This window comes from Papio anubis, chromosome 16 (genome assembly GCF_008728515.1).
Source record: "Papio anubis isolate 15944 chromosome 16, Panubis1.0, whole genome shotgun sequence".
Classification (NCBI taxonomy): domain Eukaryota; kingdom Metazoa; phylum Chordata; class Mammalia; order Primates; family Cercopithecidae; genus Papio; species Papio anubis.
In genome coordinates this window covers 15,276,242-15,345,409 of record NC_044991.1, presented here as the reverse complement: position 1 = coordinate 15,345,409, position 69,168 = coordinate 15,276,242, and the positions used below count along the sequence as shown (strand labels likewise).

General features: G+C 52.3%; 2 protein-coding genes and 1 long non-coding RNA gene across 6 annotated transcripts in view; all 3 read left to right on the top strand.

The window, feature by feature from the left end:
* The window catches only part of HMOX1 (heme oxygenase 1), a 13,177-nt gene extending 7,008 nt beyond the window's left edge, over positions 1–6,169 (top strand). Inside the window, exons 4-5 of the mRNA XM_021921486.2 lie at positions 2,141–2,240; positions 5,421–6,169. Of these exons, the coding sequence (XP_021777178.1) occupies positions 2,141–2,240; positions 5,421–5,551 (231 nt within the window). The 3' untranslated portion in view covers positions 5,552–6,169. The remainder of the gene's footprint in view (positions 1–2,140; positions 2,241–5,420) is intronic.
* Positions 6,170–12,151: 5,982 nt separating this feature from the next.
* MCM5 (minichromosome maintenance complex component 5) lies at positions 12,152–36,121 on the top strand. 2 transcript variants are annotated; one of them, XM_003905464.4, is made up of 17 exons: positions 12,152–12,292; positions 12,509–12,683; positions 15,896–16,022; positions 16,103–16,231; positions 18,242–18,414; positions 20,059–20,214; positions 22,101–22,267; positions 23,835–24,006; positions 25,017–25,128; positions 26,988–27,131; positions 27,498–27,563; positions 28,041–28,217; positions 29,139–29,251; positions 31,233–31,361; positions 32,649–32,791; positions 34,826–34,953; positions 35,770–36,121. In XM_003905464.4, the coding sequence occupies exons 2-17, from the start codon at positions 12,517–12,519 to the stop codon at positions 35,869–35,871; spliced, it is 2,205 nt and encodes a 734-aa protein (XP_003905513.2). In that variant the 5' UTR covers positions 12,152–12,292; positions 12,509–12,516; the 3' UTR covers positions 35,872–36,121. The 2 variants fall into 2 exon arrangements, with proteins under 2 accessions (XP_003905513.2, XP_031512216.1); XM_031656356.1 differs by lacking the exon at positions 26,988–27,131.
* Positions 36,122–58,838: 22,717 nt separating this feature from the next.
* On the top strand, positions 58,839–68,241 carry LOC103888339. 3 transcript variants are annotated; one of them, XR_652813.3, is made up of 6 exons: positions 58,839–59,140; positions 59,308–60,409; positions 60,538–60,608; positions 61,199–61,351; positions 62,954–63,073; positions 68,050–68,241. It is a non-coding gene; the product is annotated as an uncharacterized LOC103888339 (long non-coding RNA). The 3 variants fall into 3 exon arrangements; XR_652812.4 differs by lacking the exon at positions 68,050–68,241 and adding an exon at positions 63,379–64,027; XR_002515381.2 differs by lacking the exon at positions 68,050–68,241 and having other exon boundaries at positions 62,954–64,027.
* The last annotated feature ends 927 nt before the right edge of the window (positions 68,242–69,168 follow it).

Genomic DNA, 69,168 nt, shown 5'->3' with positions numbered 1-69,168 from the left:
GCACAAGAGGAAGCCCTCAAATTTTCACTACTGTCATAATGGGACATGAGAATCAGTTGTAGCTCTCCGTGACAACAGTCTGTGGCAACGTATAAGTTGTGTGTGCACTAGTGTGTAGCCAGGTTGGCACTCCCAGGGTTACAGGTGGCCTCTGCCTTCCAGGGACTCTCAGCCTAGCCAAAGAGGTTTACCTCTTTCTACAAGTGTCTCAAATCCAGGGGGAAGGTGGGGTTTGGGCAAAGCCTGGAAGGATGAATTCTTAGGCAGAGGTGGAGGGGATCCTTCTAACCAGATGTCATAGAGCCTTCTCTCTCTGCCAGCCCCTGGAGGTGCCATGGGGCCTGGGGCTAGGGCTCATGCCCTCCTGGCTCACTAATCCCAGCCTTGGATTGCAGAAGATTCTGGTCCTGGCCCCTGTTACGGAACAAGGCCTTTCCCTTCCACCGCACCCCCTCAGAAAATCCAATCAGTCTTGGAAGAAGAAAATCTATGTCTTTCAGAGAAGTGTAGTCAAAAGAAAAGGGGGGCCAGGTGCAGTGGCTCACGCCTGTAATCCCAGCTCTTTGGGAAGCCAAGGTGGATGGATTGCTCAGGAGTTTCACACCAGCCTGAGCAACATGGCAAGACCCTGTCTCTATCCAAAAAAAAAAAAAAAAAAAAAAAAAATTAAAAAACATTTTTTTAAAGAAAAGGGATTGGGGTCAGAACTGGCTCTCAGGCTCGCGCCTATAATACCAACACTTTGGGAGGCCAAAGCAGGAAAGTGGCTTGAGCCCAGGAGTTTGAGGCCAGCCCTGGTAACACAGTGAGACCCCATCTCTACACAAAAATGAAAAAAAAAAAAAAGCCAGACATAGTAGCATGCAGCTGTAGTCTCAGCTACTTGGGAGGCTGAAGTGGGAGGATTGCTTGAGCCCAGGAGGTCAAGGCTACAGTAAGCCATGATAGTGCTACTGCACGCCAGCCTGGGCAACGGCAACAAAGCAAGACTGTCTCAAAAATAAAAACAAACGGCCGGGCGCGGTGGCTCAAGCCTGTAATCCCAGCACTTTGGGAGGCCGAGACGGGCGGATCACGAGGTCAGGAGATCGAGACCATCCTGGTTAATATGGTGAAACCCCGTCTCTACTAAAAAGTACAAAAAAAAACTAGCCGGGCGAGGTGGCGAGTGCCTGTAGTCCCAGCTACTCGGGAGGCTGAGGCAGGAGAATGGCGTGAACCCGGGAGGCGGAGCTTGTAGTGAGCTGAGATCCGGCCACTGCACTCCAGCCTGGGCGACAGAGCGAAACTCCGTCTCAAAAAAAAAAAAAATAAATAAAAATAAAAAAATAAAAATAAAAACAAACAAACGGCTTTTGGTGCCTGACCTCTGGGTCAGTCCTTGGGCAAAGCACTTAACCTGTAGGAGCTACAGTTTCCTCATATGCAAGGCTAACAAATACCATTCAGCACACCTCACCAAGGCTGAATTTAGCAAATCTAAATTCAAGGGAAGAAAGCAGCCGCAGAAGAGTGCATATACAAGGATACCACTTAATATTATTTCAAAACAAGCAACGCAGCCTTTTGCACGGAGACACAGGCTAAGGACATGGGTGGCCACAGTGATCCAGGATCATTGTTATCAGTTGGGAGGGCAAGAGCAGGCAGGGGAGTCAGTTGGGCTTGGAACATCTTATCTCTTAAGATGGATGAAAGGGACATGAATATTATTTATTTATTTATTTATTTGAGACAGAGTCTCGCCCTGTCACCCAGGCTGGAGTGCAATGGCGCAATCTCGGCTCACTGCAACCTCTGCCTACCAGGTTCAAGCAATTTTCCTGCCTCAGCCTCCCGAGTAACTGGGATTACAGGCATGTGCTACCACACCCAGCTAATTTTTTGTATCTTTAGTAGAGATGGGGTTTCACTATGTTGGCTAGGCTGGTCTTGAACTCCTGACCTCGTGATGTGCCCACCTTGGCCTTCCAAAGTGCTGGGATTACAGGCGTGAGCCACTGCGCCTGGCCAATATTTTTCTTACCATCTTGTTATTTCCAAAATATTTCCTAACACAACTTGTCTTAAGGTCCTACCTTCAGCTGGGACCTGGCAGCATCTCTTACTGAGATAGGCATGTGTGTCTTTTGTCTTTTAGCTCTTTGAGGAGTTGCAGGAGCTGCTGACACATGACACCAAGGACCAGAGCCCCTCACAGGCACCAGGGCTTCGCCAGCGGGCCAGCAACAAAGCGCAAGGTGAGAGCATCCAGGGAGGGGCATTTCCTCTGGGCTACAGATGGAGAGGGACCTGACTGTCTGACTCTAGTATCTCTACTCTTTTTTTTTTTTTTTTTTTTTGAGACGGAGTCTCGCTCTGTCGCCCAGGCTGGAGTGCAGTGGCACGATCTCGGCTCACTGCAAGCTCCGCCTCCCGGGGTTCACGCCATTCTCCTGCCTCAGCCTCCCAAGTAGCTGGGACTACAGGCGCCCGCCACCACGCCCGGCTAATTTTTTTGTGTATTTTTAGTAGAGACGGGGTTTCACCGTGTTGCCAGGATGGTCTCGATCTCCTGACCTCGGGATCCACATACCTCGGCCTCCCAAAGTGTTGGGATTACAGGCGTGAGCCACCGCACCCAGCCTTAGTATCTCTACTCTTCTGTTTTCTGAATGTTTGCTGGTGGTGGGTGTTGTTTCCTGCTGCCTCACCCCACTGCCCCTGTAAGGACAGGTTCCCCCTATGTTGCCCAGGCCAGTCTTGAACACCTGACTTCAAGCGATCCTCCTGCCTCTGCCTCCCAAGTGCTGCAATTACAGGCGAAAGCCACCATGCCAGCTTGAATGTTTTTTTGGGTGGTTGTTGTTGTTTTTGGAGATAGAGTCTCGCCCAGGCTAGAGTGCAGTGGCGCTATCTCAGCTCACTGCAACCTCCGCCTCCCGGGTTCAAGCAATTCTCCTGCCTCAGCCTCCCGGGTAGCTGGGATTACAGGCACCCACCACCATGCCCGGCTAATTTTTTTTGTATGTTTAGCAGAGATGGGGTTGCACCATGTTGGCCAGGCTGGTCTCGAACTCCTGACCTCAGGTGATCCGCCCACCTCGGCCTCCCAAAGTGCTGAGATTATAGGCGTGAGCCACTGCGCCTGGCCACCTGCATGTTTTTGTATGAGAAGTGGAGGGCAGGCAAAAGGACCTGGGGTCAACCTTCAGTGTGTGGCTCTGGGCAAGCCATGAGACTTCTCCCTGCCTTAGTTTCCCCACCTGGAAAATCCAGTGAGGTTCAACTACTTCTAGTTCACTGGGTCAGAAGTGTACAAGAACCCCTCAGAAATCATGGGAAACTCCCGCCCCCTTAATTTAGACTCCTTTTTAGGCCTTTGGTCCCCTGATGTGGGCCAGGGAGGTGGGGACCTGTATCCAGCTGTGAACCCACCACAGGGAGATGTCCCTTCCGAGTCTTGTTGTGTGTGAGCCCCTCCCTCATGTGCCTAAGAACGATCGAGGCTGGCTGCAGTGAGAACATCTTGGAAACTTCCAAAAAGACCAAAATGCTCCACAAAATGTACCCTCACTAAGCCTAAAACATTGAGGCAGGGAGTGTGGCTTTGGGATGGGTAGCAATGAAGGGGTAAGGCTTAGCGCTACCTCCTGGCAGGTTATATTAGGCCTCCCCTCCTGTGCCACCGTAACCTGGCTTGTGGCTTTCTCACTTGTGCCAGACCACAGGGACCCCTCTACTGGGGGGTTGTAACCCCGGAGGGCTTGGCTATCTAGTGGGGTAGGGAGACATCACCCTAATGCAGCAGTTCCCAAAGTGTGGTGTCCTACCTGTGGGGGGTGGTAGTCCGAGTATCCCCTCAAGGGGTCTGTGAGGACAAAGCTATTTTTATAACACTACTACTATTTGTTTGCTTTTTTTTTTTTTTTTTTTTTGAGACAGGGTCTTGCTCTGTCACCCAGGCTGGAGTGTAGTGGCACAAACACAGCTCACGGCAGCTTCAACTCCCAGGTTCAAGCGATTCTGCCACCTTCTCCTGAGCAACTGGGACTATAGGCACGTGCCACCACACCCAGATTTTTTTTTTTGGCTTTTTAAAAAAACTATTTTCTCATGAATATGTGTTGGCATTTTCCAAAGGTTATGTGACATGTGATGCTCTCTCATGGATTTGATGGCTCATGGAATGTGTGCCTGTATGTTCTCATATGTTAAGAATTTCTCAGTTTTGGCCAGGCACAGTGGCTTATGCCTGTAATCCCAGCACTTTGGGAGACTGAGGCAGGGGGATCACTTGAGGTCAGGAGTTTGAGACCAGCTTGGCCAGTGTGGTGAGACCCCATCTCTACTAAAATATAAAAATTAGCTGGGCATGATGGTGCACACCTGTAATCCCAGCTACTTGGGAGGCTGAGGCAGGAGAATCTCTTGAGTCTGGGAGGCAGAGGTTGCAGTGAGCTGAGATTGTACCACTGTACTCTAGCCTGGGCAACAGAGCAAGACTCTTATCTCAAAAAAAAAAAAAAAAAGAAAAAAAGAAAAAGAAAAAAAGAAAAGAAAGAATTTCTCAGTTATAATTTCTAATTTTGTAAATAGTGATAGCTATACTCACACAAACAAAAGCTCTTCTGGATCCTTGGTTGCATTTGAGTATAAAGGGGTTTTGGAACCAAAACATTTGAGAACTATACCCCTAATCCATCAGAAGGAGCAGGAGCCTTTAATATGAACAACACACATGTAAATGTCACAGTGTACATGCTTGCTTTTACTTCCTGTGACCGCAGCCCTGGGCCACCAGACCTATAGCCCTATTTTCTCTGGGAAAGCCCGTCTCATAGCCCAGGGCGGGGCTAGGATTCAAACCCAGCTGTTCTGGCTCCAGAGACCTGCCTTGGACTCTGTCCTCCTTCTAAAGACCTAACAGCACCCACTCTGTGCCTGAGGAGGAGGCACATCTACCCAGGCTGCATGGCTGGCTCTGGCCTATCACATTTTAATAACCAGGGGTGGAACTGAACTTGAATTTTGACCTCAGAGCTCCTGCTTTCTAGCCCCTGCTCCATCATGACCATACTTAGCAAATGTGTGAGTCTGAGAGGAAGATTTACAGCTCTGACCTAATCGCTGGCAAAGTTTAAGGAGAAGAAAGGGAGCAGGCAGAAGTCTGAAAACCATGCCTGGGCCCACGAATGTTTTCACAATGTGGCCTGGCTGCACAGGGAATAACAGACAGCTTGGAGAAGTAGTGAGCTGCCTGTCTTTGAAGGTATTCAAGCAGTGGCTAGAGGGACACCTGTTTGTGGTCTTGCAGAATCCTGGCGTTGAGCAGGGACTGTACCACAGATCCTGAGGCCACTCTGCTTTGCTTTTCTATGACGTCAGACACCCGGATGCATGCCCACCTGTTATTGACCTTGCCCCATTTTCTCTTTCAGACTCTGCCCCCGTGGAGACTCCCAGAGGGAAGCCCCAGCTCAACACCCGCTCCCAGGCTCCGCTTCTCCGATGGATCCTTACGTTCAGCTTTCTGGTGGCAACAGTTGCCGTAGGGCTTTATGCCATGTGAATGCAGGCATGCTGGCTCCCAGGGCCATTAACTTTGTCCAGTGGAAGGCCTTCTTTCTAGAGAGGGAAATCTCTTAGCTGGCTTCCTTATCGTGGGCACTGGAGGCTTTCAGGGCCTCCATCCCTCTCACTGTGTCCCTCTCTCTGGAAAGCAGGAAGAAGCCTATGGCATCTTCCCCAACGAAAAGCACATCCAGCCAATGGCCTAAACTTCAGAGTGGGCCAAAGGATCCAGCCCTGCCCTTCAGCATCCTCAGTTCCTGCAGCAGAGCCTAGAAGACACCCTAGATGTGGCAGCTGTCTCAAACCTCCAAAAGTCCTGAGTTTGAAGTATCCTTGTTGACACGGCCATGACCACTTTCCCCGTGGGCCATGGCAATTTTTACATAAAACTGAAACGATGTTGTGTCTTGTGTTTTTGTCTTATTTTTGTTGGAGCCACTCTGTTCCTGGCTCAGCCTCAAATGCAGTATTTTTGTTGTGTTCTATTGTTTTTATAGCAGGGTTGGGGTGGTTTTTGAGCCATGCGTGGGTGGGGAGGGAGGTGTTTAATGGCACTGTGGCCTTGGTCTAACTTTTGTGTGAAATAATAAACAACATTGTCTGATAGTAACTTGAAGTATTGTTCATGGGTTTTGTTATTCTTGGGGAGCTGATCTTTTCCTCCCTGGCTACTTGCGTGCTCAGTAGGAGAGGTAGTGATGGGGGGTTGGCAGGAGCTGGTCTGTTTGAGAATGCAGAAGGTGAGCTTTTCTTTTTATCTTTTCTTTTTTTTTTGAGACAGAGTCTCACTCTGTTGTCCAGGCTGGAGTGCAATGGCGCAATCTTGGCCTACTGCAACCTCTGCCTCCCAGGTTCACTCGATTCTCCTGCCTCAGTCTCCTGAGTAGCTGGGATTACAGATATTCATCACCATGCCTGGCTAATTTTTATATTTTTAGTAGAGATGGGGTTTCACCATATTGGCCAGGCTGGTCTCGAACTCCCGACCTCAGGTGGTCCACCTGCCTCAGCCTCCCAAGGTGCTGGGATTATAGGCGTGAGCCACTGTGCCCGGCCCAGGAGGTGAGCTTTAAGCAGCTGGTGGGCGAATATTTGTGTTGAACCCTGCTTGATGCAAGATTCGCCTTTATGGAGGACGGGGTTGCCCTGTTTGGCTGAAATGAGCAGATTCTGGGGCAAAATTTGTATTTTCTGTCCAGTGACAGGGACTGGAGTGAAATTCTTAGGTTCAAATTCCTGCTACACCACTTTGAGGTTAGTCACTTAACCTCTCTGGGGCTCCATTTTATCACTGGTGACATGAGTACAGTGATACCTAACTCACCTATCTTGTCCTGAGAAGCAAATCAGATGCATGTGAAATGCCAACGCCATACACGGTTAGCTGCTATTATGCAAAGAAGGAGACCAGTGTTTGGTGATTCTTGTACTGCGGAGTCACTTCATCTATGGCATCCCTATGTTCGGGGGTGTCTGACGGTCAGGATGGATTTCACTGAGGTCTGTTCAGCTCTAAAACCTAAGCCCTTCCTATGACCCTAAATCAAGAAAATACTGAATATGTAGCCTCCCAATCTGGGAAAGTGAAAAACCTTTGCTGAAGGTGTCCTGGGCAGAGCACAGGACAATTTTTTTTTTTTTTTTTGGAGACAGAGTCTGGCTTTGTCATCCACATTGGAGTGCAGTGGTGCGATCTCGGCTCACTGCAACCTCCGCCTCTTGGGCTTAAGCCATCCTGTGGTCTCAGCCTCCTGAGTAGCTGGGACTACAAGTGCACACCAGATTTTTGTATCTTTTTGTAGAAACGAGGTTTTGCTATGTTGCCCAGGCCGGTCTCAAACTCCTGAACTAAAGTGATCCTCCCACTTTGGCTTCACAAAATGCTGGGATTACAGGCATGAGTCACTGTGCCTGGCCAAGGTGGTTTTTTTTTTGAGATGGAGTCTCATTCTGTTGCCCAGGCTAGAGTGCAGTGGCACGATCTCAGTTCACTGCAACCTCTGCCACCCAGGTTCAAGCAATTCTCCTGCCTCAGCCTCCCAAGTAGCAGGGATTACAGGCGCCTACCACTGCGCCTGGCCAATTTTTTTAGTTTTAGTAGAGACAAGGTTTCACCATGTTGGCCATGCTGGTCTTGAACTCTGGACCTTGTGATCCACCTGCCTCAGCCTCCCAAAGTGCTGGGATTACAGGTGCAAGCCACTGTGGCCAGCCAAGGTGTTTCTTTATAGGACCAGTACCTGAGGACTGGGAGTCAGGAGACCTTTGTCCCTAGTCCGATTTTCCACTTCAAGGCTCATTTTGTTCACTGGTAAAATTAGAAGAATACACATACCTTTCACAGCTGGTGGGAGGATCCAGCGATGTCTAAACACCAGTCTGTGCATGGTGGCATCAGAATTACTTGGAGATACTTAACCACGGAATCCAGGGCTCCACACGGAGAGATCCTAAGTGTTGAGACCTTGGATCCACCGCGCCCGGCCTTTTTTTTTTTTTTTGAGACGGAGTCTGACTCTGTCGCCCAGGCTGGAGTGCAGTGGCATGATCTCGGCTTACTGCAAGCTCCGCCTCCTGGGTTCACGCCATTCTCCTGCCTCAGCCTCCCGAATAGCTGGGACTACAGGCGCCCGCTACCACGTCCAACTAATTTTTTGAACGTATGTATGTATGTATTTATTTATTTAAAAAAATTTTCTTTTTGAGACGGAGTCTTGCTCTGTCGCCCACGCTGCAGTGCAGTGGAGCCATCTTGGCTCACTGCAACCTCCGCCTCCTGGGTTCAAGCAATTCTCCTGCCTCAGCCTCCTTAGTAGCTGGGATTACAAGCGCCCGCCACCAGGCCCAGCTAATTTTTGTATTTTTAGTAGAGACGGGGGGTTTCACCATGTTGTTCAGGCTGGTCTCGAACCCCTGACCTCGTGAACCACCCACCTCGGCCTCCCAAAGTGCTGGGATTACAGGCATGAGCCACTGCGCCTGGCCCAATTTTTTGTATTTTTAGTGGAGACGGGGTTTCACTGTGTTAGCTAGGATGGTCTTGATCTCCTGACCTCGTGATCTGCCTGCCTTGGCCTCCCAAAGTGCTGGGATTACAGGCGTGAGCCACCGCGCCCGGCCTAGAATCGGTATTTATGAAAAGTACCTTAGGAGATTCCAACACACACCCAGGTCCAGGAGCACATATGGTCACGTATGCAAAGCACAGGCATTCAAATAGCAACTGGAGCCGGACGCAGTGGCTCACAACTGTAATCCCAACACTTTTGGGAGGCTGAGCCAGATGGATTCCTTGAGGCCAGGAGTTCGAGAGCAGCCTGGCCAATATGGTGAAAACCCATCTCTACTAAAACCACAAAATTAGCTGGGAGTGGTGGCGCATGCCTGTAATCCCAGCTACTCGGGAGGCTGACGCAGGAGAATCACTTGAATCCGGGAGGCTGAAGTTGCAGTGAGCCGAGATCGCAACACTGCACTCCAGCTTTGGCAACAGAGCAAGACTCCATCTCAAAAAACAAATAGCTAGGACTCTCCTGCCCTGGGCCCAGTTTCCTCATCTGTGAAAGGGGCATAGATATTCACTGTACTGACAAAGAAAGGAAGGGAGAGGGGAGGGGAGAGAGAGAAATTATCTTGAATTCTACCAATAGGAGAATGGCTGAATATTTTTTTCCTATCAATTGTCGAACAAAGCCAGACACTAGTTAAAGTGGTAAGCACAGATTTTAATCAGTAATGATCTTTTCCTTATTGCAATAGGGAAAAGAGTCCAGTATGAACTGAACTCAGCTTTAATTTGTACAGAGGTATTTTAAAGGGAGGTTGACCAGCCTGGGCAATATGGTAAAACCCCATCTCTACAAATGAATAAATAAATTCGCCGGGTGTGGTGGTGAGGTTGAGGTGGGAGGATCACATGAGCCTGGGAGGTCAAGGCTGCAGTGAGCTGTGATCGCACCACTGCACTCCGGCACTGGCAACAGAGACCCTGTCTCAAAAAAATAAAAAATAATAAAAAAAAAGGAAGATTGAGGGAGGAAGGGGTGGGCAAGTGATTAGCAGAGTCAGTGAAGTGAAAAATTACAAAAGGTTAAGTCAGTGTAAATGCATTGAGGCTAGCTGTGTCTGCCAGTTGGCAATGATCAAAGTTAGAATTTTTGCCTCCCACAGAGACTGGGAGACAGAGGTCACATTCTCAGTTGTTGCCTGGAATAAACGGTAAACATTTATCAGAAGCCTTGAGTTTTCTCAGGCAGGCACCTTAGCGGGGGCTGGGTGGAGTCATTTCAGAGATGTTAGCAGCTGTTAGAAACTGTTAGTGTTTAAGTCTTTTTTTTTCTTTTTTTTTGAGACCAAGTCTCACTCTTGCCGCCCAGACTGGAGTGCAGTGGCATAATCTCAGCTCACTGCAACCTTCGCCTCCCAGATTCAAGCAATTCTCCTGCCTCGGCCTCCCAAGTAGTTGGGATTACAGGCACCTGCCACCACGCTTGGCTGTTTCGTATTTTTACTAGAGACGGGGTTTCACCATGTTGGCCAGGCTGGTCTCGAACTCCCGCCTCAGCCTCCCAAAATGCTGGGATTACAGGCATGAGCCACCATGCCTGGCCTGTCCCTTTTTCTTTTTAGAGATGAGTCTCGCTCTGTCGCTCCGGCTGCAGTGCAGTGGTGCAATTGAAACTCACTGCAGTCTCAAACTCCTGGGCTCAAGCCATCTTCTCACCTTGGCCTCTTGAGTAGCTAGGACAATAGGTGTGCTCCACCATGCCCAGTTAATCAAAAAAAAAATTTCAGGCTGAGCGTGGTGGCTCATGCCTGTAATTCCAGCACCTTGGGAGGCCGAGGCGGGTGGATCACCTGAGGTCAGGAGTTTGAGGCTGGCCAACATGGTGAAACCCCATCTCTACTAAAAATACAAAAAACTAGCCAGGCGTGGTGGCTCACACCTGTAATCCCAGCACTTTAGTATGCCGAGGTGGGCGGATCATCAGCTCAGGATTTCGAGATCAGCCTGACCAACATGGTAGAACCCCGTATCTAATAAAAATACAAAAATTAGCCAGGCATGGTAGTGCCCACCTGTAGTCCCAGCTGCTCCGGAGGCTGAGGCAGGAGAACTGCTTGAACCTGGGAGGTGGAGGTTGCAGTGAGTGGAGATCATGCCACACTGCACTCCAGCCTAGGTGACAGAGTCAGGCTCTGTCTCAAAAAAAAAAAAAGAAAAAAAAAATCAACAAATTTCTAGAGAGGCAGGATCTGGCTACGTTGCCCAAGCTGGTCTCAACTCCTGGACTCAAGGGATCCTCTCATCTTGGCCTCCTGAAGTGCTAGTATTACAGGCATGAGCCACAGTGCCTGTAGATCAAGGTTGAGGCTTAAGAGTGAAGGGAGCCCAGAGGAACCTGGCTAGAGTTTGGTCAAGGAGAGTCTTTGTCACTACACTACAGAAAATTAAGCATCTGTTAAAGAGAATGAGGTCGGGCCGGGCGCGGTGGCTACCGCCTGTAACTCCAGCACTTTAACTCCAGCACTTTGCGAGGCCAGGGGGAGTGGATCACTTGAGGTCAGCAGTTTGAGACCAGTGTGGACAACATGGTGAAACCCTGTCTCTGCTAAAAACACAAAATCAGCTGGCCGTAGTGGCGTCCGCCTGTAGTCCCAGCTACTTGGGAGGCTGAGGCAGGAGAATCGCTTGAACCGGGGAGGTAGATGTTGCAGTGAGCTGAGATTGCCACTGCACTCCAGCCTGGGCGATAGAGCGAGACTCCGTCTCAATAGATAAATAAACAAATAAAAGCAGTGTGTCAGGCTGCGAGAATCCGGGTCAGGGACGCGGGTGAGTCGCGGGGTAATCGCCCTGTCCCGCCACCAGCTGGAGGACAGGGGTTCCTCAGAGCCTCAGGCCCAGAGAACCGGCCTCAAGACGGGCAAGCGACTACTCCTCAGGGCACGGTCTCCCATTGCAAAATGGGCACCTGGACCCAATCATTTCTGAGCTTCTAGTTTTTTCTCCCTATGGCTATGAAAGGGGTTATTTTTTTTTCATAAGATTTTAAAAGAAGGCTTAAGAAAAACACGCAAGCCCGGCCCGGTAGTTCAGGCCAGTAATCCCAGTGCTTTGGGACGCCAAGGCGGGCGGGTCGCTTGAGAGCAGGTGTTCGAGACCTGGGTAAGATGGTGAGTCTCCGTCTTTATGAAATATTTTAAGAAAATCACGTACGCCTGTGGTCCCAGCTACACCGGAGGCTGAGGCGGAAGAATCGCTTGAGCCCAAAGGTTCAGGCTACAGTGAGCCGTGATCGCGCCATCCTCGGCGACACTCCATCCTCGGCGACACAGCGACACCATGCCTTAGGAAAAAAAAACAAGAAAATAAAAAGAAAGCACATAAAGGTACCCTCCGAGCGCCGGCCCCTCCGCCATTTTTGCGTCCGCCCAGTCCAGCGCCGCCGCTTCCTTCCCAGCCAGAAGTTTCGCGCCAAATTGTTCCGCACACAAAATGGAGCCCGGAAGGAGGCGAGGTCATGCACCTTGCAGCCAATCATCTTCGGCAGCCCGTCCGGGAGGCGGGGCTGGAGGGCTCAGAACTGCCCAATCGCTGGCCGCGGGTCTCCGGCGAACCAATGGGAGCGCAGCGGCTGTGGCTTCCGAACACCGCCTCTAGTTTTTCCCGCGAAACTCGGCGGCTGAGCGTGGAGGTTTTCGTCTCCCCTCGTTTGTAAAGTGCAGAAAACCAGAGGTGAGGCCAGTGGGACTGGGACTGGGGGCCAGCAGGCATCAGGGTTTCTGGGCATAGTTGGAGTGGGACAGGGGTTTCTCGGGAACTGGGGTTGGAGTCCGGGAGCGCAGCCCGGGTCCCCTCGGCTCCGGACTCCCGGCAGGGACCCAGGCGTCGGAGGGGAGGAGGTGCCAGGCGTTGCCCCCAGCTTGTTCTGGCCGTTTGTTCCCACGCCAGGCGCAGTGATGTCGGGATTCGACGATCCTGGCATTTTCTACAGCGACAGCTTCGGGGGCGACGCCGCGGCCGACGAGGGGCAGGCCCGCAAATCGCAGCTGCAGAGGCGCTTCAAGGAGTTCCTGCGGCAGTACCGAGTGGGCACCGACCGCACGGGCTTCACCTTCAAATACAGGTGCGGCTTCTGCGGGGCCGGGGCTCGCAGTTGCAGTGTGGCCGCACATACGCCTCCACCAGCCTCCTAGAGTCCTGGACAGTCCGAGCACAGATGGGCCCAGACGGGGGAAAGAGCCGGTCTTGGGTCACAGGGCTCATCCCGGCAGCCTCACCCCTTGGTATAAGGCTTTGTGTATTTTATTTTATTATTTACTTATTTATTTACATTTATTTATTTAGTTAGAGACAGAGCCTCGCTTTGTCGCCAGGCTGGAGTGCAGTGGCTGCTTCCCGGGTTCAAGCAGTTCTCGTGTCTCAGCCTCCCGAGTAGCTGGGACTACAGGCGCCCGCCACCACCACGCCCGGATAATTTTTTGTAATTTTAGTAGAGACGGAGTTTCGCTATGTTGGCCATTCTGGTCTCCAACTCCTGGCCTCAAGTGATCCACCCACCTTGGTCTCCCAAAGTGCTGGGATTGCAGGCGTGAGCCACCGTGCCCGGCCTGCTTTGTGTATTTTATCTATACCTGGAGTTAACTTCTGGGAGAGTCACCTGTTGAGTGGGCCACCAGCAACCAGCTAGTGCCACTTGGATCATTTGGTTCTTTATCCAGATCTTCTTCCTGTTCATCTGCTTCCTATCATCCTTCCATGTCACGTCTGAGACTTTACAAACTCAAGGTCCCTGTAGGTGTAAAAGGTGAAGATGGCAGTTAGGATTCAAGTCACTTTGCTCATTCATTTATTTATACCAGTCTTGCACCTTCATTGATTGAGACCCTACTTCCTGCCAGATACTGTTCTGGGTGCTGGGCTGCAGCACTGAAGCTGGACCTGGCTCCTGCTTCTAGTTGATTGTACGACCTGTGACATCATGAGAATCCTCACAGGCCCAGCCTCTATCCCTGAGACGTTAAAATGCAGAGAACATGCAGAGAACATGCGGCTGCAGGCTCAGCATTGGGCCGTTATTAGCCGAGTGACTTCCAGGTGTCAGTGTCTCTGGGCCTTACCAGGCCAGAAATGGGCAAAGCCATTCCTGCTTTCACTTACTCATGTAGCAGCTGATACCGCCCACCTGTGTGCCAGGCACTGCGATACAAAGAAGAAAAGACAGACGTGCTTCTTGTCCTAGAGAAGCTCGTAAGTCAGGGGAGTGAGTTGTGAAGACCAACAGATGAATTCCACGGTGGTCATTTCCTCCACGGAGGAAAGTGAAAGGACTTAGGGAAGTTTTCCGGAGGGCGGGGCTGAAGTTTGAGGTGACCGGTGAGCTAAGGGCAGAGTTGCAGGTGTAGAAAGCATTCTGTCTAGGTAGGAGCAATTGCTTGTATAGAGGTCTGGGGTGTCCTCGCAGCAAGCGGCTTTCAGTGCCAGTCTGGCCATTTTACTGGCTCCTGGACATAAGGGAGACGGGGCTCAGGCCTGTGACACTGCGAGGCTGGGGAGCAGCCTGTGCGTTGGTCAGTGGTCCCCAAATGTGTTCTTGCAACAGGAGTCTTATGGGATGCTCTGCTAAGCATCTGGGTGGGACGCAGTGGCTCTTGCTTGTAATCGCAACACTGGGAGGCCGATGCCAGTGGATCATTTGAGCCCAGGAGTTCAAAACCTGTCTAGGTAACATAGTGAAACCCAGTCTCTATTTTTTTTTTGTTTGAGATGGAGTCTCGCTCTGTCACCCAGACTGGAGTGCAGTGGCTGGATCTCGGCTCACTGCACGCTCCGCCTCCCGGATTTATGCCATTCTCCTGCCTCAGCCTCCCTCAGCCTCCCGAGTAGCTGGGACTACAGGCGCCTGCCCCTCGTCCGGCTAGTTTTTTTGTATTTTTTAGTAGAGACGGGGTTTCACCGTGTTAGCCAGGATGGTCTCGATCTCCTGACCTCGTGATCCGCCTGTCTTGGCCTCCCAAAGTGCTGGGATTACGGGCTTGAGCCACCGCGCTCGGCCGTCTCTGTTTTAAAAAAAACAAAAAATGGAGTCTGACCAGACGTTGATAAGGCAGATGTGTTATCTGCTGCCTTGGCGCCTCCAGTTTTTTTTATTGTTTTTGGGTTTTTTTTTGAGATAGAATCTCGCTCTGTCACCCAGGCTTGAGTGCGGTGGCATGATCTCGGCTCACTGCAACCTTTGCCTCCTGGGTTCAAGTGATTCTCCTACCTGAGTCCCTTGAGTTGCTGGGATTTCAGGCTTCCATCACCACACCCACCTAGTTTTTTAAAAGTATTTTTAGTAGAGATGGGGTTTCTCCATGTTGGTAAGGCTGATACCTTTTTTGTTTTTTTGGTTTTTTTTTTTGAGTCAGAGTCTCAGTCTGTCACCCAGGCTGGAGTGCCCTGGCAAGACCTCTGGTCACTGCAGCCTCCACCTGGGGTTCAGGCGATTCTCATGCATCAGTAGCTGGCACTACAGTCTTACGCTACCATGCCTGGCTAATCTTTGTATTTTTAGTAGAGACTGGGTTTTGCCATGTTGCCCAGGATGGTGTTGAGTTCCTGGCCTCAAGTAATCCACCCTCCTCAGCCTCCCAAAGTGTTGGGATTACAGGCATGAGCCACTGCGCTGGGCCCCAAGTTTGAGGTGTGTGCATTGTCAGTCTCCAAGAGTAAGTTAAAGGCTCCGCGGAGTCCTTCAGTGACAGAACTGGTTTGTTTTGTGAACACTGGCCTGAGTGTTGAAACATCCTTTGACTATCTTGCGAACCCCTTCTATGGAGCTTTCTTTTTTTTTTTTTTGAGAGGGAGTCTCGCTCTGTCGACCAGGCTGGAGTGCAGTGGCCAGATCTCAGCTCACTGCAAGCTCCGCCTCTCGGGTTCACGCCATTCTCCTGCCTCAGCCTCCCGAGTAGCTGGGACTACAGGCGCCCACCACCACGCCCAGCTAGTTTTTTGTATTTTTTTAGTAGAGACGGGGTTTCACCGTGTTAGCCAGGATGGTCTCGATCTCCTGACCTCGTGATCCGCCCGTCTCGGCCTCCCAAAGTGCTGGGATTACAGGCTTGAGCCACTGCACCCGGCCTGGAGCTTTCTTTAGGGCATGCCTGTGCCAGCAGTGAGTAGCCTCTGCGGGGTTAAATAATGGATCTGGAATTAGATGTGTGTTTGGGAAGAGGAATGGTGAGGTCATGCTGGCTGTGGTGTGGGCAGATTCAGGGGTGCAGGCACACCTCAACCAGTGTTGGTTTCCTCTTCTTTGCACCCTTCCTGCCCCACCCTGCTGCGTGCCCACTCCAGGGATGAACTCAAGCGGCATTACAACCTGGGGGAGTACTGGATTGAGGTGGAGATGGAGGATCTGGCCAGCTTTGATGAGGACCTGGCCGACTACTTGTACAAGCAGCCAGCCGAGCACCTGCAGCTGGTGAGTGGGACCCCATCCCTGAGCTCCCCAGGGCTGCTCTGCCCCAGTTACTAACAGCCTGTGCTCTTCCCTTTCTCCAGCTTGAGGAAGCTGCCAAGGAAGTAGCTGATGAGGTGACCCGGCCCCGGCCTTCAGGGGAGGAGGTGCTCCAGGACATCCAGGTCATGCTCAAGTCGGATGCCAGCCCTTCCAGCATTCGTAGCCTGAAGGTGGGTCGGGGGGCAGTGGCTGCTGCGTGGTACAGAGGGCTTTGGATGCAGGCAGACCTGAGTGCCAGCTGTGTGACCTTGAGCAAGGCACTTGACCTTTCTGAACCTGTCTCCTCCTGGAGACAAAAGGAACTTTTCTTGTTTTTTTTTGCTTTTCGTTATGAAAAATTACACACGCAAAAGCAGAGAGTAGTATAATGAACCCCATATAGCTTCACCTAGATTTAATAATTAACATTTTGCATTGTTTCCTATTTTGTCCTTTTTATTTTTTGCTAAAGAATTTTAAAATAAAGTGACGCACGGTGGCTCATGCCTCTAACCTTAGCACTCTGAGAGGCCGAGGGAGGAAGATTGCTTGATACCAGGAGTTTGAGACCCTGGCTCTCCAAAAAAACAAAAAAACAAAAAAACAAAAACAAAGCAACAAAGCTAGGTACGGAGGCGTATGCCTATAGTCCAAGCCACTTGGGAAGCTGAAGTGGGAGGATCAAGGGGCCCAGGAGTTTGAGGTTACAGTGAGCTCTGATTGTGCCTCTCAGCACTTCAGCCTGGGTGACAGAGCAAGACCCTGTCTCCAAAAATGAAAAATAAATTACAGATATGACACTTTATCCTGAAAAAAAAAAAAAAGTTTTCTTACATACTCTCAATACCATCATCAGAAACATCAAAGATCTCTTAGTATCACTGAATATGCGGTCTAGGTTCAGATTGATCTAATTACCTCACATGCCTCTTACAGCTTGTGTGTCTCAGCCAGGACCAGGCATTGTATGTATTGGATTATTTAAGTCTCTTTCAATCCCGAGCAGCTTCCTTTACTCTGGGTGTAAGTTCTTTCACAAAGACATTATTGATTTTCTGAAGAAACAGGGGCCATTATCCGGTAGAATGTGCTGCCTTTTGGATTTATCTGAAGGCCTCCTTGGGATGGTTAAAACATGCCCCTTCCCGCTCTGTGATTTTTGGAACCTGGAAGTTAGATGCAAAGGCCTGACGGTGTTTCGATTTCACATACCGGGCAAGAATGCTTGTGGTTGATGCTGGATCCCTCATTGCATCCCGCCATCCACTATGCTGAGACTGACCAGGTGCTAGGTTGAGGTGGTGATTCACTGTAATGATGCAGGCATGGAGCCTTGAATTACGCCTCCCCAGCCTCGCTTCTGCTTCCCACAGCCTCTTCCTGGTTCCTTTGAGAGCCCCAGCCAAACTTCTGCTCATGTCGGGTTCTCTTGTTCAGCCCGAGGAGGGCGTTGAAGAATGGAGACAAGGTGGAGAGAGACTGTCCCAGTCCTGTACACTAGTGGCTCGGGGCTTTGTGAAGGGCGAGGGCTGACCATAGGGAGGAGCAGATTGGCTGAGAATTTATGTTTTACTTTTTATTATGGATAATTCAAACATTAGAATATAAAGAGAACAGTATAACGAATCCTCTTGTACTCACCACCCACCTTGATAATGAACAATTAGAGGCCAAATTTGTTTTTTTTTGAGGTGGAGTTTTTGCTCTTGTTGCCAGGCTGGAGCGCAGTGGCGCGATCTCGGCTCACTGCGCCCTCCGCCTCCTGGGTTCAAGCAATTCTCCTGCCTCAGCCTCCCAAGTGCCTGGAATTACAGGCACACACCACCATGCCCAGCTAATTTTTAGTAGAGACGGGGTTTCACTATGTTGGCCAGGCTGGTCTTGAACTCCTGACCTCAGTTACTAACAGCCATAGAGGCCAAATCTTGTTTCATTTGTGGCCCTGGAGTTCTTTTGAAACAAGTCCCATACATCACATAATTTGATCCGAAACTATTTTGCCATGTGAACCCCCGGGTCCAGGTAGCCTGGCACTGGGTGGGTGCTCTGGGAGCAGTTTTGGAGCTGAACAGAAGAGCTGTGGCTCTCCCTGCAGCTCTGTGCCCACCTCCTTCAGGCCCCTGCCCAGGACATTTACCGGCATATCTCAGGTGTGTCCTGGCTCCCCTTAACCAACAAGCCTCCCGATGGCTCTGTTACAGTCGGACATGATGTCACACCTGGTGAAGATCCCCGGCATCATCATCGCGGCGTCTGCGGTCCGTGCCAAGGCCACCCGCATCTCTATCCAGTGCCGCAGCTGCCGCAACACCCTCACCAACATTGCCATGCGCCCTGGCCTGGAGGGCTATGCCCTGCCCAGGAAGTGCAACACGTGAGTGTGTGGCCAAAAAGGACTGTGGGAGGTGACCTGAGTGAAGATCAGAAAGGATGAGAACAAGTAGCAAGCACTACCTGTAGCTGCTTCTAGAGACCCACTGGGATGGACTGGGCAGGGGTGTGCCCTTAGGATTGGCACAGATCTGATGCCCTGTGGCTCTGAGACACTCTGAACAGTGTCCCTGTACATTGATGAGTTCTGTCTCACCAGGATACCCAGACAGCCTTGTAGGGAGCCCAGGGTTGGGAGGGAAAAGCAGCCCAGGAGAATGAGTCTACTTGGAATCTTCTGAAGCAAACTATGGTTTGCTCACTAGGCCAGATCTAGTCTGCTGACCCTATGGCCCAGGAACATGATCGTTCATTCAAGTATTGCCCACAGCTCTTCGCACTACAAAGGCAGAGTGTGTGGCTTCTTGGCTTGCAGAACCTGGAATACACACCCTCTGGCCCTTTCTAGAAAATGTTTGCTGACCCCAGTCTGAAGGAGCCCCACCCTCTTCACTGGCTGCTCTTTCTTGGCTTCTTCACTGGTGCTGCCTCAGCTTCCCGGGACGGCAGAGCTGCCTCAATCCATGCTGTTGGCATCTCTCACCTGGAGTGGCGCGGCACCTCCTCCTTGATTCCCTGCATCCACCCTCTGCCCCCTCAGTCTGTTTTCTACCCAGCAGCCAGGTGTCCCTTGACACTGCAGGTGGTCCAGTCATGTACTTTTTAGTCAAGTCCTGCATGGCCCCGCAGGGTCTGCTCCGGGCTCCCCCAGGCCTCGCTGCCCCTCCTCTCTCCAGGCCCGGCTGCACTGCCTCCTTCCTGTTCCTGGAATACACTGACTATCCCCAGTCTCATGGCCTTTGACCTTGCTGTTTCCTCCACTGGGAGTGCTGTTCCTCAGGCCGCCATAGTCTGGGTCCTCACTTCTTTAGGCTCCTCTTCACATGTCCCCTCATCAGGGGCATCTTGCCCGACCCTTTGTCGTCAGTTTGGTGCACACACACCTGGTCTCTCCCATACCTGCCTACTTTTTTACTTTTCTTCACAGCATGTAGCTGTCACTCTGTTATGTGGTTATTTGCTTGTATGTCTTTTCAGCCTCCCTTGATAGGAACTTAGGCTCCACAGGAGCAGGGACATATTATTCACTGCTGTGCCCACTGCACCTGGAATAGTGCCAGACACATAGTAGGTTTTGCTATGATGTTTGCTTCTTTATGTTGCTACAATATTTATTGAATAATGACATAATTACCTAGGGATACATAGAGGCTTAAACCCTCAGAATGGTCTAGAAGTGCTTGGAATCTCACTGGAAAAGATCTTGGGATTTGAGTGGGGCTTTAGTAAGAGAATTGATGAACTAGCTCTTCTTCACCCATGAGGACACCAAGACCCTGCAAGAAGACCGAGTGTGACCTGTCTGCCTCCTCAGCAAGTTAATGGAAGAACCCAGCCTCAAGCAGTTCCCTGGACTCTTAGTCCAGTGCTGGGTCCGTCAGCGTTACCTTCCTTTAGGGCTTTTCTCCAGCTTATCCTGGAGACCCCATAGATTGCTGCTGGCAACATCTGGCTGGCTCCTGGGATGAATGAGCCCTGCTTTGGATTCTCTGGGTAGCTCTGGTGACTTTTCCCTTCCCCTGTACAGAGATCAGGCTGGGCGCCCCAAGTGCCCACTGGACCCGTACTTCATCATGCCCGACAAATGCAAATGCGTGGACTTCCAGACCCTGAAGCTGCAGGAGCTGCCTGATGCAGTCCCCCACGGGGAGATGCCCAGACACATGCAGCTCTACTGTGACAGGTGAGGCAGACGGGCTGGGAGGTGGGCATCTACAAGGGTGGATGTCCCAGCCGTGGCCCTAACCCGAGTGTTGGGAGTGGGTCATCCGGAGCAGGGTGAGTGGGGTGGAAGAAGGTGGCCAGTTGCAGAGCACGTGCTCTGTGCCTAATGCTTCCATAAGTTCCTCTCATCTCATCTTTCCATAATCTGCAGGGGCATGTCAACCCGATTTTGCAGATGAGGAAATGTAACTTGGAGAGGTTAAATGACTTCCTGTGTGGAGGAGAGCCAGGATTTCAGCCTGTGTCTGTTGCTTTCCAAAGTCTGTGTTCTTCCTAGGATAACAGGCCCAGGATTCATAGCTAGATAACCAATAGCTGGGAAAGCCTCTTCCCAGCCTGACACCCCACCTCCTACCCCAGGCTTTCTGTTAAGATTCTGCCGAACAGCCATGGTGGCTCATGCCTGTAATCCCAGCACTTGGAGAGGTTGAGACAGGAGGATTGCTTGAGGCCAGGAATTCAAGACCAGCCTGGGCAACATAGTGAGACCCTGTATCTTAAAGCAAAAAAAAAATGTTATTAGTTGGGTATTGGGGCAGACACCTATAATCCCAGCTACTTGGGAGGCTGAGGTGGGAGAATCACTTGAGCCCAGGAGGCTGAGGTTGCGTGAGTTGTGATTACACCACTCCACTCTAGCCTGGGCGACAGAGTGAGACTCTGTCTCAAAAAGGAAACAAAAAAAGATTCTACTGAGGAGGAGAGGGTGCTGGGCTTGGGCCCCTGTAGTAACCTGGGTGGAAGGTTTTGAGATCTTTGATTAGGTAGGGCTCTAACCTGAGCTTGAATATCCTGAAATTGCAGGCAGATGTTCTGAGGAGAGTGGATCCATAGCTTCTAGTAACTTCATTAGTGGCAACAGAGTGTGTAGGAGTCAGGCTCTTGCTCTCTTGGGCATTATGTGACTTTGTCAAGCTTCAGTTGCCTCATCAGTAAAATGAGGATAAGGACAGTCCTTAATCTCTCAGAGGGCTGCTTGAAAATGCATGTCAAGTGTTTAGCACAATTCCTTCGTGCAGATTACATCCTCAGGATGTGTGATTTTCCAAGCAGTTCACGAATCCTGAAAACTTACGAAGTGGGTGTGGGAAGAGGGGAGTTGAGGCTCATGGAATGACGGTGATGGTCTTTTCTGGAGCTGTGACGCCTGATGATATAAAACACTTCTATGTCTGCTGCCTCACCTGACTCTACAACATCAGAGGCAGGTCACTTTATCACCCCCCTAGGCTCAGAGAGGTACAATGACTTCTTTGAGGTCACACAGCTACTAAGTGTCCCTCCACACCACACTGGCTCTGACTAGGGGACTTGGAGACTTCCCTGTTTCAACATCTCACTTTTGAAAGAGGAAATGAAAACCCAGAGGCAAAATGAGTTCACAGAGCCATGAAGAGGCAGAAAGGGCAAGTGGCTCCTCAAGGAGGCTGGAGGGCATGAAGAGGAAGGCTTGCCATGAGAGGCTAAAGGGCGCCACACGGCTAGCTGACGGCATACACGTGGAGATGGGGCTTTTGGAGGGCGCTGTGGGCTGGCACTAAGCCTCCTTCTAAACCAGCGTACAAATGAGTTAGCGAGTTCAGCGAGAGTCAGGCCACCACCTGCCTTTCTGTTTGACTGTCACCGTCGGCAACACCATCCTCCAAGCAGCTGAGCATGGGCTGGGGAGTTATGAGGGGAGAGAGGCCATTCTCTGGGCTCCGTGGGGATGGAGCCAGCTCAGCGTGTGCCTGTGGCGTAAACGCTGAGGTGGACCCTGAGCGTCCCGGGGATGGGTGGAGTCAGAGACTTGCTGTCCAAGTCAGAATCTCACCTTTTCTCCTTTCTCCTCTCCCCTCCTCTCAGGTACCTGTGTGACAAGGTCGTCCCTGGGAACAGGGTTACCATCATGGGCATCTACTCCATCAAGAAGTTTGGCCTGACCTCCAGCAGGGGCCGTGACAGGGTGGGCGTGGGCATCCGAAGCTCCTACATCCGTGTCCTGGGCATCCAGGTGGACACGGATGGCTCTGGTGAGTTGGCTTTGGGGTCCTGGCTTAGCCCTGCCAAAAGGCTGTGCTTGCATACTTCTGGTAACAGGCAGCCCGTTACTTCATGAGGTAGCCCAGGATATCCTTGTGTTGCTCATATCATTAGAACGTTCATTTTTATATTGAGTGATCCCCGGAACTTCCACATGTTGGTCCTTCCGGTGGCTCCTGGGCTGAAGGTGTTTGCCTACTTGCAGCATTAAGGCAGAAGGACTGAGGTCAAATCACTGGGGAATTACTGAATGCCCCGTCTTCACTTCTGTGACAGGAGATGCAAGAGAAGTGACATGTAGGGTTCCAGGCGGGCAGGCACTTAGCGTCTAGTTGGAGAAATAAGAAAACAGAGACCCCTGGGGACATGTAGGTAAAGTGGCAGCGGATGTGGATCATGCAGTTCCAAGGAGGTGCTAAAGGAGAAGGAGGAGGTGGGGGCTGGGCCTTGGGGAACGTTTTCTGGAAGGAGGTTAATCTGAGCTGGGCTTTGAAGAGTGGTGGGTGTGGAAGAACTTCCAGGCGGGAGGGGATGGCAGGAGCAGGTGAAGACCCCAGCCTGGGCAAGGTACTGAGTGGCTGGAGGGCCAAGTGGGAGTCCAGGGGATGAGGGACCGGGCGGTGTAAGAAGCCTTGAGTGCCCAGTTAGGGACCTCCTGCTTATACCTGAGGGCAGCAGGGGCCACTTTGAGGGTTTTCAGGTTTGTTGCAGCCCCCTGGCTGCAGTGAGTTGATTTGGGGGAGTGGCTTCCCCAGGGCTCAGTCCATGGCCCACCCCACATTTACACAAACTGCCTAGATTATTACAGCTTTAAAACCACTGACAGGCAAGTAGCTCTCACATTTCCGTTTCTAGCCTGGGCTTCTCCCCATGTTCCAGACTAATAACCAACTGCTGACTTGACATGTTCACTTAGATATCTGAAAGGCATCTTGAACTTTCCATGGCTGAAGCTAAGCTCCCCTTTCCCCACCCTCAGACTGGCTCCCCTCAGTCTTCCCATCTCCACCCTTTCAGTTGCTCAGACAAAAACCCCCAAGTCATCCTTGGTGCTCTTTTCTCTCATGCCCCACATCTAATCACTCAGGAACTCCGGCCGGCTCCACCTTTAAAACATGTCCAGGATCTGACCACTTCACCACCTGCTCTGAGCCTTTGTCAGGCCTCCCTCGATCACCGTTAATCCTCCCTAGTGTCCATCTCCACCTTGCCCCTACCTGCTGTGTTGTGCAGCAGCCAGTGAGTGATGTGGTCATGACCAAGACACTATGTCACTCCTCAGCTGAAAGGGGAGACTTCCAGTGGTTTCCAAGGTCCTATGCCATCTGGCCCTCTGTTTCCTCAGAACCCCCCTGCCCACCTGCCCTCACCTTTTGGACCCTGGAACACACCAGGCCCACTCTTGAGGGCTTGAGAGCTGGGATCTCTATTTACTCAGGTTGTGCTGTCCTGGCCCTAAGGGCTCTGCCCTCTGGGAGGTCCCTGAGCTGGTGCCAGGATGGGCAGTGGCCTGGAAGCTCCCTTGTACTCACTCAAGCGCCTGCTTTGCCTACCCAGGCCGCAGCTTTGCTGGGGCCGTGAGCCCGCAGGAGGAGGAGGAGTTCCGTCGCCTGGCCGCCCTCCCCAATGTCTATGAGGTCATCTCCAAGAGCATCGCCCCCTCCATCTTTGGGGGCACGGACATGAAGAAGGCCATTGCCTGCCTGCTTTTTGGGGGCTCCCGAAAGAGGTAGGGGCTTGAGTTCCCTTGTGTTTGGGGAGGCAGCTGGTGATGGGGCTCATGGTAGGATAATTGCTGGAAAATCAGGACTGGACACTCTTGTGTCTCCTGGGCCCCTCAGTCTGCCAGGCACCTTTGCCAGCCCCCAAGCTTGCCATCAGCTGGCTAGTGGTTGATCTGCGCACCTGTCTCTGCGATGCCCTGACCCTGGCCAGGGGGAGGACTGGTGACCTGGCAAATGTAGTGGGAGAGCACTGAGCTTGGGGTCATGCAGGTACCAGGACTTAAATCTCAGCATCGAGCTTGGGGTCATGCAGGTACCTGGAGTGAGAGTCACTTTTTTTTGAACCCAGGTTTCCAATGAATGGAACAGGTAAGAAAACTGACTCTTAAAGAACATTATGTATCCTTTGGAAACTATAAAATCAGAGTTATGGACAGTAGCAAGGATAGTGTTAGCAGCTGCCATTTACTGTATTCTTCCTATGCACAGGCATTCTTTTACGTGCTTTATGTGTCTGAAGCCCAGTCAGTCCTCACAGTAACCTGTTGAGAACGCAGCTGTCGTGCCCATTTTGTGGATGAGGGAACTGAGGCATAGAGAGCTAAAGGGACTTGCTTCTCAGCACATGCAGGGGAACCAGGAGCCTGCTGTCATGGTGCTTGTTCTGCCACACCATGCACAGCCCACAGGCAGCTCCCTGTCCTTTTCTTCCCAGCTGGGAGGAACGTTACTCAGATGCTGGGTGTGTCCGAGCATAGCCATAAGAGCCATTTCCTTTAACCCTCCTCTTCTGGGAGGCAAGCTCTGTCCTCATTGCTAGGCAAGATCTAGCATGGTTTGGGAGCTACAGAGCTGGGTAGGAACATGGGTCTCAGGCCACAGCCCCTACCTTGCTGCCAACTCTGAAGCCCATGATGGTTGGGGTGACACTGCCAGCCCACCAGTCTGGTGACTGCATGTCACATGCGATGCCCTCATGGATTCTCACCTTGTCCATCTACCCTTCCTCCCCCAGGCTCCCTGATGGACTTACTCGCCGAGGAGACATCAACCTGCTGATGCTAGGGGACCCTGGGACAGCCAAGTCCCAGCTTCTGAAGTTTGTGGAGAAGTGTTCTCCCATTGGGGTGAGTGGTCTGGGATACCTTCTCCACCTTGGTTTGCAGGGAGGAAGGCTGCAGGGCAGGGCCTCTGGGCCCCCAGGACACCTATGGTGGACTGCTTACCCAGAATCTCTTCCTCATTTCTCTTGGCTGTGGTCAGGATGGCCGAGGAGATGGGAGGAAGAAAGGAGCCAACAGGTGTATGTAGGTTTGGGGCAGGGGGTGAGTACACTGGACTGAGAGCCAGGATGGGGTTTGGGTCTCACCCTGGCCAGTGATTGGCTGTGGGCTTTGAGTAAGTCACCCAGTCTCCCTGAGCACCAGTTCATCCATTTGCTAAATAATGATATCGTTACCAGTAATAGCTAAAATCTGGCTGGGCATGGTGGTTCATGCCTGTAATACCAGCACTTTGGGAGGCTAAGGTGGGCAGATTGCTTGAGCTCAGGAGTTTGAGACCAGCCTGGACAACATGGTGAAACTCCGTTTCTTCCAAAAATACAAAATAACTAGCCAGGCATGGTATGCACCTGTGGTCCCAGCTGCTTGGGAGGCTGAGGTGGGAGGATCACTTAAGTCCAGGATGGGGAGGTTGCAGTGAGCCAAGATTGTGCCATTGCACTCCAACCTGGGTGATAGAGTGAGACCATGTTTCAAAAATATAATGATAATAATAATAATAATAAATAATAATAGCTAAAATGAAGGACCAGGCACTGCTAGCTAAAATGAAGGGACAGGCACTGCTTGAAATACCTTGCATATATTTACTTAGTCTTCATGTCAACTGCGGTAGGTGCTATTACCCTTGTCTTATGGGTGAGAAAACTCAGGTGCAGAATGGGTAAGTGTCTTGCCCCAGGTCTCACTGCTGGTAGCACTAGCGCAGGATGTGATTGAACCCAAGTGTCTGATGAGCTGGGTCCTCGGCTGTACTGTTGAATAGGACTGCGAGGATCAGAGCCAGAGAGGGTCTGACTGTCATGATCCAAGTGGCGGGGTTGTATAGGGCAAGATGGTGGTCTTTGGATAGATAGGAAGTGTGCCAGATTGGCCACACTGGCACTGTCCGGTAGAAATACGTGAACTGCAAATGCGGCCCATGTATGTCTTCTCGAATTGTCTAGTAGCCACATGAAAAAGTAGCTGGGTGCAGTGGTGTGCATGCCTGCAGTTCCAGCTACTTGGGAGGCTGAGGTGGGAGGATCACTTGAGCCCAGGAGTTTGAGACTAGCTTGGGCAACATAGCAAGACTCCTTTTCAATTTAAAAGGAAGAAGGGGAAAGAGGAAAGGAAAAACAGGTGAAGTTACTCTGTTTAACTCGCTGTATCTAAAATCTCATTTCAACATGTTTGATATGTAGATTATTGAGATACTTTACATTCTTAAGAGCTCTGAGTCTTAAATCCTGAGTATTTCGCACTTAAGGACAACTCAGGACTTTCCCAATTTCAGGGGCTCTATGGCAGTATGTGGCGTGTAGGTCTATGTAGAGACGACAAGGGACTCACAACGGGGGCAGCCTTTTCCTGGGAGTCAGGAGTCCTCATCCTAGCCCTGAGGCTGACTCTTCTCTGGGCCTCAGTTTGCTCATCTGTGAGCCGGGCCCCACAAGACTGTGTCACAGGGCTGTGGTGAGGCTCAGGTGAGCCATGGATGTGATGCCCTCAGCGGGGAGAACATCTGGGCACACCGAGGCCCAGGGCAGCCTCCCCTTCCAGAGGAAGACGTACTGAGTTGGAGCCTTGAGTCCTATTCTGTACTCTGCAGCCAGCTTTGATGTGTGACCATGGGCAAATAACAACCTCAGTGGGTCTTTTTGACTTACTGGGGTCAAAGCATGGAGCTGTTATTGGGCCCTGACACCTCCCCACTGCCCCAGGTATACACGTCTGGGAAAGGCAGCAGTGCAGCCGGACTGACAGCCTCAGTGATGAGGGACCCTTCGTCTCGGAATTTCATCATGGAGGGTGGAGCCATGGTCCTGGCTGATGGTGGGGTCGTCTGTATTGATGAGTTTGACAAGGTGAGTCTAATGAGATGGGTAGTAGCCAAATGGTGGATGGCACCAGGGTATGTGACCTCCTGTGCTCAGCCAGCAGAAATCACCTCTGACTTGAGAGACATGTTTTCAATCCCTGGGCCTGTCACTCTAGGGTAACTGTGGGAAGTTGCTTAACCTCTCCAAGCCTCAATTCCCTTATCTGAAGAGTGGGGAGAAGAAAGGCAAGCCCACACAGTTGTTCCTGTGATTAGAGGCGACCTGGTGGCTGCCAATGGCCTTGCATGGAGCTGGTATTCAGGAGTAGGGCCTGCTGTTAGTTTTCTTGCTGCCACTGCTCCCTGCTCCCTCACTTCAGTAGGTCTGATGACATTTCTCTCTTCCACTTAGATGCGAGAAGATGACCGTGTGGCAATCCATGAAGCCATGGAGCAGCAGACCATCTCTATCGCCAAGATGAGTGGCCCTCCATGGAGAGCCCAGCCTGCAGCAGCCCAGCCTGGCCCAGCTGTCCTCAGGCTGCCCTGATTGGCTGGGACCAAGTTCTCTTTGCCCAGGCCTGGAATCGTGTGTGTGTGTGTGTGTGTGTGTGTGTGTGTGTGTGTGTGTGTGTGTGTATGTATAAGCGTGTATGTAAGAAGGCATCTTTGCCATCTCCTCCCCCTTCTCATCATCTGTTGTGTGTGTGTGTGTGTGTGTGTAAGCGTGTATGTAAGAAGGCATCTTTGCCATCTCCTCCCCCTTCTCATCATCTGTTGTGTGTGTGTGTGTATGTGTGTGTGTATAAAGCGTGTATGTAAGAAGGCATCTTTGCCATCTCCTCCCCCTTCTCATCATCTGTTGTGTGTGTGTGTGTGTGTGTGTGTGTAAGCGTGTATGTAAGAAGGCATCTTTGCCATCTCCTCCCCCTTCTCATCATCTGTTGCCTCTTAGGCCGGGATCACCACCACCCTGAACTCACGCTGCTCCGTCCTGGCTGCTGCCAACTCAGTGTTCGGCCGCTGGGATGAGACAAAGGGGGAAGACAACATTGACTTCATGCCCACTATCTTGTCGAGCTTCGATATGATCTTCATTGTCAAGGATGAGCACAATGAGGAGAGGGATGTGGTGCGTCCAGGGGCAGGGCTGGTGGCCATGGGGCCTGCCTCCAAGCAGGCTTGTGATTGTGTGGGAAGCAGAATGGAGAACAAGGGCCTTGGCTGGTGAAGTCCTGACTGTCAGGCTGTGAAATTGGGGAGCACGTGAGAGGGCGGTTGTTGTGGACTGCAGAGGATTGAAGTAGGGGTCTGGAGTCCTGAGGCCTGGCTCTGCCTCTGTTGTGACTGGTAAGCTGTGTGATTTGGGCTAAATCAGTTTCTCCCTGGGCCTCAGTCCCTTATATGTGAAACAGAGGAGTTGACATTGGGTTATGAGTAATAGAACCTCAGTTCTGGTTAGTAAATTTTTCAAACAAAAGGATATAGTGGTTTATAGAATTGAGAAGTCCAGCGACTTAAGGCCCAGGTAGATCTGGATTCTCAAACAACTGTCTCTGCCTTTCTGCTCTGCTTCCTTTGGTGGAATCTTTGTAATTGGGCAGCTGTTCCTCTTGTGGTGGCAAAGACAAAATAAGATTTTGTCCTATCAGCTTATAACTTAACAGCCCCCAGGAAAGAGGAGGACCCCTCTTTTCCAGTACTTCCAGCAAAAGTCCCAGGGTAGACTCCCACTGGTTTGGGTAGATCAAGTATCCATCCTTGAAGCAGATACATGCCCCAGGTTGGGGTGGACAAGCTGTACCCACCCCTTTATGGACCAGGACAGAGAAGCAAGGAGTATTAACTTCCCTCTAAAGGAGAATCCAGATGCGCCCATCAGAACAAGGGCCTGGTGCTGAGCAAACAGGCTGAGCACGCCTGAGCTCCCAGCACCCTTTCTGGCTCCTTGATGCCAGGGCCCCATCAGCTCTTTCTGGCTGTTCCACCTCAGTGTTGGGACTCAGGCTTGGGAGGGCCTGTGGGATGGCTCAGTATCCCCTCTGCTCCCCAGATGCTGGCCAAGCATGTCATCACTCTGCACGTGAGCGCACTGACACAGACACAGGCCGTGGAGGGCGAGATCGACCTGGCCAAGCTGAAGAAGTTTATTGCCTACTGCCGAGCGTGAGTCCTGGACGCAGGCCCACGGGGGTGAGGTTGCCCAGCTTCCCTGGGTGGGAGAACCCATTCCCCTGTCCTGCTCCTCCTCATGAAGAACAGCCCAGATGTTGCTGTTCTGAGGTCCTCAGCTCTACTGAATCTGCTCTGCTCCCTTCTCACCTTGTACAGCTCACTGGCTCTTGGCTTCAGTTTTCCCATCTCCACACCAAGCAGGTGGGATGTAGATGGTCTTGAAGACCTCCTCGAGTCTGACATGCAGGGAGGCAGTGAAGTGTAGACATGGTAGACATGGGCTCTGGGTCATACCTGCCTTCACTGTGTGACTTTGGGCAAGCTGGTTGGCCTCTCTGAGCCTTGATTTCCCCAGGCCGATATTTGCTAATAAGTGCTTGGCATAGTCCTGCCCTGGGTAAATAGTCAGTGGCAGCTGCAACTTGATTGTTCTCACAGATTTTCAATAATAATAATTATATACATAGTACTGGCCAGTTGCAGTGACTCATGCTGTACTCCCAGCACTTTGGGAGGCCAAGGCAGGTGGATCACTTGAGGTCAGGAGTGCGAGACCAGCCTGGCTAACATGGCGAAACCCCGTGTCTACTAAAAGTACAAAAATTAGCCGGGTGTGGTGGTATATACCTATAGTCCTAACTACTCGGGAGGCTGAAGCAAGAGGATTGCTTGAACCCAGGAGGCAGAGGTTGCAGTGAGCTAAGATTGTGCCATTGCATTTCAGCCTGGGCAACAGAGTGAGATTGTGTCTCAAAAATATATATATATGTATGTGTACACACACACACACACACACACACTCACTCACACACTATTTTCTTGGTGCCAGGCATTCTGAACTATTATTCAGTACTTTCTATATGAATAAATTATAACCCTTCCCCAAAACCTACCTGGTTAGGTGTGCTATTATTCCCTTCCCTTTGTGGATGGGGAAGCTGAGGCAAAGAAAGTTAAGTAACTTGTCCAAGGTCACATGCCAGAGGTAGTGGAGCCAGGATGTGAACCCAGCTGCTTGCCTCCAGAGGCTGTGCTCTTGACCACAGTGCTTAGATTCTTGGCGTACAGCGCTTTGGTGATCTTTTGAAGAAGCTAAAACCCAGGGGTCGAGGGCTGTTTGAGTGCACTGCCAGTGGCGGCCTGGTAGGTCCCTGATTCAGCACCTCTGACACAGTGAGTGGACAGTCCCTGGGTCTTCATCCAAGTCTGAGCTCTGTATGGCCCAGGCTTGAGAGGCCATACAGGCTCCCTGTGAGTCAGGGAGCCCTGGATGCTAATCTTCCCTCTGCACTAAGTCCCCAGGTAGCCTTGGGGAGTTCCCTCCCTCCCTCTGGGCCCCAGTCTCCATATCCTTAGGATGGTTGAGCTAAAGCTTTCCTTATATCAGTGATTGTCATTTGGCCTGGGGGGCTAGAGGGGAGGGGATGGGGTAGGGTAGATGCTGATCAGACTTCCCCACACCTACCCTCCCAGGAAAGTCCGAGGTGCTCCCAGCCCCTGGACTACAGTCACTGCCAAGCCTCCTGTGGGTGTCATCAGCTTGTCGTGTCTTCAGATGTGTTGGGTGGAGGAGTTTGGGACTGCTGCAAAGCCCATGACCTAGTGGGCCTCCATGCCGCTGTGATTGTGCCATTGTTAATTACATGTATGGGGGACCTTGTGGCAAGACACCACACAATGTCTAACAATGGGGAAGAGGTGGTTTTCACCCTGCACACGTGCCTGGCTTTTCTTCACCTGTTTTCTAAGAGAGGCACCCATATTTCTCCCCAGTGTTGATCTTTGTGGCAGCTGCCCACAGCCAGATTTCACTTAAATCTCTTCCGATTGTTGTCCCCCAGCCCATGTGAGTGGGCAGCTGTGGTGTGGTGGGAAGGTGCATGTCTGGAAGCCGGCAGAGGGCTGGGGGAAAGGGTAGGTGCCCCAGGAGTCCCTGCTGGCCTCACAGCAGCCTCTCCCCCCCGTCCTGCAGGAAGTGTGGCCCCCGGCTCTCAGCAGAGGCTGCAGAGAAACTGAAGAACCGCTACATTATCATGCGCAGCGGGGCCCGTCAGCATGAGAGGGACAGTGACCGCCGCTCCAGCATCCCCATCACTGTGCGGTGAGCAGGCGGGCAGGGCGGGGCCGGTGCAGGTGGGGCTTGCTTTACACAGCAGGGTGTGCCTGGCAACCAGGGGCAGTGTCCAGGCTTTTCACTTGGCACAGGCCCACGGTAGCTCTGGGCGGGAAGAGTCCCTTTGGAGCATAAGCTATGGCCTCCTTGATCTCATTGATCTGTTTTTCTTGATTTAAGGCTGGGCAAACCAGGACCCCTCTTGTCTGAATTTGGCCTGGCTTTTCTCCCATTGCAGGAAGCCTGAAGGGAGGGAAGGACCCAGGCCTAGGAGTCAGGAGTCTTGGGTCACAGCCTCTAGCCCACTGTGTGACTGTAGGGAAATTACATTGCTTCTCTGACCCTCAGTGCTTTTAGCTCCTAACTCTGTTCATTCTTGTGACTTTGTAGACAGTACAGTGGGTAAGAGTTGGGATTTACCTGGTTTGAATCCTGTCTCCAGCACTGACTGGTTGGAAATGGATTTGGCTATAAGTAATGGTAAATCCAAATAGAGTAGCTTAAAGAAATAGGAAGTTGATTTCTCTCTTCTGTAGCACTGTCTGGAGGAAGATGGTATGGGACTGGTGTGAGGACTCCTCAAGTTCCCCCTTACTCTTAGTCCAAGTTGGCTGCTGGAACTTCAGCCGTCACTTCCAGGCAGCAGGAGAGGAAGGAAAGAGAGGTTCCCTTTTTAAGGGCACTTCATGAATTGCCACACAATGCTTGGGCTTACAACTTATTGGCCATAGTTTGGTCACAAATACAACCTGGTACAAAAGATGTCTGGATGTGTCTTAGTGGATTGCTGTGTGCCAGTCTAAAAACTGTGTTTCCAAGCTAGGTGCAGTGGCCTACATTGTGATCCTAGCACTTTGCGAGGCTGAGGCAGGAGGATTGCTTGAGGCCAGGAGTTTGAGACCGGCCTGGGCAACATAGCAAGACTCCCGTTTCTACAACAAATAAAAAATTAGCCAGGCATTGTGGTGTGTGCCTGTAGACCCAGCTACTCAGGTGGCTGAGGCAGAAGGATCACTGGGTCCCAGGAGTTCGAGGCTGCAGTGAGCTATGATCATGCCACTGCACTCCAGCCTGGACAACAGAGCAAGACCCTGTCTCAAAAAAAAAAATTGCAATGCTATGACTAAGATCAAAAGGGAGATGGATTATAGGGACACCTACCAGTCTCCACCACAGTCTTAACACTTTGGGCAAGCACCTCCTTGGTAACAGGGTGGCTGGGGAGGAAGGGAATAGCAGACCGAGGCTACCCTGAGCGCGCTGTTGCCCCCACAGGCAGCTGGAGGCCATTGTGCGCATCGCGGAATCGCTCAGCAAGATGAAGCTGCAGCCCTTCGCCACGGAAGCAGATGTGGAGGAGGCCCTGCGGCTCTTCCAAGTGTCCACGTTGGATGCTGCCTTGTCTGGTACCCTGTCAGGTGAGCAGATGCAGGGGACATGGTCTCGGTTGATCTGGGTTCCCTGGCTCAGAGCTCTGTGGGCAGGGCTCTGGCATGCTGGGGGCCTGCAGTGTGTGTCTTGCTTCTCTGAGTTTCTTTTTGCAATAAGACCCCTCTCCTTTCTCCCCACTGCTGTTTCCTGCAAGATGGGAAGAAGCAGCTTCTCTCCAGATCCTTGAACACAATCCTCGACCCAGGTCGTTGATGATAATTACCCTTCTCACAGGCTAAGAACAACAGTTGACACTCTGCTTCTTGGGCTCGTTGGCATTTTCAGTGCTTCCAGAGCTATTTCTTGCATTTTTCCTTACAGCTGCCTCCTGGAAGTCAGGTGAACAGTCAGCCCTTCCCATGTTAGAAACGAGACAGCTGACACTGGAAGGGGCCTTTCCCTGGTGCCCAAGATCACAGTCGCTTGGCTGGAATGCAAGTCTCCTGACCCCCAGGCCAGCGTTTTCCACGCCATAAGCCATACTGTCTGGTTGAGGTCAGCCTTTCAACAGACTGCCCCAGGCACCGATGATGAGCCAGGCCACGCTGGGGAAAATCTGTTCCTTCACTCAGCAGATACTTCATTAGCGTTACTGTTTGCCAGGCACTGTTCTAGGTGCTGGGAGTATAAGAGCAGTCAATCACAAGGTCCCCGCCCTCCTGGGCTCTCATTCTTATTCTAGCTGGGGAGAGAGAGACAGTAGGGAAACCAATGCCAGTGTAGGTAGTGAAAAGGGCAGTGAGGGAGATGATGGCAGGGCCAGGTGTGTTGGAAAAGGAGGGCGTGCTCTTTCCTTTCCCACAGAGTGAGTGGGCATGGCCTCTGCAAGGAGGTGATGCCAGGCAGGGAGCTGCATGAAGTGGACAGGGTGGCTCCTTGTGGGAAGAGCTGCTCAGGTGGAGGCAGCGCTAAGTGTCAGTTTCCCCAGGAGGGAGCAGGTTTGGTGCATTTGAGTGGGGAGGCACTGGGTGAAGAATGGGGTGGGTGGGGCCTGTTCCTCCTGTCCCCTTTGGTGAAGACTCAGCCTCTGCCCTGGAGACACTTCCTGTCACATTAGACATTTGCTAATGGAGGCCTCTGGGATGTTGCAGGCACAGAGGGCAGGGGTGATATGGAGTGGTGATAATTTGAGTTGGGTCTTGCGGGCTATGTAGGAGTTTGCCTCACAGACTCCCCTCTCAGTGGCCTCTTGACCATGAGCCCACCATCTCCTTAGCTGAAACACCAAGGCCTCTGCAGCAGTAATTGGAAGTCACGAGCCTCCTGGTTGCCGAGGGCTCCTCAGAGCACCTCGTAGATGTGTCCAGGGCAGCCTGGCTTCCCTCCTGGGTCACTGATGGGCCCCTTCCAACTCTCTCTCTAACCTGCTCCAGCAACAAAAGGAGTCCTGTTGTGACCTCCAAGGGCCCGCAAGACTTGGTCCCTAGTGACACTCTGGCCATGTCTGCTGCACTGGGCCCCGGTCTGCTTTTTTTTTTGAGACGGAGTCCCGCTCTGTCGCCCAGGCTGGAGTGCAGTGGCGCATCTCTGCTCACTACAAGCTCCGCCTCCTGGGTTCACGCCATTCTCCTGCCTCAGTCTCCCGAGTAGCTGGGACTACAGGTGCCCACCACCATGCCCGGCTAATTTTTTGTATTTTTTTTTAGTAGAGGTGGGGTTTCACCGTGTTAGCCAGGATGGTCTTAATCTCCTGACCTCGTGATCCACCCGCCTCTGCCTCCCAAAGTGCTGGGATTACAGGCGTGAGCCACCGCGCCCGGCCACTGGGCTGTTTTTTGACTGAGACAGGTGTGTTCCTGCCTCTGTGCCTTTGTGCTCGGCTGGAGTGTCCCCACATGTGTGCCGTGTCCTGTCTACTCAGTCAGGCCTGCACCACCTTGGCACACTTGGTGCCCTTTTCTGATTTATTCTTCAAGGCCTGGCTCAGGCTATTCTTCTTGGGCTAGAGGCTATCTCTCTCCAAGAACTCCCACTGTCCCAGCCCCTCTGACCCTGGCTGCCTCACTTCTCAACGCCCGCAGGGGTGGAGGGCTTCACCAGCCAGGAGGACCAGGAGATGCTGAGCCGCATCGAGAAGCAGCTCAAGCGCCGCTTTGCCATTGGCTCCCAGGTGTCTGAGCACAGCATCATCAAGGACTTCACCAAGCAGGTGAGCCTGCCTTAGAGTGGGGGTGTGAGCCTGCACGGGGTGCAGGGCTTCTGCTGGTTCCCACCCACTCAGCACTGGTGCCTTACTCAGCAGACAGGCCCTGAGTAGGGGTAGGATGGACAACTGTCCCTTTCTCAGACCTCTTCTAGCCATCATTCCTTCCCTAGGAACATCATCAGGAGCAGGAGTAGGGGTATTTTTTTCTATCCCACGAAGGGGAGGGGAGAGGAGAGGAGAGGTGGTTGGATTCTGGTGAAACCCCATACAAGTTCCTCACAGCCCTTCCTGTCTGTTCTTTCCCCGTTGGCGGGCGTTTCATGGAGTGGGAAGGGGCAGAGCCATGAGGGTGAGCTTTCTAGCCCACTGAGGAGGGTGCTGTTGGCCCCATAGAGAGAAGATGGGATTTTCCAGATGCTCTGGAGAACCTGTCACCTTTAAAATCTCAGGAGCAATCCTAGTTTCCGGTCTCTGCTCCTTGACATCATCTCATTTTGATTCAGGGCAGTTATATGTAATGGGTGGTACTGGGCTTTTCTACAGGTGAGCAGACTGAGGCTTAGAGAAAGGTTTAGAGCTTCAGTTCTAGAGTCAGATGGACTTAAGTCGCAGCTCTGCCACTTAATTGCTGTGACCTTGAGCAAGTAGCTTAGCGTCTGTGTGCCTCAGTGTCTGGTGTACAGTAGGCACTCAGGAAGTGTGGGCCCTTTAGTTCAAAGGAGCCTGCGTACAAAGTTCCCAGTGAGCCTGGGGATGTCTGGACTCTGATGGGGTCCCCTCGGGCAGCACGCGCCTTCAACCAGCCACGTGCTCCCACAGAAATACCCGGAGCACGCCATCCACAAGGTGCTGCAGCTCATGCTGCGGCGCGGCGAGATCCAGCATCGCATGCAGCGCAAGGTTCTCTACCGCCTCAAGTGAGTCAGTCGCGCCGCCTCCCTGGACTCATGGACTCGCCCACGCCTCTCGCCCCTCCTGCCGCTGCCTGCCATTGAGAATGCTGGGACCTCTACCTCCCCACCGCAGTCCTCGAACTTCCCAGGCACCCTCCTTTCTGCCCCAGAGGAAGGAGCTGTAGTGTCCTGCTGCCTCTGGGCGACCGCCTCTAGCGCAGTTCTGGCAAGTGTGCTTTTGGCATCTGTTAATAATAAAGCCACGGTGTGTTCGGGTATCTGTGGGTTTGTGCACTCGGTGACCTGTCACCTCCATCGGGCCCTCATGGCAGGGTAAGTATGGGGGAACAGAGCCAGACACACCTGGGTGTCTTGACTTGGGTCTGCCACTCAGACTTCCGGGCAAGTCACGTGACTTTAGTGCTCCGGTTTCTTCATCCGTTTAAGGGGGCTCCTAAAGCCACTGCCTTGATGCTGGGAATCCAGTGAGACCAGGGAGTGGGGAAGTGCTTCTCAAAGTGTGTGAGTCTGATCCGCCTCACTTGTCCCCTTTGCAACTTACTGCGGGACTGCGAGCCGTGGTGCCGCGGTCAGACTGCTTGGATTCATTGACTCTCTCCATGCCTTAGTCTCCTCATCTGTAAGCAGGCTGACACCAGAACCGGCTTAGAGAAGGTGCAGAGCTTCAGTTCTAGAGTCAGATGGACTTAAGTCTGTGTGCTGCCCGAGGGGACCCCAGCAGAGCCCAGACATCCCCAGGCTCACTGGGAACTTTGTACTCAGGGCTGTGCTTAGGGTCGGTGAGCAGCTGTTAGTGAGGGGAGTGTAGTGGCCCACCAGGCAGGAACTAGGACTCCAGCCAGTTCTTTCCTGGTGGGCCACGTGTAACTGTATGGCCTTGGGCGAGGCATTTCACTTTTCTGTGCCTGAGTTTCTCAGTGAACTGGAGATGGGGGGATTCCTCACCCTGAGTTGTGAGGATTGAATGACAGAAAGCACTAGTGACAGTGATGTTGGAGGAAGGAGTGTTGCTAACTGCCTTGGTCACTTTGGCTAATTTCAGAAAGTCACTCTGACTTGGTATGTTTGTTGTTTTAAAAAAGCTAGGATTCATAAAATTAAATAGAAATCAGTGAAATAAAATATTTGATATTTAAAATACAGTTAGAAATATAAAGTGTCAAGCAAAACATGAATTCGGAAATCTGCGAAGTTTTCTAATTACTAGATAAGGTATTTAAAAGTAATTGCCATGTAAAAATGACACGAACTTGAAGAAAGATTATTTGATTTTTCTAAAAATACAAGAAAGCTTGGTGCATCCGTGTGGTCATTGTTGAATCACAAGTGTATTTTTGTGCAGAAGATGCCTGCAGCTCAAAGCCCTTTCTGACTCCATACTGTTCCGGGAAATGGAGAGATGAGAGCAGCTAAATCAGCTTTCCTCTGACTCACTCATGTTCAAAGCCCGTTTCTTTTTGGATAATGTTGAGAGTGTCTGGAACAGCTTTTGTTTTCTTGGTGGGGTGGCAACCTTACTGGATGCGCTGTAGGTTTTGCGTCTGAGGCCACATCTCCGGTTCCTGCTAGCCTTTCATCTTGCTCAGATGGGAACTTGTGTGCATCTCAGGCCCAAGGTCCTCCTGTCCAGATTGTTCATGGAGTGTGGGACTCGCATGAGATTCACCCTGCAGCGGCAACTTTGCTGGTGGCCTTTTCTCCACCCCTGTGGTGGGTGGTGCTGCTGTGGTCACCTCTGTTTTACAGGTAGAGAAACTGAGGCTCAGAGAGGCAGGTGTCACAGTGAGGGAGTGTAGCGTCAGGCTTCACACCTGGTAGCTCTGATCCTCACTCATGTCATCTTTTCTGCCACATGCTCTCTGGGCAGTCCCTGATCCTGGTCTGAGTGGGACACTGGGCAGAGACAGTCCTGGCCTGGGGGAGGCAGGTGCCCGTTAGGTGGGGGAGGCTGACCCAGGGGTAGGTTCCCAGGGGTAGGTGGCCTGACTGGCAGGCACAGGACTGAGAGGCCAAAGGGGACCCAACTGGCTTTGCTGTGGTGGGTGGGGGGGCTCCTAGGAGGAGCAGTTGTGCTCAGAACATGCCAGTCTCCTTCCAGATCGGGGCAGCAGCATGAAGAGAGGCCCGGGGCCAGGGAAACTGCTGCTCGTTCGGGGAAGCAAAGGCTGAGGGGAGAGCCTGAAGGGAGACCAGCAGAGCCAGCCTCTTGCAAGGATTGGGAGGCCAGGAGAGGGGAGCACTCAGGCTGTGAGTAGTAGTGGGGGCTGGGCTTAGTGGACTCTCCAGGCAGGCCTCAGTGACATCTAGGGAGGCGGAGAGTGCCAGGGGGACTGGATTCCCGAATTGCTGCTGCCACTCAGGGTGGCTGAGCTCTTCCCTCACCTGTGACCTGTCTCCCCTAGGCCTGTCTTCTCAGATCTGTCCCTACCCTCATCAGCTACAGGCTGCAGCCCAGCGGACATTTCTCTCTGCCGGGCACAGCACTTCACCCCTCAGCCTCCTGTCATCTGTAGAAAGGGCACAGCAGTACAGTAGCCCTTCCATCCTGGGGTGGCTGAGAGGATTAACTGAGAGGGTAGACATCAGAGCAGCTGGGTCTGGCCCCAGAGAGGTGCTCCCAGGAAGGTCTGGGTGCCTGTGGTTTTCCCTGCCTCAGCCTCTGCCATCTCAGGTTTCACCTTTTCATGCCTTCGTGTGCGCAGAGGCAGAGCCTCTCCTGCGTTCCCTACCCCACTCTACTCCTGGCTGCATGGGTCTCTTCTCTTCCCACCACGAGAGCCGCTCCACCCCTTCTCCAATTCCAGGTCTGGGAAGGAGAGAGCAGACAAGCTTGCTCGTGATGAAGTCCTTTTACCTGGTTTCTCTCTCCATTCACGGATACCACCTCTGTGTTGATTTGGGAACTAAGACCATGTTGCCTGTCCTTAGTCACATATGACTTAATTTATACCCGTTGTGGGCCACTGGTGTCAGGCAGGAAGCCTAAGCAGCTATCACTGAGGAGGAAGCACATGCCAACCACATGATCTTCACCGGACCTGTGAGCTTCCAGCCACCAGATCCGAAGTCACAGAGCACAGGGACTTATAAACCCAGTGTTAGAGAACTTCGCAAAGATTCTATCCAGTTTAGGTTTTTCTTTATTGGAAGTAAAGATGGCCCACACTTCAATTATGTAATTTAGAGAATGCTCATAAAGAGCAGCGCAAAACCCCATTATCTTGCCTATAAGTAACAAAATCACAAAAATGTTGGATTTTTAAAATGCAGAAGTTAAGCATTCCAAACACCAGCTTATGGAAGAAGGTTTTATGTTTTTGGATGTTGGACTTATTTTTCATACGTATTTAAACGTGAATAAGTCTGTTTGGTATTTAACAAATGTTTAATTAGGAGTGTCAAGTCTGGATTTTAACACATTACAGTATGGCCAACGAGTACATTAAGATGGTTTTCAATGTGACTCTGGTAATATATACATCAAAAACAAACTTTTTTTACTAAAAATATGAGGCAATAAAGAAAGCACAGCAGTTAAGAACATGGACTTGGGGCCAGGTGTGGTAGCTCATGCCTGTAATCCCAGCACGTTGGGAGGCTGAGGCAGGAGAGTCACTTGAGGCCAGGAGTTCAAGACTAGCCTGGGCAACATAGTAAGATCCCCATCTCTCTCTCTCTTTTTTTTTTTTTTTTTTTTTTTGAGACAGAGTCTTACTCTGTCGCCCAGGCTGGAGTGCATTGGTGCGATCTCACTGCAACCTCTGCCTCCCAGGATCAAGCAGTTCTGCCTAAGCATCCTGAGTAGCTAGGATTACAGGCATCCGCCACCACACCTGAGTAATTTCTTTGTATTTTTAGTAGAGACGGGGTTTCACCATGTTGGCTGGGCTGGTTTTGAACTCCTGACCTCAAGTGATCTGCCTGCCTTGGCCTCCCAAAGTGCTGGGATGACAGGTATGAGCCACTGCTCCCAGCTGAGACCCCCATCTCTACAAAAGGTAAAAAAAAAAAATTAGCCGGGTGTGGTGGTATGCCTGTAGTCCTAGCTACTCAGGAGGATGACGTGGGACGATCGCTTGAGCCCAGTAGTTTGAGGCTGCAATGAATTGTGATTGCACCACTGCACTCCATCCTGCGTGACAGCGAGACCGTCTCTCAAAAAAACACATGGACTTGGAGCCAGACGGTCTGAGTTTGAATCCCAGCTCTGCCACTTGAGCCTTAATTTCCTTACCTGTAAACTGAGGCAAATACTAGTGCCTATCTCCTGAAGAGGAGAAGAGAGCAGGGCCAGTGGGTGTGGCAGGCCGTTCCTCAGACCGGTTGATCAGTTAGTTACCTCCACTGAGTAAGACATCCTAGCACAATGTCGGTGAAGAAAGTTATTTGGAAACTGAATTCCTTGCAAGAGGCAGTTGATTTTTTTTGTCCCCTTTTCTAAGTCTTCAGATTCCTTTTAGTAGGTGGTCAGAGAATTGGCTGTGAGTAGTAGATTGATAACTAGCACCTTCTCCCAGAGTTCTGCAAAAGGCCAATTTGGAGGAGTTTGTGCTATACCCTTTGGATTTAGAGGGTGCTAGTGGTGGCGGGTGTGTATTAGTCTGCTAGGGCATCCACAACAAAATACCACAAACCGGGCAGCTTCAACAACAGAAATTTTTTGTCTCGCTGTTCTGGAGGCTGGAAGTCCAAAATCAAGTAGCCAACAAAGTGGTTTTCTTCTAAGGCCTCTCCGTGGCTGTAGATGGCCACCTTCTCCATGTTCTCACTTCATTGTCCCTCTGCGCATGTCTGTATCCTAATGTTCTCTTATGAGGACACCAGCCATTGGATGAGGGCCCACCCTTATGACCCCATTTTAATATACATTACCTCTTGAAAAGTCCTGTATTCAAATATTCACACATTCGGAGGTGCTGGGGGCTAGGGCTTCAACATACTGATTTTGAGGGTCACAGTTCAGCCTCTAGCAGAGGGGTTAGGGCAGAACGAATTGGAGGGACCAGTGACAGGGAAAACAAAGCAAGTCCCCTTTGCCCGCAGAATGAGTTTTCATGGATGCAAGGTAGGAAAGTGCCAGCGAAGTATGTCTTAGGTGGTCCCAACCTTCATCTGTCATCAGGGGTGGAGGAAGAGGGAGAGGCATTTGAGACAGAGGGAACAGTGAAGGCTCAGAAGTCAGAAATGTGTGGCAGCGCAGTCAGGAGAACCAAGGCCCGTCCCTGTGGCATAGGGCACATGTAGGGGATTTGGGAGCGAGCCTGGAGGGGTTGCTGAGGATAGGTCTGATTTTGGAGGCCAGGGGTGTCTGGGGCTTCCCTTTGCCCTGGGCCACTCCCTGACAGTCCACGTGTAGGTTGTTGAGTTCCCTAAAAAAAAGCTTGTCAAATGAATGAAGGAAGTAGTGAATGGTAACAATAGCTCATAGTTACTGAGCGCTCCCTATGTGCCGAGCACTGTGCTGAGCACCCTGATTCCATCCTCCCCACGACCCTGTGAGTTAGTGGCTTATGACTCCTGTTACAGATGAGGAAACTGAGCACAGAAGGGGTGGGATAACCCCCAAAGTCACATGGTGGGATCAAACCGAGGGCTCTGCCTCTCACCATGAGCAAATGAGCTGCTTGAAAGAGGTGTGGGTGTAAATGGTATCATAGTGAAGAAAAGACTGCAGGACAAGGATCTGATGTGTCCACCCTGTGTTGTGCCATCACTGGGGCCTTTGCCGGGGTCTCTTCTCAAGCCCCTGCCACTCCCAGGGAGGACTTTGCAGATAAGTCCGGCATTCAGCCTTGTCCTGGCACACAGTTGGCCCGGGAGGCCTCTAGGCCTAGGAGGGGCCTCGGAAGGTGAAGGAATGTCTCCTGGTTAATGTGGGGAGTGTGGTGGGGGCTGGGGGGTAATGGTGGCGGATTCATCGCTGGAAGGGGTGGGGTACTCAGAACCTCCCTTCTCAGGAAGCCCTGGTGGCAGGTTGATCCTGCCAGTGGACTGGGCCGGGGGAGGGGCAGGGCTGGGAACCAATGAAGTATTCCCTTGAGGAAGCAGATCAGTCATTGAGAGGACCAGGCTGTCTCAAGGGAGGGTGAGCCCTGACTCAGGTAGAAGGACAGGCAGAGAGAGAGGGAGGAGCCTCATAAGTCAGTCAGAAATCTCCTGTGCTGGCACAGATAACTCCAGCCCAACCCCCTGCCCACATGCTGAGGATTAAAGGAGTTATTTTTATTTTATTTTTATATGTTTTTAAACATATAAAACATATATATTTTGTAATAATATAAAACATATATTATTTTTGGAGACGGAGTCTTGCTCCGTTGCCTAGTCTTGAGTATGGTGGTGCGATCTCGGCTCATTGCAACCTCTGTCTCTCAGGTTCAAACCATTCTGCCTCAGCCTTAGCCTCCAGAGTAGCTGGGACTACAGGCTCAAACCACCAGACCTGGCTAATTTTTGTATTTTTAGTAGAGACAGGGTTTCACCATGTTGGCCAGGCTGGTCGCGAACCCCTGACCTCAGGTGATCTGCCTTCCTTGGCCTCCCAAAGTGCTGGGATTACAGGCATGAGCCACCTCGCCTGGCCTATTTTATTATTTTTTTAGAGACGAGGGTCTCATTGTGTTGCCCAGGCTGGTCTCAAAGTCCTGGACTCAAGCTATCCTCCTGCCTCGGCCTCCCAAAGTTCTTAGATTACAGGCGTGAACCACTGCACCAGCCAGGGTTAAAGGAGTTAATAGGGCCAAAGCACTCAGAACACCGCCTGGCCCAGGGTAAAGGCTATTTCAGTGTTCTGTATGTAAACTATCTACATATGTAGATAGTTTTTTACATATGTAAAAAATATATTTACATATGTAAACCTGCACGCATTGGCTTGCTCTCACAGAAAGGCTGTGTTGTGAGGTAGTAAGCTCCCTGTTTCTGTGGTGGTCCAGTAGAGGCAATCCAGCATCTGTTGGTGGCCTTGGTCTTCCAGGTCGGGGAGTGGAGACTTCTCCCCGGCGCCTACTCAGGGCTCACCACCACCTATTTCATAGATATTATCTTCTCTTTTATTTACTAGTTGTTTTAGAGACAGGGTCTCTCTGTATTGCCTGGACTGGAATCCTCCAGCTCTGGATATTCACACAGTCATAGTGCACTACAGCCTTGAACTCCTGACCTCAAGCGATCCTACTGCCTCGACCTCCCAAGTAGCTGGGACTACAGGTGCATGCCAGTGTTCCCAGCTCTTTTCTTTGACTTTATTTATTTATTTATTTTTTGTTTTTTGAGGCAGAGTTTTGCTCTGTTGCCGGGGCTGGAGTGTAGTATCGTGATCTCAGCTCCCTGCAACCTCTGCCTCCCAGGTTCAAGCAATTCTCCTGCCTCAGCCTCCCAAGTAGCTGGGATTTCAGGCGCCTGCCACCATGCTTGGCTAATTTTTGTATTTTTAGTAGAGACAAGGTTTCACCATGTTGGCCAGGCTGGTCTCGATCTCCTGAGCTCAGGTGATCCACCTGCCTCGGCCTCCCAAAGTTCTGGGATTACAGGTGTGAGCCACCGCGCCCGGCCAACTCTTTTCTGTGAAATGCTAGGTCCTAAGGTTATTATCTCCAAATTACAGATGAGAAATTGAGGCGACAAGACTTTGAGGAAATGACTCAAATGTCTCAGAGCCAGAAGTGAAGGATCTGGGTGAGCAACCAAGGGTGGTCTTCTCAGGAGATACTATTGCCTTCAAGATTTCAAGGTTGATTGTTTCGGGCCCTGAGATTCTAGGATTCTCTCCTGCCATTCCTTCTTAACCCTCCCGCCCTTGTTTTTTGTTCTTCCTTTTTTTTTTGAGATACAATCTCGCTCTGTCACCCAGGCTGGAGTGCAGGGACTTGCTCTCGGCTCACTGCAACCTCCACCTCCTGGTTCAAGCAGTTCTCCTGCCTCAGCCTCCCGAGTGGCTGGGACTACGGGCGTGCACCACTGCAGCCAGCTAATTTTTGTATTTTTAGTAGAAATGGGGTTTCACCATGTTGGCCAGGCTGGCGTCAAACTCCTGGCCTCAGGTGATCCGCTCGCCTCAGCCTCAAAAAGTGCAGGCCTGTGCCACCGCACCCGGCCATTTTTTGTTCTTCCTTAGAGAACCAGCTCAGCCCAGTGCTTCTCAGCCAGTAGGTCTCATTCTGGAGCAAGATTTCTGGGCTCCATGCTTCATAGCTGTGGAATTTATTAGTCTCTCCAAATCTCAGTTTCCGTGTCTATAAAATGGGTCGGGCTTTTCTGATGTTAACACTGAAAGTCTTGCATCCCAGGAACCCCCTCAGCCCTAGGCATACCCGTTGGTCACCCTAGAAATGGGGGAAATGAAAGTCCATCTGGAAGAGTTGTGGTCAGGTTGAGATGAACAGTGCGCACTGGTACTGAGCATGGTACCTTTCAGAGGCCTGCAGAGAATGGGAGAGAAAATTACTGCTCCTTACACAGAGTGACGGAGTCCATGGCCTGAGTGTGACGCCTCATGCCACCACTTCCAGCTGTGTGCCCTGAGTTCAGTTTATCTTCCTGGGTCTGTTATCCCAGATGTTAAGAGGATGATAATAGTGTGGGCTGAGAGAATATAGGAAGGATACAGTGAAATAACAGTTCAAGAGCTTCACCAGGAAGTGGTCACCTGGTGCCTACTGAGCAGGAGTGCCTGTGGTTAATCAGGTTAATCATTGTGTGGCTTGAAAGGTGTCAAAAGCTTCTGAACACTTAATGCTGTATTTTGGGCCTGGAGCCGCAAAACCAGCCAGTGGGGACTTTTTTTTTTTTGAGACGGAGTCTTGCTGTTCGCCCAGGCTGGAGTGCAGTGGCGCGATCTCAGCACACTGCAACCTCTGCCTGCCAGGTTCAAGCAATTCTCCTGCCTCAGCCTCCCAAGTAGCTGGGGCTACAGGCATGTGCCACCGTGACTGGCTAATTTTTTTTTTGTATGTGTATGTGTGTGTGTGTTTTTACTAGAGATGGGGTTTCACCATGCTGGCCAGGCTGGTCTCGAACTGGTGACCTCCTGATCTGCCCACCTCGACCTCCCAAAGTCCTGGGATTACAGGCCCTTTTTTTTTTTTTTTTTTAAGTCGTATTTCCATGCAGGACACAGAAGGACCAGTGGGGACTCTTATCTTGTCTCTAGCCTTGGTCCTTTTAAAAAAAAGTAACCCGGAATAATCAGGAGATTTTTTTGATGGAAGAGGGGTGTGAGGAGGACAGTGTCCATGAGGGGGCGCCAGAGCACCAGGCTCAGGCCCGCAGCCTCCCGCACCCGCCCGTCCTGGCCTGCAAGGCCAGCTCTCCAGGCGCTCCCAGGGACCTCCTGGCCTCCTACCCTGGGAATCTGGAAACTCCCTGGCTCAGACTCAGCAGCCCAGACTCTGCGTGGAGGATCCTCTGGCTCTGGGCATTCACCACTGGCTTTGTTTGGAAGAAAGCTCTGCTGCGTGCCAGACCCTGGGGGAGGCCTGAGTTATTGTTACCATGCTCCAGGGGAAGTGGATATCCTCATCCTGGGTTACACACCAGGAAACTGAGGCACAGAAATGGACAGAGCTGGGGTCCAAACCCAGGGGCACCCAACCCTCGAATCTTTGCCAGCAGTCTCTGAGAATCAGTCTGGATCTCAGAACGATTGTAATAATCTTGGAAGCCTAGAAGTCTAGACTCTTAGAAATATTCAGTTCAAGTATACGTGTGTATTATTTTTTTGCATGGGTAGCGCATGGGTGAAAAGACAAAAGTAAAACCAGTCCCTCTTCTCTTTGACCATCCCTAGCCACTCTGGAGGTGACCACAGTGATAGTTTCTTGGGTCTCGTCTCCTCCTGATATAGGACTCATCACATCTTAGAATTAGATGGGATTTCTGGGTGACTTGGTCTCTGGGATCCATCAGCTTCTAGCACCCAGCCCTCAGGTTCCCACTGACATCCCTGTCAAAGTCAAGCTCACTGGTGAGTTTGAGGATTTTGGCTCCTGGAGCCCCCCCGGCTTCAGGCCCAGCTACTCCTTTAGAAGGGTTTGGTGGTGTTTAAGGGGCTGTTCTCTACAGCGACCCAGACTTCAGTTCCCTCTGTGCCTCTCCTCCTCCAGGGGGCCCTCCTTCCAGAAACACCCCACCTGCTCCTGGTGGTATAATAGAGGACACTCAGCATGGCACCCTCTCGCTTTATGCCTGGTGATGAGCCTGATCTCTCGGGTCAGTGCCCACAGAAGGAACGTGGTGGCATTTGTTCTTTCATCCATTTGTGTCATGGAGATAATGACCATACCTACAATAAAGGGTGAGGTGAGCATTAAATGCATGAATGTACGTATAGCTCTTAGACTGGTGCCTGTTACATTCTCTATGGGTTTCTATTATTATTGATACTTTTAGTTCATTCAACTAAATTTACCAAGCATTCACAGGTGTCCGGGACACCGGGAATACAGAGAACAAAGCATGTTTCTTCCTGCTTGGGAGAGAAAGATCCAGAAAGAATGTCAGTGCCAGCATGGAGAGCCTTGTGAGAAACAACAAGTGCTCTGTGATATTTCAAGAGACGGGATCCCATGGAGGCCTGGTGTGTGGGTACCGGGGTGGCCTTGTGCTTTGAGATGAAGCCAGAGGGGCTAGCTGGGAGTGCAGGTGGCAGGCAGGCATCAGTTACATAAGCCCCTCAGCCTGGGAGCCCAAGTACTGTGTGGCGGTTCTGTTCACAGCCCCCACACAGAACATGCTCCTTGTCAGTAGAGCAGAGCAAGGAGGAGAAGCCCCAGAGAGCCGCTGCGTGGAGTCTGGAAGTATCTCCTCCAACTTCCTTGGGGAGGAAGACAAGGGCCCAGACTCTAACACCAGCCCCTGGAGTAAGGTGAATAATTCTCAGTCGCTATCTAGTCCCTGGCCCTGGCCATCTGCTCAGCCCCTTCCGCAAGTCCAGCCTGGTCCAGCCTCATCTGGCTCTGTGTCAGGGTGGGAGGCTAGAGGAGAGTGGAGGGGGCGGGGATTGGGGCCAGGCAGCACTGTGTGAGGTTAGAGATGGGAGGTCCTAGAGGGAGACCAGGGAATCAGGCACTCAGGAGAGCTGAGGATGAGGGTTGCTGGGGGCAGGTGTCTCTGGGAGCAGATGATGGACCCCAGGTGAACCCCCTAGGTTGTCTCTGTCCCATCATCCTTGATCCTCTTTGTTTTTTGAGACAGGGTCTCACAATGTTGCTCAGGCTGGAGTGCAGTAGTGTGATCATGGCCCACTGCACCCTCAACCCAGTGGGCTCAAGGAATCCTCTCACCTCAGCTCCCGGAGTAGCTGGGACTACAGGCATGCACCACCATGCCTGGCTTATTTCTTAAATTTCTTGTAGAGACAGGGTCTTGCTATATTGCCCAGGATGGCCTCAAACTCAAGGACTCAAAGAGATCTTCCTGCCTCCACCTCCCAAGTGTTGAGACTATAGGTGTGAGCCACTGGGCCTGGCCCCTTGATTCCCTTTGCGTGATAGAACTTCAGCCCTTGGAGCCTGAGAGGATCCAGGCAGTATCAAGTCACCATCCGCATTATAGATGAGACCATGTATAACATCACCATCTATAACACCACCACCCAGCCTTCAGATGAGATCACAGCCCTGACTGCAACCTCTCTGACCACAGCCCAGAGAGGGCTTGTGGCACGCTCACAAACAGCCTGTTAGGGGCTTCCCCTGGGTCAGAACCCAGACCCCTTGGCTCTTAGTCCAGTGCTCCTCTCCTAACCCAGGCTGACTTTGGGGACCTTGGGGGTCTCTCATTTCACTGGGAATGCCTAATGGTATTGGTTGTTATGTGTTGCCATTGTTGGTGTATGTAAGTTGCTCTTCTGTCCTCATATCCCCACTCTGTACTCTGCCCCTTCTTGGGGGTGAATCCTGCAGGAGAGGGGGAAGCAGCCAAGCAAGGCTTCATTTCCACTTTTCCATCTGCAGGACCCAGGGCTGAGCACATTTGGTGCCACAGACTGGGAATGTTCTCCCCTACCCCACCCTCACCATCCCTTTTCTTAGAGGCAGTGGGCCGGGGACTGGAGCCTGTGGTGAGGTCCTTCCCCTCAAGCCCTGTGGGGGGCAGCCGCTAAATGGCCCCAAGGTCCCTTGGGCTCAAGGGATCCCATGTGGCATCCCTTCCTGTGCTGCAGAGGCTGGGAAACTTAACCACATTTCCAGACTCTCTTGCAGCTAGTGCTTCTGATGGCGTGGAAATCCTGCCATTGAAGGCACATGCACAAGACTAGAATTTGGAACTGAGTTTCGTGGGGAGAGAGGCAGGGCACGGAGCATCCGAGCATCCATTTTGCTGTATGGTTGGCAGCAGAATGCAGGCATAATTCTGGAGCTGGCAGTTGTAATGGTGGCTTCCCAGTTCCACAGCTTCCCAGTGAAGGCAGGAGCCCTGGCATCTTAGCCCAATTCTGCAGGGTTTTGGGTGGCTTCCCTGGATGCTCAGGCACTTAGTAATAATATGCTTTAAAAAAAAATCTCCTTTTTTTTCCTACTAGCTGGAATGGATTCCATTGTCTGTCACTGAACCCTGATGATACATCTTCTACACAGTATGTGGGACAAGGCCCCATGGAAGTCCCAAGTCAGCAACCTGAACTCCCCACCCTCTCTGCCAAGAGAGCAAGAGTTTTTTTCTCTCAGTATCCATTTATCTGTCCCAGGGGAGCTCTCTGATTGGCTGTGCTTGGGCCAGTCATTACCTCCTGGACCAATCACAGTTGCCAGGGAGATGAGATGCCAAAGTCAATTGGTGAGGTCCAGATCATCTCCTACTTTTGTGACCAGGCAGGACAGGGCCCGTCCCCAGAAGTGGGATGAGAAAGCTTGGGCATTCACTACCACAGCCTGTCTGACACCACCTATACCCCACAGGGAGGAACTACTAGTGCCATATGGGACAGTGCTGTAATGAAACCCTGAGGGCAGGAGAATATGACAAGAGTCCCACAGTTCCTGCTCACGGGTGATCATGCCTGTTCACCACTAATAGCCTGGGAAGGATGCACAACTGTCCCCATCTCTACCCTGACAATGCTTTGGGTGGGAGGGGGAAACCGAGGCCCAGAAGGAATGAGGAGGCAGGGCCCAGTGGCTCACGCCTGTAATCCCAGCACTTTGGGAGGCCGAGGTGGGCGGATTGCTTGTGATCAGGAGTTCAAGACCAGCCTGGCTAACATGGCAAAACCCCGTCTCTACTAAAATACAAAAATTCACTGGACATGGTGGCAGGTGCCTGTAGTCCCAGTTAGTCAGGAGGCTGAGGCTGGATAATTGCTTTGCTTGAACTCAGGAGGTGGAGGTTGCAGTGATCTGGGATAGCACCATTACGGTCCAGCCTGGGCGACAGAGTAAGACTCCATCTCAAACAAAAAAAAAAACAAAAACAAAAAAACGAGGCGGAGGCTGGGAGGCAGGGAGGGAGATGAGAGTTTGAATCCAGGCCTCCCAATTTGCTGTGCATTGCTGGACCTGGAGGCAGACAGACCTGAGCTGTGTGTGACCCTGGTGAGGACCCCAGGGGTCCAGTGTACAGAGTGACGATGACCATGGTTGTCTTTCAGGGCCGCGGTGGGGCCTCGGTGGGACAGCATGTGCATGTGTGAAGACGCCTACCCTGGGGGCTGGCCCTGGTAGGAGGCTCCTCCTGGTGCTGGTGGGACTTGATTCCTCGGGGAGGGGAAGAAGAAGGCAGTGGCCATTGGGCCTTTCAGTGAGGAGGCTTCTGCAGAACAACTTGCCCGTTGCCATGGTGACCAGACTCTTGGGGAGTCAGGCTTATTTTTTATTTTTTATTTTTTTTTTTTGAGACGGAGTCTCGCTCTGCTGCCCAGGCTGGAGTGCAGTGGCCGGATCTCAGCTCACTGCAAGCTCCGCCTCCCGGGTTCACGCCATTCTCCTGTCTCAGCCTCCCGAGTAGTTGGGACTACAGGCGCCCGCCACCGCGCCCGGCTAGTTTTTTGTATTTTTAGTAGAGACGGGGTTTCACCGTGTTAGCCAGGATGGTCTCGATCTCCTGACCTCGTGATCCACCCGTCTCGGCCTCCCAAAGTGCTGGGATTACAGGCTTGAGCCACCGCGCCCGGCCTCAGGCTTATTTTTGAACTTGGTCTACCCAGCAGCAGCTTTGTTCCTGGGTCCTCCTGCTGCAGCCTTTGTCCTGTGGGCCTGTCCCCTGAAGCCTTGGAACAATGGGTCTGAGTGGGACACAGCCCTGGCCAGGAGGGGCAGGCAGAGGGAGGAGGAGACCCAGCGGGTGGCCCCTGCCAGCCTCCCTAACTTGGCCTTGGAGGCGGAAGTCTGGATTCTAGTCCTGCCTCTGCTGCAGGCCTGCTCGGTGACTTCTCGGGCTTGTCTGCTTGAGAGGGAAAAGGAGAGGGTATTTTTTGCTGTGCTTCCCACAGTTGAATGAAAATGGAAGGAAATGGCCGGGCACGGTGGCTCACACCTGTAATCCCAGCACTTTGGGAGGCCAAGGTGGACGGATCACCTGAGGTCGGGAGAGACCAGCCTGACCAACATGGAGAAACTTCATCTCTACTAAAAATACAAAAATTAGCTGGGCATGGTGGCGCATGCCTGTAATCCCACCTATTCGGGAGGCTGAGGCGGGAGAATCACTTGAACCTGGGAAGCGGAGGTTGTGGTGAACCGAGATTGCGCCACTGTACTCCAGCCTGGGCAACAAGAGCAAAACTCCGTCTCAAAAAAAAAAAAAATTGGAGGGAAAATGGCTATCCCCGATGGGTCCCAGACGGGACCCCTGCCCTCCCCGGCCTGGATCCAGCTCTTTTTTTTTTTTTTTGAGACGGAGTCTCGCTCTGTCGCCCAGGCTGGAGTGCAGTGGCATGATCTCGTCTCACTGCAAGCTCCACCTCCCGGGTTCACGCCATTCTCCTGCCTCAGCCTCCTGAGCAGCTGGGTCTACAGGCACCCACCACATGCCCGGCTAATTTTTTGTATTTTTAGTAGAGACGGGGTTTCACCATGTTAGCCAGGATGGTCTCGATCTCCTGACCTCATGATCCACCCGCCTCAGCCTCCCAAAGTGCTGGGATTAGAGGTGTGAGCCTTCACGCCCGGCGGATCCAGCTCTTAACAGCCTCCCCACCCACAGACCACATGGCCCCAAAGGCTTCAGTCTCCTGCTTCCCTGACCTTCTGCAGCTTCCAGGCCTTGCCACTACCTCCACACACTGTCTGTTATGTGTGATAGCATCCAGACTCGGAGTTCAGCCCCTTCCTCAGTTTCCACCAAAGCCCTCTCTTAACATGCAAGGCTTTATTGAAAGCTGGGCAGAAGGGGCACCTGGGGGCTTCACGTTTTCTATGAGGGGGCCCTGCTGTTTCTACTCGTTTGCCAACAGCCACTGCACCCTGCACATCTCATGGGCTGGGGCTCCTGGCCTTTTTCCATCTCCCTGGCTTCGTGCCCTCTCCCCCTCAATTCTCCCCTTTACTCTTGTGCAGAGCTGCTCAGCTCTCCCCAGCCCTGGCTCTCTGCGCCTGCATCACCTTCCCATGTCCAAACCCACTGGGGCAGGGCCACAGGCCATTCTGGGTCAGGACCCTGTCCTAGGAAGGCGGCCTGGCTGTAATCCCCACCCGAGTTTCCTCGCCTTTCCCAGCTTCCAGAGGCTGCCACATTCCTTAGCTCGGGGCCTCTAAGCCCATCTTCAAAGCCAGCAGCATATCCCATTCCACGCTCCTCTGAGTCTCCCTCCCACCCTCTGGACCTGTCACCATCTCTCCTTTCTCTGGCTCTGCCTCCTGCCTCCTTCTTTAATGACTGTGATTATATTGGGCTCATCCTGATAATCCCCAAATAATCTCCCCATCTTAATTGGATCTCATCTGCACCTCTGCCATGGAAGGCGCCATGTTCACAGGTTTCAGGGATTTGTCCATGAACATCTTTCGGGGCCACTACTCTGCCCCCAACAGGAGGCATCAGTGGGCTCTGTTTGTTTCCCATTGGGTTTGCCATGGAAACACTGGAGATTGGACAGTGGCAGGAGGGTGAGGTGAGGGTACGTGTCCTTGGCCTCCCTTCTCACGGGGTCCTAGCTCCTGCCCTGGCCTTTGGGCCCCCCTTTCACAGCTCTGGAAACTGCATCCTCCTCTGGGCAGCCATGCAGGTGGCTTTTGCTTTTCAGCCTGGGGACCGCACCCTCTCTCTCAGCACTCCTCAGCCCAGCCCTGCACCTTCCTCGCCATTCCTCATTAAACTGCCACTCGTTCGATTGCCATATGAGGGTGAGGCGAGCAAGGCGCCCAACGTGCAAAAAAAAATTTTTTTTTTTTATGGAGTCGAAAAAAAAATCTGTCACCCAGGCTGGAGTGCAGTGGCATGATCTCAGCTCACTGCAACTTCTGCCTCCCAGGTTCAAGCGAGTCTCATGCCTCACCCTGCCCAGTAGCTGGGGTTACAGATGTGCAGCACCACCAGGGCTGGCTAATTTTTTAAAATTTTTGGTAGAGACAGGGTTTTGCCATATTGGCTAGGCTGGTCTCAAACTCCTGGCCTCAAGTGATCCTCCTGCCTCAGCCTCCTAAAGTGCTGGGATTACAGACATGAGCCACCGTATCTGGCCCCAACGTGCAAAATTTGTGCTCAGGGCCACACCAGTGCTGTGCCTACCTCACCCTGGTCTGGCCTGTGAATCTTTTCCTGCCCAAACCTGCTCACACCCTTGGGCTGTGCCTTCTGCCTGGACTTCTCCCTCACCTTTCCACCTTTCCAAATGCAGCCCGCTCGGATCACCTTCTGGTAACAGCTCCTCTGCTTCCAGCCCTGAGCCGCCTGCACAGCGGAGGCCCACAGGGGATGCTCTTGTCTGTCCAGTCTGCCAGGTCCTTGCACTTGTTGGTGGCTCTGCCTCCCCCACTGCATGTGAATTCCTCCTTCAGGATGGCGCCCCTTGAGCCCAGTGCAGGCCTCGGAAGAAGCCGTGGGCCGTAGACTTGGAGGGTAAGGAGCCAGAACACATGGTTGTTTCCCCTGCTCTGCCGTTACTGGGTCTGTGATCTTGAGCAATTTACTTAGCCTCTCTATGCCTCAGTTTCCTCATCTGTAAAATGGGAGCAGGGATAGTTCCTGCCTCTTGTCATGGCTTTGCTGATTAAGTGAGATGATGCTACAAAGGAAGAGTCTGGTGCCTGGCAGACGGTAAAGCCTCAATCCATGTTAGCATTGGTGCTGTGGTCATCATGAGGGACTCAGGAATGGTTGACTGAATTTATTAGAACTGAGAGGCAGGAGAGAGAGAGAGAGAGAGAAGAGAAAACAGAAGAGAGAGAAGAAAGGGGAGGAGGGAGAGAGGGAGAGAGGCAATGGGGAGGAATTGCTGAGTGGGAGAGGTGGGGAGAGGGGGGCATGAGGCTGGGGAGTGAAGGCTGCCAGGTAACTCAAGGGGGAAGCAGAGAGAGAGAGAGAGAGAGCAGAGGGCATGGAGTGAGATCTGCTCCGTCACCAGGTGCTGTCTGCAGCCAGCTGCTCTCAAAACAGCTGCCCCTGCTGGAGCTGGGGCTGATGGAGGAGCAGGGCTGGGAACCCCATCTGGGCACATCCTGGATCCCTCCTGGGCTGTTATGGCCCAGAGCTTGGCGAGGAGCCCCCATGGCCTGTGACTTGTGGTTGAGTTGGGGATTTGGGGATCCTTCCTGTGGGGTCTGTGTGCGTGGGGGGCAGGGGTAGGGGAAGCTGCCCTGCTGGCCCGGGTCTGGGAGTATGCTGGAGACAGGCAGGTAATGGCCATCATAATAATGATGACATTTATGGCAGTGTAGAGCATCATCATCCAAAATGAGGCAGAGGCTGGGCACAGAGGCTCACGCCTGTAATCCCAGCGCTTTGGGAGGCAGAAGTGGGAGGATTGCTTGAGGCCAGGCATTTGAGACCAGCCTAGACAATGTAGCAAGACCCTGTCTATACAAAAAATTTAGAAAATGAGGCAGATGCAGCTAAGTTGCCCACCCATGTCCCCCTTTCCTTCTTCCTGTCTAAAGAGTGCCAGTTATGTCCATGCAGCCCAGTGAACACACTCACCTCCCAGACTCCTCTGTGGCCAGAGTGACCCTGTGACCTGCTTCTGGCCAATGAGATGGAGGTGGAAGCTCACCGGGTGGACATTCTATTTGGAAACCAAGAGCTGGGCTGTCTGTAAAGAGCATAGACTGGGGGGGTCACACCAGCCTGGGTTTGCTCCCCAGCTCTGCCATTTCCTAGCTGTGGGAACTTCCTGAGTCTCAGTTGTCTCACCTGTGAAATTGGAATAAGTGTGACCTCACAGGTGGATACACCTGAGGGCAGCTGCTCCTGACACGGACCCTGGCATGTTTCAGAGTCCTAATGGGCTTTCTGGGCCATTGAGGGAAAGTGTAACCTGTGTTAGATGCATTTGTCTATGGTCGCGTCCGTCCTGTTTTTTTTTTGAGATGGAGTCTCATTCTGTTGCCCAGACTGGAGTGCAGTGGCTCGATCTCGGCTTACTACAACCTCTACCTCCCGGGTTCAAGTGATTCTCCTGTCTCAGTCTCCCGAGTAGCCGGAATTATAGGCATGCACCACCACACCCGGCTAATTTTTTGTAATTTTAGTAGAGACAGGGTTTTGCTATGGTGGCCAGGATGGTCTTGAGCTCCTGACCTCAGGTGATCGGCCCTCCTTGGCTTCCCAAAGTGCTGGGATTACAGGCGTGAGCCACCACACTCGGCCCTACATTTGACTATGCTTTGAAGATGTTTTAGCATTTGGTTCAATTCAGTTGAGTAGATAACTTTTACTGATACCCGATACTCAGAAAATTGGAGTGACCTCCCAGATGGCACTTCTCAATCGGGTCATACTGCAACCTGTGTTCTTTGAGGTCAGCGATACTGCATCTGGTTTATCTCCACATCTTCCTGCTTAGCCCCGTGCTTGACACATAGTGGGCATTTGCTCCCATATTTACAGAGTGAGTGGACTGGTCTGTATCTGTTTAGCAAATGCTTCTCCGTGCCAGGCTCTGTACTGAGCGCTGGAACAAATCATCCCGATAAAAAACTCAGCACAATGATGGATGAGGCTCTGTGCGTTCTCCTCTGGTGGGTATATCCGAATTTAACAGGAAGCAACGTCTTGAGCAAAAGGAACAAAGCAGCCCTAATAAGGGTATGTCAGGATGCTGCTGGGATAGGTGTCCCTGCCATGATCCCATGAAAGTGGGTTATTAGAACAAGGCCCCGGCTGGAACATTCTAGCACTGGGATTCCCCACAGAGAAAGCCAAGTGTCCAGGTGTAAATGAAAGGGAGGCCCTCTCTCCTGACTCTAGTAGTGTGTCTCACACCAGCCATACGTAAGACTTTGTCTAGTACCCCCTTTGCTGTACCTCCAGCACCCAGAGCTGCTGGGCACCCTGGAAGTGAGTGAGCGAGTGGATGAGCAGATGACTCAGAGGCCAGCTCACAGTCTTGTGGGTGAGGCAGACAAGAAACGAACAAGCAGAATGCCCCCAGTGAGCACTACGGCATGTGGAGAGGAACGCCCAGGGCGCCTGCAGGAGGGAGTGGCTGGCTGTCCGCAGTGGGAGGAAGGAGTGAGGAATGGAAGCCTCCCTGAACTCTGCCTGCAGAATTTTCCAGATTGGCTTCTCCTCTAGTCCTGGCCTTACCACACCCCTCACCTTCATATTTCTCTCACCTCGGTTCCCTAAGCATCTTCACAGCCCAAATCCTTTCTGAGAGTCTTTTCTAAAGGTGGGGTTTGTTCTAGAGATTCTAGTTCCCTTCGCAGGGACAAGTCCCCTGGTCACCAACTCCCCGGGTGGGTCATGAGGCCCCTGCATGAGCCAAGCCCTCCGGGTGCCTCAGCACCACCCGTACCATAAGGCGTCAGCCTGCTCTGCCCCCTGACTCCGGGCCGGGGTCCGCGCTTCACTAGCAGGACAGAACCAGCTCAGGGACAGCAGCTAGAAGACCAGGGGTTCAGCCCCAAGGCTGGTCCTTCCTGGCTGCGGGTGTGCAGCATCAGCCTCAGGCTTCCCGGCTCTGGGTGGGAAAGCTGGGTCCCTCTCTGTGTGGCTGTGAGGATTCGACATGAAGTTGTGTGGGAAAGTGCTTTGTAAACTGCCAAGGGTGGAACAGATGGGAGTGTTACTCTCCGCACTCCTTCCCCGGCGGGTTTGGGGGGTTCCCAGCCCACATGAGTGTTTTGCTGCCTGCACAAGAGCCCCTTGTTGCTCCTGGGTTTGAGCGACACATGGCTTAGCGATGCCTGAGATTCTGTCTGTAAGGAGTCCTCTCATTCCTGGGAGAAGGGTGTGGGCGGCTTCTACATGGGCTCATGAACTCTTTTTGTTGTTGTTATTTTATTTATTTATTATTTATTTTTGAGACAGAGTCTCAAAAATAAATATTCTCAAAAATAAATATTCTGTTGCCCAGGCTGGAGTGTAGTGGCACGGTCTTGGCTCACTGCGGCCTCTGCCTCCAAGGTGCAAGGGATTCTCCTGTCTCAGCCTCCCGAGTAGCTGGAACTACGCGCACACATCACCATGCTCATGCTCTATTTTTAGTAGAGACGGGGTGTCACCATGTTGGCCAGGTTGGTGTCGGACTCCTGACCTCAAGTGATCGGCCTGTCTCAGCCTCCCAAAGTGCTGGGATTACAGGTGTGAGCCACCGCACCCGGCCAGCTCACTAACTCTTAAGGAGGAGATGATGCACAGCCTTCAGGCTGGGGCAGGCAAGGAGAGGGGCTGGGAGAGACCGGGCAGCAGCGTGCTCTTGCGAAGCCCCCTTACACCCTTAGCCCCCTCAGTCTTCACAGATCCTGCCTCCCCCAGTCCACCCAGGGAAACGGGACCCCTGGGGCCTGGCATTGTGCACAAAAACATCCAGGGGAATGACCCAGCAGGTTTGATAAAACTATAGGAAGCAACAATGCCCTTTGGTTTCTCCCCAGGTGGGGAACTGTCCCCTCCTCCACACATGCGGTGTCTCACGTCTGCTGATGTTTACTCTGAAAATGAGACTGGAAACAAGGGCTTGGGGGAGGAGTCAGCTTGAGGACCCCAGGGCCAGACTCTCTATGCCTCAGTTTCCTCTTCTAGAAAATAAGAATGATCAAAGCGCCTGCCTCATACAGTGGTCGTGAGGATCGAATGAGGAGAGCTGTGCGGAGAGCCTGGCCTATGGGAAGGTGAAGTTGGCCTTAGCTGTGTCTTCGTCTCTGCTCATTCTGGGGTCCCAGCCTCCTTTGTCTCCCTCTGGACCATGGCAGGAGCCTCCCCACTGGCCCCCTCTGCAGAGTTCTCCCCACCATCATCCCTTCCCTCTTCCAGCAGCCAGAGTCATCTTCCCAACCACATGCCAGACCCTCCACTTCTGCTGAAGGCCCACAAAACATCGTGTCTGTTCCTTCACTCACTCAGCACACATCTGAAGTTCCGCAGTGCCCTAGGCCGGGCATCAGACCCCGAGGATGCAACGGGGAGTGAGACAGACAAGGGTCCTGGCTCTCCAGGAGCGTGTGTCCAGCCTGGTGTGGGAGGAGACAGCAGTGAGGAGACAGAGGGAACCAGAGGGAGGTGTTAAGTGCTGGGCATCGGTCATCTGTTATAATGATGCCACAAACACACACCCCCCAGGTTTCGTGGCTTCAAACAACACTCATTATTCTCACTCTGAAGGCTGTCTTTCGGGTGGGGATCAACAGATGGAGCGACTAGACCGGCCTTAAGCTCCAGGACTGCTTCCTGGGCCTCTCATCCATGGACCACTGGGCCACCTGGGACTTGTTTATCCCGAGGTGGTGGCAGATGGGCAAGAAGTGAATGGGGACCTGCAATGCCCAGCACTGGGGCACTCTCACTTCTGCCCACATTCTGTTGGCCAAAGGAAGCCTCATGGTCAAGTCCAGCATCAGTGTGGTGGGAAAGGACACCCTGCCTCTGGTGGGAGATGGGGCAAAACCATAGGAGGAAAGGGGGATTTTCAGCGGGGCGGGTTGAAGAACTAGGAGCAGGAAAGCAACCCTTACGGGCTCTGCAGGAAACCGAGGGTACTGAGATGAGGACTCACTGAGGCGTCCGTTTCTCAGGGCTGGTCAGGGTTGCCTTCTCCAAGCCGCTGTCACTCAAGCCTAGAACTGAAGGAGGAGGAGAGTTGGCCGTGCAGTCAGGGAAGAACTTTTCCGGCAAGTGCAGAAATGAAGCAGAAATGAATTGCCGTGTCTTTGGAACTGACAGAGGCCCAGACTCCTTGCCCCTATTGCGTCTGCACTTAAGTCCATGCTGAGTGCGCAGTTATGGCCTCTCTGTTCCAGCCATGGCCTCTCTGTCCCAGCTGTGGCCTCTCTGCCCCAGTCATGGCCTCTTTTTCCCAGTTGTGGCCGCTCTGTTCCAGTTGTGGCCTCTCTGTTCCAGCTGTGGCCCCTCTGTTCCAGCTGTGGCCCCTCTGTCCCAGCTGTGGCCTCTCTGCCCAGCCGTGGCTTCTCTGTCCCAATCGTAGCCTCTCTGTCCCAACTGTGGCCTCTTTGTCCCAGCTGTGGCCTCTTTGTCCCAGCTGTGGCCCCTGTGTCCCAGCTGTGGTCTTTCTGCCCCTGCTGTGGCCTCTGTGCCCCTGCCCATGCTGACACGTGGCAGTTCTCCGGCGCCTTGCTCTGTCCTATTACTGGCTTTGGCTATGCTCTATGCTCTGCCTCGAAAGCCCTTCCTCTTTCTTGGGCCAAATCCTACTCATCCTAAGATTTATATTTTTATTCTTATTTTTTTTAGAGACACGGTCTTACTCTCGCCCAGGCTGGAGTTCGGTGACACGATCACTGTTCACTGCAGCCTCAACCTCTTGGGCTCAAGTGATCCTCCTGCCTCAGCCACTGGAGTAGCTGGGGCTACAGGTGTGCACCACCATGCCCAACTAATTAAAAATCTTTTTTTTGTAAAGATGGGGTCCTGCTGTGTTGCCCAAGCTGGTCTCGAACTTCTGGCCTCAAGCAATCCTCCTGCCTCAGCCTCCCACCGTACTGGGATGCTTGGGCCCTGGGCTGAGAAGGAGACAGGGAAGGGGCTGTAGGAGCTGTGTGATCCTAGGTGAGCTGTCTGACCTCTCAGATTTGTTCTTCTCATCAACAGAATGGGGATAATGGAATCCACCTCCTGGGACTGTCACGAGAATTAGACGAGGGATTCTGGAAAGAACATGGCCCACGGTTGAGTTCCGGAGAGGCTGCTTCCTCTCTGGGCGACCTTATTCCACCTCTCTGAACGTGAGTTTCCCAATCTGCAGAACAGGGGGAAGGAAAACTGTCTCCCGGGACTGCTGGGATTAAATGAGATCGTGCCTAGAAAGCCCTTGCAGGAAGAACCCCCCTCCAGGGTCACACACCTCTGTCTTTCCCTCCCCTCTTCCTTTCCCTCTCCCTTCCTGGGACAGACTCCAGGGGAGGAAGCGCTGTCTCTAAGTGGGTGAAGACTTGCCCAGACTCTCCCGCCTGACTCCGCCTGGTTTCCACGTTGCCACCCTCTCGCCACCGAATGGCCACCCTTGGGGTTGGCCCTTTCACCCCCACTGGAGAATCCAACCGGAGCCGCAGTCACTGACCAGGCCCTTCTGAAGACAGGAGGAGCATCGAATGAGAAGATGCAGCCAACAACCCGGTCCCCACGGCAATGCGTTGACACTGGTCCTCTCCACCCGAGGCCTCTTCTGGGGCTCCCCACATCTTCACAAGTGGTTCTACTTTTATGCCCCATTTGTCAATGAGGAAGGATTTAGGAATCCGGATAAAAACCCGGGTCAATCTGACTCCAAAACCAGCACTCTGTCCGCTCACGCTTTTCCATGTCAGAGGACTGTGTGTATTGAGGAGGGGTCTACCCACCCCTCCATCCCCTAAGCCCTCAGGAAATAAACAGAGTCCAACACATAACAAGTGCTGAAGTGGTTGTAGATGAGCAAGGGAATGAATGATGGACAAGCAAGCGAGTGAATGAATGCACTTGTGGAGGTCTCTGCTGTCCTCTCTTTCCCGGAAACTCCCTCTCAGTCTTTCCCCCTCCATGCTCCACCCACCATTGCCCCACCCCTCCTCCCCTCTCTGCAGCCACCTTGGGCCAACAACAGATGGGACCCCTCCATCACCTACAGCCCACTTGCAACCTCAGGATGCTTTGATGGAGTTGCCTTGGCAACTGTAAGTTTCCAATTGAAGCAAAAAGTTCCTACCCGGGTTTTCGATGAAGAATGACAGGGGAGAACCAGCGGAGAAGGTTGCCCAGGCAACGGGAACATTTAAGTCAAACTTTGCGGGTCTCAGTGCGGGGAGATTATCCTCAGCAAGGTGCAGAGATCGGCCCCCTTGCCAGGTGGCTCTGCCAACGCAAGCTGCACGTTCATGGAGACGGGGGAGGCCCCCGGCCTCACCCTAGCTGGCCAGTTGTTTCCGACAATTCTTGATCTGCCATCCCCAGAGTTCTCTGACTCATGACAATCCCCAGACAGGCCTCGAGCTTGGCAGTGTCTCCAGGTTGACCAGGTGACTCGAGAGGGCGCTTTGTGTCCTCATTTATCTCTGTGCTGGACCCAGGGGTTGGCTTCGCTCTCAGTTACTGCCTCATTTTGTCCCTGTCCTTGTGAACACGTCTGTCCTTTGTCCCCCTGCAGAAGCAGACGAGGGCCCTCAGCATATGATGTCAGCGGCTCTGGCGCCCGGCTTTGTCAGCCGCGGTTCCTGAGTGGGTAAAAGGGATGAGCCTCTCTCTCTAGGGAGAAGGAAGGGAGGATGAGAGGCGGGGAAGCCCTGAGGCCCGCGGGTGGTAAGGAGAGCAGCTGGGATCTGACCTGTCCATAGACAAGGCCGCTTCCAGGGAATCCAGGCCCTTTGGGTTCCACAGGGGACTGAGACTCCCTGGGGCAAGATCCCCTTTCAGGTGCCCGATCCTGCAGGGTGATGGGGTGGGAGGGGCTTAGATGCACCTGGGCCCCCACCTGCCCTGTGCTGTCTCAGCCCCTGGCTTCTGCCCTTTTCTTTTCCCTGTCCTGCTCCCCTCATCCGTGTGTAAAAACCAGGCACCCAGAAAACGAGCAGGGCTGAGCCTCAGAGTAGGGTTACACATGGTGCCTGCCTTTACCTACAGGGGGCTTGGGCTTCGCTTGACCTAGGCCTCCAAGACTCTGCCCTCCTCCCTGGCCCTCCAAGAGCCTTCAGCTTCATCCAGCCCCCAGGCCTTTGCACCTGTGGCACCCCCCGCCTGGATCACTCCACCCCTTCCCACCCCCACGCCGGCCTTGACCACACCTCTTTTCCCCACTCTCTTTATTGCAGATGTCACACCCTGGAACTGTGTGGTATTTCTGTTGTCCGACCACAGTACGACGTAGGCTCCACGCCACAGGGACTCTGGCTTCCTGGTCGGCCACTTTGTGCCTGGAGCATGGAGCCGGGCAGGTGCCTGGTGGATGTGTGTTGAATAAACAGGTGGGTGGCCGCCTCACGTTCTTCCATGGTAAAGTGACACTAAGGATCATAGTCACCTCTGGGCTACATAAAACACCACGTGGAAACGCCTGGCAGCGGGCAGGGCAGGGCAGGGCGCTTCGCTTTCTGTACTAGCTGTAAAGTAAGAAAGAAGCGCTGGGCGCTGGAAGCCTGGCTTTTCGTCGACTCTGCGACTCTGGTTGGCTCTGTGTGTGTGTTTGTGTTCAATAATCAACTTGACTCCTCCGCTGGGGTCGTGGTGCCAGTGCATCCAGTTCTTGTGCAAATAGAACATTTTTAAGCTTGTTCTGCCACTTGCGAAATTTGTCCTCGTTCAGCAAATATTTACGTGCTGTAGAGTTCAGCCCTGAGGGAGAGGGACAGGACCCTGTGTGTCCCGTCCGCCTTGCCTGTGGGTCTCACCAGCAGCTTCCTTCATGTCACTCTGGAGCACCTCACCCACTCTGAGAGGAAGGCGCTGCTATCCCCGCTTTGCAGATGAGGAAACTGAGGCTGGGAGGCGTGGAGAGGGCTGCTCAGGGTGAAGCTGAGGGTTGAGATGCTATCGGTGCAGCTCAGGGGCAGGGGGAGGGGGACGGCCTCTTGCTGTCTGGGGAAGGGGCTCTCACTGGCCGCTTCCTGCCTCCTGGCTTCTGCCTCTCTGTTCCCCGAAGACCTCAGCCTGCCTGTCCATCCTGACCTGACATGGGCCTCCCTGCAGACACGCAGCCTCCCTGGGTCCAGGCACAGACACTGGGCCTCACAGAGCCTGGACCTGAGTGCTGTCACCTGTTTAATGTCACAAGTCTGTGTTTCCAGACAGGACAGCAGAGAGACAGAGGGACAGAGATAGACAGAGACAACAGGGGGCTGAGCAAGCACGTCAGAGACAGAGAGGGACAGAGATGGAGACAAAAGACAGAGAAGGAGACACTGACAGAGTGAATCAGAGAGAAACACAGAGACAGAGATAGAGACAGAGAGAGACACAGAGACAGAGAGATAGAAATAGAGACAGAGATAGAGAAAGACAGAGACAGAGGGATAGATAGAGAGAGACAGAGATGGGGTAGAGCACCAGAGACAGACAGAGACAGAGAGGGACAGAGATAGAGAAAAAAGGCAGAGGAGAGAATGACAGAGTGAATCAGAGAGAGACAGAGACAGAGATAGAGACAGAGAGAGAAAGAAAGAGACAGAGGGAGAGTTATAGAGAAACAGAGACAGGGCAGAACATTAGAGACAGAAAGAGACAGGGAGAGAGAGAGAGACAAAAGGCAGACAGAAGGAGAGAATGACAGAGTGAATCAGAGACAGACAGAGACAGAGACAGACAGAGACAGAGAAGGACAAATCAGAGACAGACAGAGAGAGGGACAAATACAGAGATAGAGACAAGAGAGAGAGAAATAGAGAGAAATATATATACACATATATGGAGAGAGAGCGAGCGAGCACGAGGGAGAGGGAGTGGGTCCTGGGAAAGAGGCAGAATCAGAGATGGATGCAGAGACAGACATACTTAGGAAGGGGTGTCTGGAGACTCTGGGGGACAAGTCTCCACCTGGCTGCCACCATTCCCCTCTCCTCTTCCCTCCTCAGCTCTCCCTCCTGTCAGGACAAGCAAAAGCATCAGAGACAGAGACAGAGATAGAGACAAAAGACAGACAGCGATGGAGACACTGACAGAGTGAATGAGAGAGAGACGGCAGCACGCGTGAGGTTGGTGCTGGGAAAGGGGTTTCTCCCCTTCCTTCTGCCTCCCTCCTCCTCTCCCCAACGCCTCTCCCTTCACCACCTTCCTGGCTCCCTCTGCTCCCCTTCCAAGCCTGCACGTTCTCCAAGGCTTCACCTTATCTCCAGGACAGGGTCCTCCTGGAGCTCCTGATGGGTAAATATTTACACCACAAGGGTGTCCTGGGGAATTTCGTCGCCCTCTATTAAACACACACATGTCATTGAAGAAAAGAGCGTCCGCCGAGCACCTCCCTTCTCCCCTCCCCTCTCTTTTCCTTGGGATGGAGCAGGTGGGGACAGCAGGACCTTTCCAGGAGCTCTGATGGCATGGACAAGCCTGGGCATCAAGGTCTTCATCAGCAAGAGGTTCTTATGACAGAGACACGGCACCCCACGATCTGCAGAAGGTGGACACAGTCAGGAGGGCGCCCCCACCGCCTGGCTTTGAGAACAGCCAGCGGAGTCCTGTGAGGGAATCTTGGCTTAGCTTCTTCGCCACTGTGTGATTTTGGACACCTTCCTTGACCTCTCTGAGCCTCTGACCTTCGGCAGGACAATGCTGGCTTGCAGAGTTGTTGTAAGGTTTGGAGATCATGGATACAAAATGTCTCCAACTAGCCTAGCACGTGGTGAACATCTGGCTTCTCGGCCTCTGCATTGAGGACATTTGGGCCGTTGTAGAGTGTTCCCTGTGCATGCAAAATGAAGAGAAGCACTCCTGGCCTCTACCCACTAGCATCCCTCAGTTGTGACCACCAAACATGTCTCCAGACATTGACAAATGTCCCCAGAGACAAAATTGGCCCTGGTTGAGAACTACTAGAATAATCATAGTTTACAATAATAGATTTTTTATAATAATCTATTATTGTCAATAGTAAGAATGATTTTTTTTGAGATGGTCTTGCTCTGCCATCCAGGCTGGAGTGCAGTGGCGCAATCATGGCTCACTGCAGCCTTGACCTCCTGGGTTCAAGTGATCCTCCCACCTCAGCCTCCTGAGTAATTGGGACTACAGGTGTGCACCACCATGCCTGGCTAATTTTTTTTGTGTATATATTTTTTTTTTTGGTAGAGACAGTGTTTTACCGTGTTGCCCAGGCTAGTTTCAAACTCCTGGGCTCAAGTGATCCACCACCTTGGCCTCCCAAAGTTCTGGGACTACAGACATGAGCTACCTGCATACCCAGAAGAATAATTTTTTTAAGTCCTTAATGAAGACAGTCTGAGCCCTGGGATGCTGGCAACTTATTTATGAAGACAAGGCCCTTCCCATATGTGATTAGAAACACAAGGAATGACACTAGGTGTGAATTGAGACTTTTAATCTGCAGAAGACAGAACGTGAGAAGTCATTAATATCTGTCTTCAGAGTGATTGCGCCACCTCAGCAGCAATGAGAACCATGGGGCTTACATTGTCCTTAGCATTCCTCAGCCTTCCCGACAGGGCTGAGAGGTCACGTTGCCATTTGGCTTTTACAGATGAGGAAATTAAGGCTAACAGTTTAAGTGGCTCATCGAAAGGGCTCAGGCCCCAGGTTATTTTGGCAGCTGGTATGGTTTCCTCTGTGTGGGTGTATTAGCTCCTTATCACTGCTTTAACAGTTACACCTAATGGCTTAGACAAAACGAATTTATTATTTTACAATTCTGTAGATGAGAAATCTCACACAGATACAGTTGGGCTAGAATCAAGGTGTCTGCAGGGGTGTGGTGCCTCCGGAGCTCTTGAGGAGAATCCATTTTCTTTATTTTATTTTTATGTTTCTTTCTTTTTTCTTCTTTTGTATTTTGAGACAGAGCCTCACTCTGTCATCCAGGCTGGAACACAGTGGCGCTATCTTGGCACACTGCAACCTCTGCCTCCTGGGTTCAAGCCATTCTCCTGCCTCAGCCTCCTGAGTAACTGGTTTTACAGGCCCGCACCACCAGGCCTGGCTAATTTTTGTATTTTTTGTAGAGACGGGGTTTTATCATGTTCGTCAGGCTGGTCTCGAACTCCTGACCTCAAGTAATGTGTCTGCCTCAGCCTCCCAAAGTGCTGGGATTACAGGCATGAGCCACCGCTCCCGGCTATTTTATTTTTTTTTTGAGACAAGGTCCTACTACATCGCCCAGGCTGGAGTGCAGTGGCATCAACACGGCTCACTGCAGGCTGGACCTCCCAGACTCAAGTGATCCTCTCATCTCAGCCTCTGAAGTAGCTGGACCCACAGGCATGTGCCACCACGCCAGGCTAATTTTTGTACTTTTTGTAGAGATGGGGTCTCACTATGTTGCCCAGGCTGGTCTCAAACTTCTGAGCTCAAACGATCCTCCTGCCTTGGCCTACCAAAGTGCTGGGATTCTAGGCGTGAGCCACCGTGCCCAGCTGAGAATCCATTTTCTTGTCTTTCCAGCTGCCTGCACTCTTTGAGTTGTAAAGAGCGCCTCTTTAAGGCGCTCTAAAAATCCGCCTGCCATCTTCAGAGCCAGCGATGGCCTGTCAAATCCTTCTCACATCACATCACACTGACCTCTCTGCCTCCCTCTTCCACTTTTAAAAGCCCTTGTGGTTCCACTGGGCCCAGGGGAATCCAGGATACCCTCCCTGTTTTAAAGCCAGCTGAGGCCGGGTGCAGTGGCTCAAGCCTGTAATCTAAGCACTTTGAGAGGCTGAGGTGGGTGGATCACGAGGTCAGAGATCAAGACCAGCCTGGCCAACATGGTGAAACCCCGTCTCTACTAGAAATACAAAAAAATTAGCTGGGAGTGGTGGCAGGCACCTGTAGTCCCAGCTACTGGGGAGGCTGAGGCAGGAGAGTAGCGTGAACCCAGGAGGCGGAGCTTGCAGTGAGCCGAGATCGCACCACTGCACTCCAGCCTGGGCCACAGAGCTAGAGTCTGTCTGAAATAAAATAAAATGGAATAAAAATAAAGCCAGCTGATTAGCAACCTGAATTCCCTCTGCAACCTAAATTTCTCTTTGCTGTGTAACCTAATATATCCAAAGGCTCCAGGGACTAGGACATGGACTTCTTGGGGAGCCATTGTTCTCCCCACTACATATGTGATTCAGAGGAGATGAAACGATTGTGGGCCTGCACAACTGGGGAGGCTTCTTAGAGGAGGAGCTGACAGATCAGCCCACTTGGAGAGGAGAGTCTGTGAGGGGCGCAAGGACAGATGGGACTATATAGGTGAGATGGAACCAGATGCTCAAGAAGCCTTTTGTGCCTGGCTAGGAATTTCAGGTTTTATTCTTAGAAGTAATAGGGAGTCATAGCAGGTTCTTGAGCAAAGTTAGGACAGAAACGCAAAGCAAGCTTTTTGTGGAAAAAGCACCTTCACAGATGGGTCCAGGCTGGAGCTAAGTGGAGGGAGCCTGGAGGTAGGAGAGCCATTTAGGTGAGGGGACTGGGATTAGGGAGTGGTGGGGACAGAGGGAGGGGACAAATGGAGGACCTGGAGGCCTCCTGCTGTCATGGGACAAAGCCAGGACATTGTGGTGACTCAGGCTGGAATCGCCATTCTGCTGCTTCCAGGCTGTGGACATGGGGCTTGCTGAGCTTCAGTTTCTGAGCCTCAGTGTCTTTTTGGAAATGGAGGTAGCGAGGAAGAGAACCCCTTCTGGGCACAAGCAGCCACTCTGTTCTTTTTCCTGCCGCATAACAGCACCCCCTGCTCACGTGGGCACTTGGCATGTTCAGGCAGGTTGACGTCTCCACTCTGCTCCTTCCACCCAGCATACCACTGAGTGTGGGTGGGGTGCAGAGATGGGGGTGCAGGTGCCGGCGGGGGCAGGCCACAGAAGATGCTCAGATTATTTTGCAGCATTCCAGGAGCCTGACGGGTGCCTGTCACTGTCGCTGTCTCCAGCCCCCAGGAAGGGAAAGGATCTTCCCCATGCATGGGTCTACTTCACTTTAAGCAAGGATGACTGCCCCGGCTTTCAGGAGTTTAAAAATCCGCGTGAATGAGCCTGGCACAGGGGCCCATTTGCATGCACACTGCAGTTTTCCAAGGACTTCCTTGTTGATTATGTCAGCAGGCCCTCACTGGGTTCCCATTGACTGTCGGCCTCCCAGGGTGCAGAAAATCGGATTCAGTTATACTCAGACTTTTTAGTGAGAGGTCCCCTTGGAGTCTCTCCCAGCCTCATGCAGCCAGAGACGAGTATCCTTCCTCACTCAGTAGAGCCCCCAGAAGAGGAGAGGGAGTCCCAGTGGGGTCACACCACCAGGAAGGGACAGGGCAAAGCCCCATGCCCAGGTCTGCACCACACCTGAGGCTGAGCGCCTCTCCACACTCCACATCACACCATCTGGGACCTCAGGCCGGGTAGGAGACAGGAGTCCCTGAGGGTCAAACATCTGGAGAGAAAGAAGAGATGGGAAGACCAAGAGGCTCCCCAGACAGAGCTCAGGCACCTGAGCACTGGCCACCCTGGGCAGGGAGTGGGTTCCTTCCCCAGGCCACTCATGCTTTTCTAGACTCAGCCTCAGCCTGCAGGCCCTGGGAGAATTTCCTTTCTGAGTCCCACAGCCCATGGGATGCGCCCCCCGGTGGGTGGGGAATACCAGTGCCGGTGCGCTGCTTTGGGTGTCTTCAATGTTCCAGGGGTTTGCACGTTGCTTCTCCAATCAAACCCCCACCCTCTGAGGAGGGATTATTGCGACCCCCAGTTCACAGATGGGGAAACTGAGGTTCAGAGGAAGGTTAAGTGAGGTATTCCATACAAAACTGTGCACAGAGCCACACGCCTCAAACTCCTCTCTCATTTCATCCTCACTGCACCGCCTGCGAGGGAGGAATAATTGATTCCTCATTTTGTGGATGAGCAAAGAGGCTCTGAGAGGTTAAGGAAGGTGCCCAGGCTCCTGCAGCTGGTGGGCCGCAGACCTGGGCAGAGTGCTGTCTGACTGCGGGTCTGAGTTCTGTCCTGCGTTTAGCTTCTTTTTTATCTCTGTGTTCCTGCAGCGGGCTCTGCCTGAGATCTCTGGCCACTGGGCTTTCTGCTCCTGCTCACTCTAAGGGAACTCCAGTGGGCTCTGCCCATCCTGTGTTGCCGGATCGTTCAGCTGCTATTTTCTTCCCGAGATCATGCCACTGCACTCCAGCCCGGGCGACAGAGAGACTCAGTCTCAAAAAATAATAATGAAATAAATATAAAATGAAATAAAATAAAATGAGGTGAGTTGCGCATTTTGGGAGGCTGAGGTGGGTGGATGACCTGAGGTCAAGAGTTCAAGATCAGCCTGGCCAACATGGTGAAACTCCATTTCTACTCTAAATACAAAAATTAGCTGAGTGTGGTGGCGCACACGTGTAATCCTAGCTACTCGGGAGGCCGAGGCACAAGAATCACTTGAACTCGGGAGGCAGAGGTTACAGTGAGCCGAGATTGCACCACTGTACTGCAGCCTGGGTGACAGGGTTGGGCATAGTGGCACGTGCCTGTAGTCCCAGCTACTCGAGAGGCGGAGGCAGGAGAATCCCTTGCACCCTGGAGGCAGAGGCTGCAGTGAGCCGAGATTATGCCACTGCACTGCAGTCTAGGCAACAGAGTATGACTCTGTCTCAGGAAAAAAAAAAAAAAAAAAAAAAAGTCAATGAGCCTGCTGGAGATGGTGGCTCATGCTTGTAATCCCAGCATTGTGGGAGGCTGAGGTGGGAAGGTCACCTGAGGTCAGGAGTTCGAGACTAGCCTGGCCAACATGGTGAAACCCCGTCTCTACTAAAAATACAAAAATTAGCCAGGTGTGGTGGCATGCACCTGTAGTCCCAGCTACTTGGGAGGCTGAGGCAGGAGAATCGCTTGAACTCGGGAGGCGGAGGGTGCAGTAAGCTGAGAATGCACCACTGCACTCTAGCCTGGGCAACAGAGTGAGACTCTGTCTTGAAAAGCAACAACAACAACAAAAATGGAGTGAGACTCTATCTCAAAAAAAAAAACAAAAAAAAAAAACAAAAAAAAATGAGGTTGGTTGCAACTGCGAGTCCTGAGGCTGCAGAAGGTTAGGAAGGAAGGAAGGAAGGGAGGATGGGAAGAAGGAGGAAGGAAAGACAAGAAGACTGATAAACGTCCTTACATGGTGT

Coding starts and splice junctions, on each gene's coding strand:
- MCM5 (XM_003905464.4), top strand. CDS start 12,517: ATGTCGGGATTCGACGATCCTGGCATTTTCTACAGCGACAGCTTCGGG. Junction 16,232..18,241: donor CCAGCATTCGTAGCCTGAAG/GTGGGTCGGGGG, acceptor GCTCTGTTACAG/TCGGACATGATGTCACACCT. Junction 27,132..27,497: donor GTATTGATGAGTTTGACAAG/GTGAGTCTAATG, acceptor TCTTCCACTTAG/ATGCGAGAAGATGACCGTGT.